We start from the raw sequence: 51595 nt of genomic DNA on the forward strand, positions 1-51595 counted from the left end.
GTAATAATGGCGATAAGACTCAGGTTGACGTCAACTGCCCCAGATGATGCCTAAGTTGACCTGACACCACTTGGTCAAATGGATCGGAACACCGACCGAGGCACATTAAACATCCTGTTCAGGCTCGGTCCTTCACGCCACGCCAACACCAGTGTCAGACGCTACCAAGAGTACGAGTTTGTCCCCTGCAAGCGGGCACATCAGGAAACAGTAAGCTTCCCTATAAATACTCGTACATTCTAAACGGAAAATGGGGGGAGGAGGACACCAATATAAATAACAAACTCCCTGTGACTATTCACTAACTTGATCGTCGGAGGGGTCGGGCCGAGCTCCCCCGACCCGACCTTTGTGTAGGTGCGAAGCCGAAGGTCCCCACAGGACGCGCAGGCGAGGAGTTCTTGCCCGGAGAGGATAGCGACCCCATCCCAATCGGAACATCGGGATCGGCCACCTCAGCAGTCTCGAGGCACGTCCCAAGGAGATCCCCGTCATCCGGACCCGAACCAAGCCGCGTCGGTCCCGAGGCTTAAGGTTGTTTACACTAACACCTATAGTTCAAGTCCCATAAATGTTCGTGAGATAGCTTTGTGATTTATCCAAGGCTGGATTTTTTTGTGACCTCTTTGAACATATCAAACAAGGACCAAACATCAAACACCTTGATGCTTGGCTTTATTCAAATGGCGATCGAGGAAACGCTCGAATACTCTGCCTACAGTGGTGAAGGGAAGATAGAGAAAGGAAGGGGAGGAGTTCTACGTCTCGTCGGTGTTTCATATAGAGATGCTGTTCGGGACACCCATTCCTGTGACGCCAGCTTCGGAGTACGGCTTCAGGAGCTGATACGGGACGATGCCGGCGCCGCATCTGTTCTTGAACTCAGGGTTAGCGTTTCTGCCGTCGATGATGCCTTCGATCTCCTTCAGCTTCCCGCTGAACCGCTCGAACGCGGCGTAGATCACCGGGTTCTGCGCCCACGACGCCTCCGGGTCGCGGCCCAGGTACTCCTCGTCGGGCGCGTGCGTCGACAGCACGTCGAGGATGGCCATCACGATCGTGGCTTGGATCTGCGAGGGGTAGCAGTGGAGCAGGGCGATCTCCGGCTTGGCCCAGAACTTGGCGAGCTGCTCGTCGTTGTAGTCCTCGACCGGCATATTGGTGCGCGCGATGGTGGGACGGTTAGGGAAGTAGCCGGCGTAGTGGTACTGTCCGAAGTTGACGGCGGCGTGGTGGCCGGAGCCCACCCAGATGATGGTGGTCAGGACGTGGATCAGGTCCTCCTGTGTGTTCAGCACCGGCCACCATGGCTCGTCCTTCTTGTCGGCGTGCCCCTTGGTTCGGACCTCCGTCCACCATTCTTGGAGCTCGGAGTCCTCCTTGACATGGCTGGCATCTGGGTAGTAGTAGTTGACGTAGTCGGTCACCCACTGCTTGATGGCTGACCAGATCAGGAGACCATCCTGCGCATACGGGTAGTCTTCTATCGTCAGCTTCAATCCATGCTCCGCCGCTGGGTCCTCCACTGCCATTCCCCTGTCGAACAACAGAAGAGCTTCGTCAAAGCTGAACTGTAGAGATTCAATGGCGACATCAATTTTCTAATGTCAAGTACCTCCGGATCAGGTCAGCTGGTAAGCCCTCCGTGTCGAACCTCCAAAGCTTGCCATAGGCCACCGAGCAGAGCTCCAAGGAGTATTTGCCCGGGGAGAAGGTTTGCTCGATGATGCCGTCTGCATTGATGAGGTAGCCGCGGGCCAGCGCGTTGATCTCCATCGTGTATCGGAAATGAGGGTGCAGCAATCGGTAGATCGGATGCATCTGACTGAGTTGCCGGTTGGCTGCGATGATGTACGGCTCCACGCAACAGTGAGTTCGCAGCCTGCGGAATGACATTACCCAGAGTGGCTCGTAAGTCTAGTTCAGATGATCTGAGACAAACGACGAAGCTCGGTGTTCGACAAAATGCTGGGCTTTCCAACTTAAAGAACTCGAATCGATCTCGATTCTAATGAAGCCGAGTGTTCATCTTACCAGTGGGAGACAAGTTGATGATAGCCCGAGTCATGTGCCAAGGCATGGGCTTTTGCAAGCTTCCAAAGCCAGGCTCCAGTGGCGTCCCAACAAGGGCTGAAGACCTGCTTCCACTGAGGCTTGGTCGGGGAAGCCGGCCGAGTGAGCTCGATGGCGAGAGGCCTCAGTGTGTCGTCCGGCGTGAGGAAGAAGACTGTGCGGGACGCATACATCGTGGTGTCTTCCAGCTCTCTAATCTTATGCACGTACGGCAGAAACAGATCATGGTAGTCCAGAATGAACAGCTTCTTCTTCTCCAGCGCCTAAATCAAACATTTTATTGTAGAATTATGAACAACTCGTTGTGATGTTTGGAAAGATACGGAGCATATCCTGCATTATACCTCTTTCACAGTCATAATTCCCTTTATTTCTCGCTCGATAAGTTCCTCGGTGATCAGAGACTCGGGCGGACCATAAATGTTTGGATCGAGTTTGCTAACCAAAGGGAATTCCTGCAACATGTCGAGCGTAAGAGATGATTCATGGCGTAGGTCCGAAACGGGTACAAGATTTCGAGCAAAGAATTCATGGGAGATAAAAGGATCATACCGTGACTAGCTGAATACTCAAAGGGTTGAGGCCTGCCAGTGTCTGCCGACCAAATTCTTCATCTCTAAACCATGAAAACTTGTCCCCTGATTCAGGCAATCAGTTCGAATCAGAAACGACGCATAGAAATCTACCAGTAAATGCAATTGACCTTCTGCGATAGAAATATTAGCTTGCTTGGCACGATCATAATGGGGAAGATGGCTTACTCTCGAACATTTCTGGGACCTCGAACTGCAGGATGCTATGGGCGCCCTGCGTGACGGCCTTGACGAGCCTCGGCACGACGGTGCGGAAGACGTGGAACGCGTCCTGCTTCGGCAGCGGCACCCCCTCGTCGAACAGCGAGTCGATGGCGGTGAAGTAGGGGAAGCCCAGCTTGGCATCCACCAGCACCGTCTGCAGCGAGGGCACCAGAGCGTGGAGCACCGAGCGGAGCGTCTTCGCCGAGAACGTCACCTGCTTCACCTCCGAGAAGTTCTCGTCCCTGGGAACGTACACATCTCCCTTCTGCTCCGATTGAGGATCTGCAGCGTGAAGAAAACGAAATCTGAAGAAGAAGAAGTAGTAGTAGTTGCAGAAGAAGAGTGTAGCATGCAGTTGCATGGATACCTTTCTTGCTCCTGGGACGCCCACTTCGGCAGCGGCGAGGATAGGGTAACGCCTCGCTTCCGCCGAGGACCGGCCTGGCCGTGCTCGGGTTCTTGTCCGGGTTTCCGAGATCGTTGTACGTGTCGTAGTCGTAGATCCGCTCAAACTTCTTGCGCTGCCCGGTGCCATTCCCTCGCAGTATCCCCAGCTCCTTCTCCCTCAGCTTCTGAAGCCCGGTCGGGGTCTGAGACGGCAAGTAGGACTGCCATGGCACACCCACAACATCAATTCCGGTCGGGCCGAGTTAGGATCCATCTACTTTGATTCAAACCGATAAATATTAATATATATTAGAGATTTAACATCAATTCAAATCAAAAACTCAACCTTCTATATTGTCCATCAAACTCAATATATGTTACCGATTCTCTCGAATTATTCGCAAAGTTCATCTCTCTCGCCTCACATGAATAATTCTGACAAATTAGGTATCAAACAATTTGATCCCATGATGACAGATTAGGCTAATATAAAACAAGTGCAACATAAAACTAAAAGTTACTGAAGCTATTTTTGAATCTTCTGTGCTTGTAACGTGGCGAACGACAAGATCATAAAGACATATCTATTAGGGTCCTGTGATAAGCATTTGGTGTGCGGGAATAACATTAATTATATATATATATATATACCCACTTTATCTTAAGTGCTGATGTGGGTTTCTTCCATTGGCAGACTCTGATTCGGACACCATGATATGGTGGGGAGGGTGTCAGAATCGAGTCGAGTAGTTATGGGACAACGGGTGACGACAATCCCCGTGATGTTACAGTTGTCCTTATTAGTTGTGCTCAATGATTGATTGGCGCGTTCCCCACAATTGTGGACCGCCGGTCATCATCAGCTTGTCACTTGTGCTTATCCACAATGACCGTTGGCGCCTCAGGGAAAGTGCGCGGCAGTTTGTGGATTTAACATCAACCAAAAAAATAGACATAATAGAATAAAAATATTTATATAATATTTTCGAAAAATACTTAAGATAGAAATAAATGCCATCATCTCTACCATGAGAGAGAGAGAGAGAGAGAGAGACCTTGTTGGTAAAGAAAACCCTGTCCTCAGGGTTGTCAAACTTGGAGTGCAACCATGACTTGCAGCTGATGTTTACAGCAATGGAGTCATCCGCTGACGAGAGGACGATATCACTGAGATACATCTCCTTGTGGTGCTCATTCCTCACAAACACAGCACCGATTTCTCCGAAGCTCGGTGGGACGCTGAAGCTGGCTTCGTACTTGGCAGTTTCAACGCCGTGGCTGGCCTTGTGAGCGAACGCCGCAATCGTCTTCTTCTCCAGTCCCGTTGCTGTCAAAACATCAGGAACACTTGTTATTTGGTATAAGATATAAGATCTCATTCATTATATCAAACTAAGGTTGAAAGGTTTAATGGATTGGGAACCCAATACAATTCACAAAAGTGTCAAAATCTTAACATATATCAGGTCAGATACCAATTCAATCTAAGAACATAAGTTTCTATGAGCCTAACATTGGATATTACTGTAATCTGACTCCTGAATATTTTATCCTCTCAACTCATTTTATTATCTCAAGACTTATGAATATTTTTTTTATATCTTTTCCTATTTATAAGTGAGTTTATTGACTATTATCTTCTCCTTACTCTTAAGGAATCAAACTTCGCCGGAGTCGATATCATTTTACAGGTAGGTCCGTTCATCTTCATCGAGTCAAACCACAAGTTTGTCTACCCGAATACCAGAATAGAAGATGAGAGGAATTCTCTTCTTAGTTATCGTCAAGTATTTTAGATAGATATTAAACCAGGAGCAGATCATCTCCATCGCGTAGGAAGATGATTACCCGGGTCGAGTTCGGCGCTGACGAGCTCAAGGTGGAGGGATTTGCCAAGCAAATCGCCGATGTCGTCGAGCCCCCGCGTTATGCCGATGTGGGCGAAGGCTCCTCCCACGGTCGGCAGCACCGTCAAGACGGCGTTGACGGTGACCGGCCTCTTCGCGGCAGCCACCACAGCCGGAGTGGACTCCTCGGCGGCGGCGGAGCAACAGATCTGCCGTCGACGCCTCGACGCCCTCCCGCGTAGAGCCGACGACGACGAGACCATGGGCACGCACGAGGCGCCATGGCCAGAGAGCAAGGGCTTATGGGAGAGGAAGAGGGAGGGGACGTGGGTCGGAGCTCGTAACCCTTGCTTCAGCATATTAGTCTGGCGGAGGAGGAACGCTCTGTGATGGATGAAGAGGGCTACGGGTCGGCTAGTCCTTATAGAGGGCTCGCCAGCCGCAGCGGTGACTACAGTCTTCAGCAATCATAGATGAATATTGTATTGTTCATCCATGGCTGCATGATTCACGTGGGAACTGACTGCCCTCTCTATCGTTCATTCTGCTACAAACGATGACTCACTAGGTAGCAGATTTGCGTCCATTTTTATTCCTCTGTCGATAGCATCTGCGATGTTTTACCGATTACGCCGCCGACGACGTGGACAGGGAGATACAGCGTGTCATGAGGCCCTTCTTCCCCAACTAGCGACTGGTTCCATCAAGATGAACAGGGAGAAGAAAAGGACGAGACCGAACCGTAGTGCAAGCTGGTCTGCATAGTTCTAACCCCAGCTAAGTTTCAATTGGAATCGAATCTAAATTATTTGGTTATGGAATCTAAATCGACCCTACATGGTTTGGTTTCGATTCTCAAAATTTAAGAACCATGATCATTGGATCCGCAATCGGGGTTCGGTCTACGTCCTTATTCTTTATGCTAAGCTGTCGATCAACAAGGATGGGTAAGAGGAAAGAAAATATCAATAAGGATACCTCTCCTCTCCTCTACACCACACACGCTCAATCCATGCGAGCGTCCCCCTAAAGAACACATGGAGAAGAAGCTTTCGGGTCCAACAACACCGAATCATGGAGACAATAACTATTAGTCTGTCGATTGCAATCAATTCATCTAAACGAATGATCATTAAGTAGAGACCGATTGACGTGTATACAATTATTGATTGCAATCAATCTATGTCAAATTAAATTATAAGAGTGACGAACGCGGTGAAGGAGTACAGTAGATTTGGTGAGCTAAACAAGATTAAGAATCTCAAGAATAATAATAATAAATAATGATGACGAGTTTCTCATGCCACGTTCCTTAAATAAGGAACTTCACGTTGAAAGCAAGCCAATAGCATTATGACCATAAATACCTAAAAAATAGGAGGAGGAAATGGTGATCACGGAAGCCCTCGACGTTCTCCTCCACTTATATGCCACGAGCATGAGGAAAAAATGGCGTTTCCCTCCTCCACATATCACCTTCAACAACAACACCGGCGTCGCAACCAAAAGGAATCAGCTTGTAGTTCCTCGTCCTTCTTCCCCTTCTCTTTCACGTCGGTGTAATTTCATTCCCTTCCTTTACTTCCATTAAAATGTCACCTCTTTCAATCGATGTTCGAGAACGATTCCAAGCGCATCTCAATCTCCATCCATCGAAACCGATGCAGATGGCTTGGCGAGCAGCTTTGTTAGTCTACCGATCTCCATCAAAAGTTGTTTTACGTGTGGCCTAAAAGATGCCATCTGATGTGTCATTTCAAGGATTGAAAGCGATAAAGTTATGAAAAAACTCGATTGACGTCGGACAAACAATGACGGATTTTGGTTTTTAATGACAGGAGTAGAAATATAAGAAGAGATAAATTAATAGAAAAATATACCTCTACGGAATGAATGCTCTCATGAATGTCTCGCACCTTTCACATGTCTTGTGACAGTGAGAAAAATCCAATCCGTTGATTGTCTCTCGATTGATGCATCATAATATTTTATCATCTTCTATAGACATAGACAAAATTATAAAAAATATAATTTTATCAAATAAAATACATGATGTCATTTCTTGGAACAAAGCAATAATTCTAATTTGGTTTGAAAAATAATCTTAAAAAAAAAAATATTAATTTGAAAATTAATATTTTCTCTCGATGGTATGCTCGACTAATATATTTTTATCTTTGTAGAGACGAATCTTTATTTATAATCTCTAATAAATCTTATTTGTTTTTTAATCTTTTCAACTCCCTTTACACCTTAAACATTTATTTGTCTAGAGAGACCCTTTTACCAAAGGTTAAATTTTCCAAACATCAAATGATATATTTTAAAAAAATATTAATTAGTTTAATTGGTAAAGATCTTAACAGTTTATTGAGCTCGATACTATTATTTCATGGCATTCCGATTTATTTTGAAAGATAAAAAAAAATAACAGATCCACCTCATCTAGTCGGTGTTGGATCCGAATAAATTTGAACACGTGTTTAAATCAGCAAAATTTCTTTGTTTTACTTGGAAAAATACGTCGAATTATAGAATGGTAGAATCCATTAAAAATAGAAGCACAAATAACTACTGCAACAAAGGAATTTAGGGATACACTAAAATGAAGTATATATAACCACTGTACTGCAACAAATAAGTGATGAGATTGTAAGTCAAAACGATCTGACCTTCGGCCCCGTCGAGCCAAATCGTTTGATGCTGGGCCGGAATTGGGTTCCGGTTTATTTCGTATCAAGCCCGATCATAAGCGTCCTCTCCGACTCGACGATTTGGTGCTGCAGTCGAGAAGCAATGTAAGAAACCCATGATCATCAGACACCACGACATCACAATTGGATCCGCCATATACGCTTTAGATAGAACCTTGGTGAAGAGAAACATGTTAGCTAACAGTTCAAAACTCAGAAGAACGTAATGATTTCAGTAGCCAATATTATTCACCAGTAGCAAACCAATAAGTGCAACTCCATGCGTGGCATCCACAACACCGCCAAGGCACATGAACTACCTGACAAGCCCAGGGATGATCTTTGAAGAAGGGGAAAAAAGTTTTAAAAAAAGAGAAAAATCAAAACTCTCAACGTGCATAAAATTCTAGTACCAAATGTGCATCCAGTTTACATGATGCATTAGAACAGATGCCAGTTACAGTGGATGAAAAATTTTGTAAAGCATGCGAGGACAGATTGGAGGAGAAAAGACCAACTCCGTTGTATTGCAAGAATCTGGCCGTGACAAATATACCTCCAGCAAACAAACATTTTTGTCGGTTCAATCAGATTGTAGACAATATAGCTGGCGAATGTTCCCCGAAGCTGCACACAAAATCTCAGTCAGTCAAAGCAATTGTGGAAACATTATAAGGACATTTTAGGTAGATCAATATAATGTACTATGAAGATATCTAGGGTTGTAAATTATCCAAAACAAAAACTGAGCCTGACCCCATCCATGTATCTGAGATCCAGTCTGGATTTAAATCTGATACGGGTCAAGTTCAATACTAGCCTGATCCAGCAATCTAGTTGAATCAAGTATGGATCAGGGCTATTCTGATCCAGCAGCGATCCAATCCAACTTATATTGTATAAAATTATGTGATCCATGTAATTTACTAAATTAGCCTATAGTATATCCACCACTAATTCAAGAGAATAACAATCAAAGCAACCTCATTTTAATGTTTAACCGAATCATAGCATACCCCTCCCTCTCCCTCTCCTCGTCACTCCTGATTCTTTCTTTTCTTGATCCCTGCGATACCTTGTTTGATCTCTCACTTAATTCATCTCTCCCTTCTTCCACACTGCCACCAAAATCCATGTTCATCCCCCGAGATCAAAAGACGCAATCCCAAAACGATGTGTAAGGCCAGTCCCAGCAAGAGCTCAGTAGCAACCTTCGAGGGGTGAATCTTTGGTCTTAAGGCATTGGTGACAACCATCACTGTGAAGAGGTTCTGGATGAAACAGATATCCACATCTTACTATACATGCACTAAGTATTTTACAATATATAAATTTACTATGTTGCTGCTACTTACCTAGTATATTCCGTAAATAACAGGTGTCCTGAGTGAAGGTATTATGCGACACACACACACAAAAAAAAAGTATAGATACTGTATTGAAGCAAAAGCTCCAAATTTTTAACCTAAGTTCTACCAGCTGGATGAAGTAGTAGGAAACTAAGCATTACCGTATAACCAATCTCTAAAATGTACATGAAGGGCCGATGCTAATTCTCGCTTTCGGTTCTCATCAAGTTGCACATCCCTGATAGCTTCTTGAACATCAGTCAGATTTGAGTGCTGGAGAAAATTACAGATTGCAAATGTTTTAAAAAAATGGCATTATAGAAGAAATACAACTATAGCTGTAGTCATCATAACACTCAAGTAGGTTCTACCTTCTTTTTCTGGGATGCTCTATAAATTTCAGGCAACGGAAATGGGTTATATTTTGTGGACTGCGGTGAGTCAGCTCCAAACCAGTTAGGAATCTGCATGTAATAAATTACAACTTGTTAGATGTTACATCCGTGAAGACTAGCAAGAAGCCCACAGAGTGTTTCACATATCAGATGAAGTGTTTCACACTCAAAAATACAGCTAAGGTTTTATCGATAGTCAAGGAAAATTAATTAGCATAAAACTGCCAGGACAAATTTTGAGCATTCACCAGAAAAAAAGAGAAATTTTAAAGGAAATATTGATACTGATTTTTTTTTAAGTGCTCGACCAAGAACTGTAACAATTTGAGCATACCAAGAAATTAGTAAACTGATCAGGATCGATACATGTGGCAGACTCAGCTTGAACATCAGAGACCCCTGCAGGGTGGGACAAAGAATCATGAGGGTCAACCATCCCCAGCACCAAGGGTTCATCCCATCTATTGATGCTCGAATCAACACCAACTTGAGCTAAGTGATCCTCCAGTTGTGAATAGTAGGTATTAAATGGTGCGACCTGTGAAGAAAGGATATAGAAGTACTCAATACTGCATGACGATATATAATTCTTGAGGCTTTAATCCAGAAGAAAAAAAATCTATAACACGCGAAGAACATAATCCATGATTTTAGCTCTGAGGTTCATCTAAAGGTGCTTCTAGGCACAGAAGTAGATATAACACTTCCGTTGATTTAAGAAATTGCAGTAGCAAGTCACTGTTAAATGGATTGGTAAATATGAGATCTCCTCACCGAGTCACTAGTATCAACTAATACTTTAGTTAAGTAAGCAACTTGTCTTATCCTTCGGTGTACCACTAACCACCAAACTCATGTATGCAACAGTAACATTTTCGGATACCATTTCTTAATTCTCTAGCATTGTAATATACAAAAGCATGGCTCATTACACTGTGATCACACATAGTATGCAACATGAGGAATAATAGGAACTTTGCTTTATCCATTATGCTCCTATCATATGAACCAGGGTCTGCCATACCGAACCGTACCACCCGGTATGGTCGGTACGTACTGGTCCGACAGGTTGTCGGTATGCGGACTGCTTGTTACCGGTCCGTGTCTGTTAGCATGTTCATGCCTTGTACAACATGTAAAAGGGCGGCCGAAGGCTTAATTGTCTCATTTTAGTTGGGTTGGTGGCCTCTTTAGGCTTGTAAATAAAGGTTGTGTCATGTGGACACGTGCGAGAGCTTTTCGGTCTGTAATGGACCATTTTACCCTTTATTGTGCCACTGTTCAGAGCTTGTAAAGTCTGTTTGTAATTTGCATTGTCTATGAAGTGTTTTTCGGACATGTTTGCTTGTGGATCCCGATTGAGGCGTTCTCTTTAACCCGTTCTCTTTTTTGTTGGTCCTAAGGGACAATGGGAGGCTTCGGGGAGGCTGACCTTTGCGGACGGACGCGCGAGGGTGCCGCACGACTTAGGCAAAACCAGCTAAGTCCGTGTCATATGGTATCAGAGCGGGACAAGCACTCATAGAAACACTTGACATGCAAACGTGGGGGACCTAGCGGGGCTGTGTTGAGGGCAGTCAGCACACGCGCGACCGTTTGAGGGAAAACGGGCATGGAGATGTAGGGAAAAGAGTCGCTCAGAGGAGTGGGCATATGAGATTGGCATTCAGAGGAATGACCTACCCTTCGCGCAAGAGGCACCACGAGAACAGGCAAGCTTGGAAGAATTTGGAGCGCACAAAGGTTGGGATGGCTGAGTTTGAGCTACGGCTCAACGTTGACAACTATACTTGATGGTGCTCTAGGCAAGCGAGGCGCTTGGCAAGAATGAGACCATGCAAGGTGGAATGAGTTGCTCAACGACCAAAAGAGTTATGCAAAGCTCACAGAGGTGAGGGGAATTGCTAACTCGAAGAATTTGGTACTCATGCATGGGCTTGTATGCGGACGACGGAATGTTCGTGGCCATCCCAAGGCGACCGAAACTCGGCGCCATGGAGCATTGAAACTTTCTCTTCGGCATGTGAAGGATACGTCCGTAGGAGGCTGAAGTGTGCAATGAGTTCAGCATGTTGCTAGGCCTTGAGGGGTGCAGTGGGGGCTGTATTGACGGGGAGTCGCAATCTAGCAAGTGCGTTTGCAGGAGGCAGAACAATGCACAGTTTGTTCAACAGATCGGAGTAGTCCAAGGGGATGGTGGTCTCCGAAACGAAGAAAGATGTTGCTCCAATGGGACAGTTATCCAGGAGGGATAAGTCCCGGCTCTCCAGAGGGAGAATCATGTGAGACGGACCTCACATGTTGAGGAGGAGTACCTCAACAAACAACAACTCCACGAAGCTCGATGGACTGAGCAAGCGGCGAGGAGTCGTCGCATGATCTCGCTTGAGAGAATGCATTGGTGGATGCATTGCGAGATCAAGTGGGGGAGCGACCCAAAGCAACTTAAATGAAGGCACATTTGGAGTCGATGTGGAGATCGGACTCAAGGGAGGGCTGACCCGTGAAATGGTGGGCGCGAGGGCTACCATCGACTCAATGCAAAAACGAGGAGCGGAGCAACTTGGGTGTAACTTGGCGAAGTACTCAAGCCGCATGAAGGGAGCCAGCATAGAAGTTGGAACGTGGAGCAGAGGCACAGTGCTTTCCTTAGACGGAGGTCAAGGACATGAACTCTTGCAGAGGCAATAGTAGGATCATGTTGTTCCATGGGTCCTTCATTCTGACGAAGCGGACTCATCTTGCATGGTGCCAAAGACGAAGGGAGCTTCGGGGCACATGCACCTTATCTCGGAAAAGCATTTGATGGAGGACCTAAGGCGACTCAATTTGCGGAGGCGAAGTTGGGTTCAGAAGGCCTTAGCACGGGGCAAGAGGACGCAGAGGCGGGTACTCTTGAAGAATATGCCATAGTGTTGCCATTCGAGTTGCTATGAAGGAAGCGGGGCGCAGCGGAGATTGTACTGGTAGGGGCAGAGGCCCAGGATCCAGACAATGATGCACAAATTACAGTGAAGTCGGTGGACTTCGGGAGCTACTAGGCGACGGACTGTCCTAGAGCGGTGCTTCATCTAGGTGTGACCCAAGAGTGGGTGGATGAAGGTCGATTGCCAAAGGAGCGAACAAAATCGAAGGTGGAGGAGACCCTGCGATGTATTGGCAGAGGCCACACATGGAGGGTTCACAATTCGAGTTTATTCCACAAGGATCAGAATGCAATGGAGATGTCACCAGGAGGTGATATGGTGCAACGGATCGTGGTGGAATAGTTCGTGGCAATGCGACACACACGACATAGTCCCGGGAGGGACTAGATCATATGGAGGTATGATCGGGAGCTACTGGGAGCTCCACTTCGGTGAACAACACGACGGCAAGAAGGGCTATGGATTCAAGGAGTCAAGGCCATGGTACCGCAGAGGCGGGTCTTCCGGGCGTGCATCGAATTTTGCATCGGATGGAAACCTTGGTCATCAGCATATGGGGGCTGTGTTCCACTAAGGGAAAAGTTCGAATGCAAGTACCAGTGAGTCCCGGGAGGGACTAGATCATATGGAGGTATGATCGGGAGCTACTGGGAGCTCCACTTCGGTGAACAACACGACGACAAGAAGGGCTATGGATTCAAGGAGTGAAGGCCATGGTACCGCATAGGCGGGTCTTCCGTGCGTGCATCGAATTTTGCTTCGGACGAAAGCCTTGGTCATCAGCATATGGGGGCTGGGTTCCACCAAGGGAAAAGTTCGAATGCAAGTACCAGTGAGTTCCATGGGAGGAACTTGATCATGCAGAGGTATGATCGAAGCAGCTGGAGAGTTGGACTGCTCCAGAGCTCATATTCGCTTAAGGGAGCCTGACAAGTTAGAGGACAAGGCCGAGTAAGCGAACGTTGCTACCAAGGAAGCTAAGGAGAACAGAATCGGTGCAAACCCTACAACGTGATAGCAGAGGCCATGCATGAGAGTTGCAGTCTGTCTTTCCATCGACCAAACGGACTGCTTGGAGAACACAGAGGTGTTGAAGCAGGGGGTCGAAAGGGGCGAGGAAGCGACGATGAGTCCAGAGGGACTTAGCTACCCAAAATCAAGCATCAGTCAGAATGGAGGTGGACTCAGAGGAGTGCCACGGAGACATATCTACTAATCGTGAAGAAAATGGATACAGATGCGAGGAGACGGATAGTAGGGCCATGGGCATGGCAGCGTCATGGTACCGCAGAGGCGGGACTTTCGTGAAAGTCAGCAATCCCTTGCTCTCACGGAGGGAGAGCGCTTGGTCGTGAAAGGGGCCGAGGAGGTGGAGCATGCAGAGGCAATCTCCAAGTACCGAGACAAGGCTGAAGGGCAGAGGCCAAGAAACTTCGTAAGACCGGTGTCAACAAGTTTCTCATCAAGATAGCCGTAAGTGGAGGACTTCGGGTCATGCAAGAGTGCACGACCAAGGAACGAAGCAGGCAGTACGCGGTGCTGTACCTTTGCTACTCAGTGGAGTAGGCGGCAGGGTTGATGGAGAAGACGGTACAATCCTAGAGGCGACCTCATCTATCAGAGAATTACTCCAAGTTGGGGAGAAAACTTCCCGCATTCCAGAAGTTCGATGGCATTGAGAAGGTGAATCACAGTAGCTAACTCAACGCAAGGAGTGCAAACACTTCAAGTGCTTCAGAAGTGTGAGCAAAGAGCAGGCGAAGGCCAGTAACCAGCTCGATGCATGAAGTACAACCTCGAGGAGGCGGGCGAAGTCAAGTAACCTTTGCCTTCTCAACTCTTAAGAGAATGGGCGAAACCGAGTACCCCAATTCTCTTATCTATCCAGCAGAGGAGCTCTGCACAAGTTCAAAGACCCTTCGAAGATAACGGAAGACAATAGTTGTCAAATCCTCACCAACGGTGATCAGTGCTACTGAGAGTAGATTGTCCGCTTCATTTCCCAACGAAATGCCAATCGAAAGCGGAAGTGATGCGAACCTACTTGGATGTGACAACTAACTGAAAGAAGAGTCAATGAGCAGATTTTGTGGAGGAAGGACCCAAAACTTCAGAAGTTTGCAAGACGATGCTCGTTAAAACTCCAACAAGCATCCACCCAGTTCGAGCAGCATGTGGAATTTATGAGAGACTGGCGCAGTAAGGATGGTCTTTTCCTTCATCTGGGAGATCCGCAGGAATCAATGAGGATCAACACAACTTAGCCAACCCCACACCAGAGTCAGAGTCATTGGCGAGTTGAAACAGCATGGCGGATCAAAGGTTTGACTACTCAGAAACAGCAGCGGAGAGCAGCTGGGAGCCAGGAGGCGCATTGCAGCTGGAGCAGAAGATTGAAGACTCAGCAAAGGCGAAGAGTTGCAGTGTTCACAAAGGCTTCGACGAGGACGTCGAAGGGATAAGTGGGGGAGAATGTCACGGACAAACTTCGAAACAGGGTGTTTGATGTAATGCTTATATCTGTCCGTGTCTGTTGGCATGTTCATGCCTTGTACAGCATGTAAAGGGGCGGCCGAAGGCTTAATTGTCCCATTTTAGTTGGGTTGGTGGCCTCTTTAGGCTTGTAAATAAAGGTTGTGTCATGTGGACACGTGCGAGAGCTTTTCGGTCTGTAATGGACCATTTTACCCTTTATTGTGCCACTGTTCAGAGCTTGTAAAGTCTGTTTGTAATTTGCATTGTCTATGAAGTGTTTTTCGGACATGTTTGCTTGTGGATCCCGATTGAGGCGTTCTCTTTAACCCGTTCTCTCTTTTGTTGGTCCTAAGGGACAATGGGAGGCTTCGGGGAGGCTGACCTTTGCGGACGGACGCGCGAGGGTGCTGCACGACTTAGGCAAAACCAACTAAGTCCGTGTCAGCTCGGTATACCGTACCGTACCGGTACCGAGCCCAGGTCGAAATACCGGTATGGTACGGTATTGCGAACCTTGATATGAACAATATCTTTCTCAACCTCTCTTATTGAATAATATAAGCACAATACCAAAGCATTTCTAATCTTTTTTATCTTATTAAAATCTATCTCAACCTCAATTTCAACGTTTGATAAATACTACATTATGCTTATTATGCTCCTAGTCCTACTCATACAAGATTGTGGCTTAGTATTTATTTTGTTTCATCTCCATCTTAATAAACAATCAATACAGACGAAGAAATATTATGTTTAGATGTTCAAGCCCAATTGCAGGCCAAAATCCTATGATCAGTGTCAACCACGTGAATTGATATTAGAGAATGAGATCACCATAACTAAATAAGAAACAAACATATCTGAAAGGAATCCACTTGCACCTTCTTTAGACCAAGGTCTTCAATTTCGAATAATACCGTTCGGTACGGGCGGTATGTATCGATCCGTCAGCAGACCAGTACACGGACCGTCCGTTACCGAGCGGTATATATATATAAGGCGATGTCGCCTTTCCCTTCTCCCACGCGGGGCGATGTCGCCTAAATCTAAATAACATGGGGTGTAGGCAACATATCGCAATGTCGAAGTACAAGGAAGAACAAGCAGACTCATAGGATAGAATTCCATGCTCGGCTACATTTTTTAATCCTTAGGGCAGATTCCGGATCCTTATTGATTGAGCTCGAAGATGAGCAAACGGAAGCACGCTTTCGCACATCAACAAATGGCACGCAACTGGAAAAAGCCATCCTTTACTACCGGAGATGTTTTATATATATATATATATATATATATATATATATATATATATATATATATATATATATAAAAGATTTTTTTTACTTATAAATATATAGGCGACGTTGTCGAGGTAACGTCGCCTCGTTTTTCTACGACGTCACCGAACGGTATACCGCTCAATATACAATACCGTATCATACCGAATGAATGTCGAAACTCCGGTACGGTATGATATTTTAATCCTTGCTTTAGACCACTCAAACATGTCCTAGAAAAAATGTCATTATTCCTGGATGAAGAAAGTTATTCTCTTTCCATTAGATATTCTATTAAGAAAGTTATTCTCTTTCCATTAGACATTCTATTATGTTGTAACATCATCCATAATATATTTTACTTATAGGTTTATAAGATCATGATCCAACAATAGGTTAGTATTATCCAGACTGAATGAACTGTGATATCCTAACAATATCAGTTAAAAGTATCAGAACTTATAAAACTAGTCATGCTCCATTTTTTTTATTATCATTCACATGTCTGTTCTACTGTATATCAGAAATGAAAAAGAGGCCACCAGAGAATTTGAATCTTTGCTGATAAAAGGATAATTTAGTAAATAACTGTTTAGATAAAGACTACAATCAAATTTTGATTGCATCATAATGTTTGATGCCTCATTCATCTTCACCCATGCTTTGATATCCACGCATATTTGGCATCAATAATTTTATTCGGATGGGATGTGCACTTCCCATTTAAAATATTAATGGCAAGATATGGATACAGAAGAAGTAAAAAAATAAAGAAACAAAGAACACTTACTTGCAATTTATGATTATCTCCAACGATAAGAGGTTGTTGATTAACCCCTAAGCAAAACAGACATTCACGACAATTTGCAATACAAATGCGTTTTGCAGCTGCAATAACCTGTACCCTCTCACAGTGCTCCACTTTAACAGCCTAAAAAAAATAAAGAAAAACACAACTACTGAATTCAAAATCCAATCAAGAAAACAGCATAAGTAAAACATTCACATGCCAAGAGGCATGAAAGAAAGTAAATCTTACTAATATTTGTTCTATATAATTAGTTTTGCCAACTTGCTCCACGGCATATTACAAAAACATTAAACATATAACAATATATTAGGATAAGGAAAAAAATAAGTGGACATAGAAAGCAAATGAAATGGTTGATAACAGACCAAAATTGTAGCTGCTCCTAGAAATAATACATATAAAATCATCAAGCATTCAATTATTAGAAAATGAAGAACAAGCAGCACTAGATATGTAGGTTTTTCCATTTTTTAATGTTAAGATATCTTATTATCTACGTATGAAATTTGATGATGTTGCTTAAAGTTTAATTCATTTTCATTTCTATTCATAGGAATTAAATATATGTTTGCATATGCACCTGTGCCTGCATACCTCGTATGCCTCCGCCATGACCCAACTACTTCCATTCCACTTCCACTTTTTTAAAAGCTTGATTAGGCAGACAAAATGTGTACAATTGCTAGCTTATGCACTATTGATCTAATAACACTTTGCATTATTCCTCTAAAGTGATCTTTGATAAGCACAATGTGATCACCGCATACCTTACCAATGGCACCAAGAACAACAGTCGCATCTGAACATCCATAAATTGTAGCATAGCTCAAAGGTGCTAAGATGTATATCACCGAATCATGGCAGTTTAACACCTGCAGTATAACAGCTTTATTTTTATATAGAACCAAGTAAAAGTTAATATCACACAAAAGCTAGCTAGAATATGATGGAACCTCAACTATAACACATTGTTCTACTAGTCAATTAGAAATTTTGAGAGCCACTTATCTAAAATCCTTTCACAACAGTATTCTGTTCTTGCCTCTGTCACCGTTGTTTGCTTGGTGATCAGTATTAAATACAAAAATTCTATAAATTATTAGCAATAACATGCTGTAAAATATCCACAAGAAATGGTGTTCCAACACATTAGAATTAACAAACCAAATTTAACCATGTGCACAAGTTTTTCAAAGTAGATGCACAAATTGCAGTAGTCCACAAGAGTCAACATCTGAAGGCAAGGTTTTCCGTACCATGAAATTCCAGGTGTACGACCCATTATTTACCTATATGCAACTAGCAGCACATGGACTGAACACTTTAGATGAAATCTAATGTACATGCATGAACCCAGTTATTTTTGGTTTATTTACAACTAAAGCAGGTTCCATTCAAGTAAAATCCTGATGCATTCAAGGGCTAGTGTTGGAAAATTGCTGCAGTAACCTTAGAGAGAAGAATTAGAAGAGTTAGGGTCAAACTGGAGTGGTCCGCCATATCCGAACCAGATATGGATAACTAAATTTGTACACGTCAGATACCTTTATCTCTGTCCCACTTTAAATATAAAAATGGACATGCTCGGGTTATAATTGCACCCAAACATTTGAACTCCAAATACATATAGAATAGTCAAATTTACTTATATTAATCTAAGAAAGAAATCATTTGACTGTGTTTTCCTATGTAATATATTTGTTTGAAACAAATATGGTAACAAAATTTAGTATTTGTTTAATATCCATATCCAAATTCTTATCTGCCGATCAAAAACAGATATGGTTATGGTTTCTCCACTATTTGATCTGTTTGGACACATAAAAAGAGAGCATGTGACTGCTATAGATATATATTGTTTTATTTTTGTTTTTTTAACTTTGCTAGCAGCCTATGAGATTGCACTGAAATCTTGCTCCATAACAGCATATCATATTTATACACCAGCATGCCAAAACCCAATATGGATCGAGATTGTCAAACCTGGTTTGAAGGTACGAATGAAGGTTTGCCAATGTGGCCTTACCTTTAGAGAAGGCCCCTTAATATCACATGGCTGCTTGACCACCGAAGCTTTTGATATACCCTCCACAAAAGTTACACTTGTCACGTATGTTGAATTAGCAGGCACAGAGGTCCCAGGAGGTGAGCTGCTTTGGACCCTTGTATGACTTGAGCAGATATCAGTCATTGGCACATCCAAGTCTGCAGCATTATGCATATTGTTGTCCTTTGCTAATACCTTCTCAGCATTATGTTCCAATGAAACGACTATGTTTTGCACGACCCAGTCATGGACTTGAGCTGCAGAAACAGGAACAGCAGGCATGTCTGGATCTGAATTAGCAAAAAAAGGAGCTGCTTGGGTCAATGGAATTCCTTCAGAAAAATGGAGAAGGAAACCAAGGTGTTCAAATCTTTCCACTGTCAAAACCTGTAAATGAGATATTTAACAAGAAAAAAGCAGAAAAGATGTCATTACTTTGGAAAACTGAAAGAATTGCAACGGCATGTAACAAATGAGAAGTATTAGGATGTCCTCATGTGACAAACCAGAGATTCATCACCCTCCCCTTCAGCAGGCTCCGCCAATAGGGTAATAATATTGGCCATATGCTTCTGTAAGTATGATAACTGATGAGCTTCTTCATCCACTTGTGAAGGCATAAATCGACGACTATTACTGCGTACAAGCTGCAAATTTAGCAAATTAGGGATTCAGAAGCCTAATTTTTCTATTTATCTAAATCATAGATGTGCTTGATTACCATAGCATGAACAATAAAACTAAGCTGTATGCGACTACAAAATTTGAACAATCTGACTCAAATTTCTTGGCTGGCGCTACTGTAATCCAAATTTTGCAGATAACATATGAATTCACTTAATCAATTCAAGGAGTACCATTCCAGTGCTGCTTTCAGGGAGCATTTTATCAAGTACCTCCATCTTTTTGATTGAGCAAGAGTTCAAATTCAGATTCTAAAGGGAAACCAGGAATAGAACAGTTTCTTTAAGAATCAAAAAGCCCCTTTTGTGATAAATTTTCAGCTATGCTCCTGATTTACCCCCCCATGCTCCACTTGCCAAGGTGTCTTTATTTATATCATCTTGAAAATCTAACGACCATGCATGATGTTAATCACTGAGCTTAGAAATGAAACATGATTGAACAAGCTCTCCTACTTGTTCAGGTATCAAAATTTAGCTAGAAAGATGTATGACTTGTGCTTGAAAATACAATTAGTAAGTGGTCGAAAGTAGCTCAAATATATTTCCGATTATTTCAAAAGTAATTGCATACTTGTAAAAGAGTAGAAGCACCAAATGTTGCACGCTAAGAAGGACCAACATTGCTGATGATCAGAAGTTTCTATCAAGATTCTCTGGTTCTTCTATGCTGCATTATATTGGCAATATCCAAGTGTCGCCATAATGGACTGATTTTTTGGAGGTTACTCACATAGTCAACAAATTACATGTGCACAGCTATTAGAGACTTCAAGTACGATGATTGTTCTTCAAAATTAGATCCTATGAATCTTTTATTCCTAGCATTCATTGACAAAATTTTGCAACGGGAAGCAATTTGTGTCACCGAATGCGAAATGGTTGAGGAGAAAGTTGCAAGGATTAAGACAGTTCCAGGACCTGAAGTGGCGAGAGGGCGGACAAGTAGCCGTCAAAGGCCGATGTGGAGGGCCAGACATCGGCGATGGCAGCCGAGTCCTTGTGCGGACGGGGGACCAGCCGCTTGTAGGACTGGACGTAGAGAAATAAGACAATATAATGGACGTCGGCGACGCCGTCCGGATCGGGTTCGAAAGGGAGGACGGATGCAAGGGTATCGAGGGCAAGGCGAGCGTGGTCGAGAGAGATCTGGAAGGCGTCGGCGAGGGCGGGGACGTCGACGCGGTGCGGGGAGTTGATGGATCTGTGGAGGAGCTTGTCAGCGAGGGCGGCTAGGGTTTGGGTTCCGTCGGAGAAAATGAGCTTGGGAATGGGGAGGAGACCGTGCTCGAAAGGCTCGCGCCGGGGGCGGAGGAGGAGCTGGGGGGAGCGGGCAGAGGTGGCAGCCGGGGCGGGTGCGTCGACGGAGGGAGGAGAGGAAGAGGCGTCGATGGAGGGTTCGACTTGGCCTTCGACCATCGCTTCGTTTTCTCGCTATATTTTTTCTTTCTTTCCGTGGGAGGAAGGATGGAGTGAGAGGGAAGGGAGAAAGCCATATATTGCTTCTACATCGGTCACGGAGTGAGGCGACGGGAACCCACCCGAGAGTTAACGTCTCCGCTGGAGTAGGATAGGAAGGAAGATGTCGCGGATTTAAAAAACGGTATCATCTTGGCGAGAGACCGAAGAGGGAAATAATGCTTTCGACTTAGTCGCGGGTTGGTTGCTAATCTTCTTGCTAATTGGCCCCTAAACCATCATTAACTCCACGTTTCAATTCATAAAGATCGGGTTTATATATATATATATACACACACACACTTTTGAAATAGCATATTTTCCCATGCAATTTTTATTATTGAATGTATCCATATCATGTTATGATTCATCGAAAAAAGTTCATCGATTTTAATTGTGGTTAATATTGGCAAGTTCAAGTTATATATAACACTTGTATTACTCCTAATATTCTTAGCATCATGATAATTTTTATTGTGTACACATGTTAATTGAAGTTTTAAATAGCAGTTAAAATGACAAATTAATTATAGGCATACATTACAGAAAAAAAAAGGATCGATCTAAATGACACCAAGTAATATTTAATGCAGTTCTCAGAGAATCATAACATGCCTTTACCTAATCGAAACGTCTCTTAAGGACAAGGATTTATCTTTGTGTATGGGAGGCTTCTCATCATTTGATTATATTTAATCAACAGGAAAATACTGTATAAATGTAATTATAGAAGAATCATGACAGCTAAATAATTTACCATGAAAGGCTTAGCTTTTAAAACAATCTTTATAGTCCATTTGTTACCGGATCAGAAGCACATCATCTAACCAATTTTATTTATTTCCCTGAAGCAAGAACCGGTCTACTATATAGGATGACTTGTAAGAAGAACAAATAATTGAAAAGATAAAATTGATTTAAATTATACATAAATCTGGGAATCAACTAAAACAAAGTTTCATGCTAATTAAAATCTTTTGATGTGTCTATGGAATTACATACACTAAAAATCAAAAGAATTGCATACTTATGATCGCTAAAGGAATATCAACATTCAAAAATGTCAAACAAAAGAAGATGAAGAAACCCTACCCAAATCAAATTGATAGGCAACCATAGAAAATGCACCATCTATGTCTACCCACAACACATGGATTTACTCTCACTTGGAGGCTCCTGCCCTGGAACTACTATCTGGGTTCCTTTGAGCAAGCTTGAGTTTCCAGTAGAGTCAGATTGGTCATTAGCGACAAGAGATTTCTTGCTTGTGATCCGATATATCTCAGTGAGCACAGTCACAAAGGCACCCTCGACATTTGTGGCCTCAAGAGCAGAGGTCTCCATGAAAAAGAGATTCTCGCGTTGGGCGAATTCTTTGGCATCCTCAATGGGCACTGCACGAAGACTTCCGAGATCAGATTTGTTGCCAATGAGCATTATTACAATGTTTCTATCAGCGTGTCCCCGTAGTTCATCCAGCCATCTTGCCACATGGTCAAACGTTTGACGTTTCGTTATGTCATAAACCAACATTGCCCCCACTGCGCCTCTGTAGTATGCACTTGTTACGGCCCGGTACCTGTTGGTAATCATCATAGGGAATTGGAATTTTAGATGTAAGGTGAACATTAACCAGAAGCAGAAGTAAGGCAATTTATAGGAGAAGATGCTGACAGTCAGCTGCTATTAAGATGGACATTACTAGTGTTCAGTACTAAAGCATACTCTTCCATCGAAGGTTCTTTATTCCAGAACTGCCATATTGCAAATGTACACTCACTCAATACTCACAAGATTAAATCCAGAAAAGTTGGTCTGAGTTGATCTAGGGTAAAACAAGAACTTATATTTATCATTTTTTTCATTGCATTAGATAGCAGTAGCATCCAAGTTTATATTGGTCAATCTAAAGATTTTATTTTCCTTTTCATTAGCAAATGTATTTTGGAATTTGGGTTACTGAAGTAGTAGGTTCGGGATTTCAATATTTTATGAGTTCCTGTTTGGTGCTCAATTAAGCAATTCTAGGCATATTTGGATAACCACGTAAGCAGGTATGAAGAACTTGAGTTGTTTTAGCAAATCATAGAGCTCACAACAATCAAGTCAATTTAAATATAGCTACTAGTGTGATCGATTGGTAATCTGAAGGTGGTACATAAATTAAAGTTAATATATGACAAGGGTAGAACATCATATATCACCTACCTCAAAGGCAAGGATTTCACAAGAGAAATGACTATTCCAAAAGTGATCGAAACAAGTTTAAGCGATATAAGCACTACCTTGGTTTACTCCAGCTAATGAAAAGTAGCAAGGGCAAATTGTCATTATATAGTTGTTCCGATCTCATAAATATGTCTGGACCATCTCTTGGAAACATTTTATATTCCAGGTAATTCTCCAGCCACACATTTCCAAATATGACAATAGCCCAAGTTACTTCTATAACAAAAATCTTGGTAGAGGACTGTATAAAGTTCATTTCCATTATTCAATAAGGAGCTCCAAAGCAAAATGCATTTATTATGGTAGACTTAGGTGGAATCTTATTCACATAGATTCAACCATGTCTATAATTAGGCAAAGAATAAATTATCAAAGTCAAATCAGAGCCATCTCGAATTTATGGTGCATACATTTTACTAATGTAAAGGTATAGATTTTTACTTTGCACCTAACAACTAGTCTACTAAAGGACCAGAAAACAAAACTGTTTGTCGGTATGGTTATTCAATTTTCCCCAAGTAGACATGACGTTCAGAATGCAATAATCTAATGGAGGGCAAGCATTAGTGCCATCATAAAGTGTAACTCAGATAAGTGTAACACCTAGTTAGTCTAATATTAAAAATAGGTTAAGACTAAAATTAACTTATAGGGATCTAATAATGGTTTGGACACAACAAAATTAACAGATAAATCATCTATACCAGATACACATATATAATTAAAAAAATCCAGCACTTCTATACTAAAACGAAATTGAGTGAAAAATGTAAGAGAATCCCAATTCTCAGTGGAATACACTTAGATCATTAGCAATGCTGAGCAAGATATCAATCATCCTTCATGCCATTACCTTTTATCTCAAACCATAACGCAGCAAACATGATCACCTAGCATGAAGCACTGTCTTTTATGATTGCATTCATTTCATTCCTCAATAATAATTGGCTGTCATGGCTCTTGAACCTATCTCTCATACACCAAACTTCTAAAGACTTAAAAGCATATATAAAATCCAGAGGAAGTTAACATGAAGATAGAGGAAGCACTTATCTGTGTAGTTGGGACAACTATGCCACAGCTCGAAGTATACTAATGTGCCAGTGAAGTGTCAATAGCTATGTCCTGACACAGCTAAAAATGGAATAGTATCAATTGTGCCAAATTCAAAACTATATTTCTAAAGCACTATATAGTTCACTTTTTGTTACTAACTGTTAAACAAGAAATTAATATGCAACCTACCTACATTTTTCAAAGTCATTATATTATTGACACTTAAAATTTTGTTAATACATTTCGGATGTATTAACCGCATCATCACTTGTAAAAAGCCAAAGTATATTGGATCTCCACATGTAGGATTAAAAATCTTTAGACAAACTTATTTCTACAGAGGAATGGGTAAAATATAATTGTCAAAAATCACCTGTGCCACTGTGATTTCTTTGGAACATTATTGAAGCAGAAGGGCTAGACTAATGTCTTATTACAACCGTCGATCAAGCCAACAAGCACTGTTTGATGGTGCAAAATAGCTGTTGAATTATTAGTCTCTGTTGCAGGTAATGATTTCTGAACTAAACTGAGACTATGCATGCATTTTCTTCTAGTTGTGTTTGAATGTATATAGATGGCGGTCAGAATTTTGATTCCAGTTTGAATCGATGAAAGTCCTGCAATGGACTAATTGGCAGTTGACCTTTGTTTTCTATTAAGGATTTTTATTCTACGCTCTGATATGTCTTCTGTTGAATTCCTCCAAATAATGTTTTACTTCAATTCTTGAATCTATCCTATTCTTCCTCTTCATCTGATTGAAAATCAAAGCGAAAGTGACAAGTAAAACTGCAATGGATATGACAACAACAAGAATACACTCAAAGAAAGATCTTCATAAAACATCAAAACCAAATTCAACCTTGTTGAAAATAGCCCTTGTAAGAGTGAACAGGATGTTCAGAATCAATGGAATTTGTATCAACAAGCATTACATTTCCTCAACATCCGGTACACTAATCAGCATCTGATGCAACGTCCCTAAATATTAAAGGACACCCAATAAATAAGGATGGATCTAAATTGAAATTTAATTAATTATTGAAAGGAAATAACCTGCTCTCTCAAACGATCAAATGCATGAAGAAAAAGGATACAGGAAACGTCATCTTAATCAACCAAATCAGGACCCAAATAACACGAGAAAGAACAGAACGAAAAGGAAGTTTAAATCGATGAAATTAATTAGAGACGACCTCTCCTGGCCGGCAGTGTCCCAGATCTGGGCCTTGATGGTCTTGTCGTCGATGTTGAGGGTACGTGTCTGGAACTCGACGCCGATGGTGGCCTTGGAGTCGACGCTGAACTCGTTGCGGGCGAAGCGGGCGAGCAGCTGCGACTTGCCCACCGCGGAGTCCCCGATCAGCACCACCTTGAACACGTAGTCGATCCTCTGGTTGAACTCCCCGTACCTGCTATTCCTCGAAGACATCCTCTCTGTCTCTCTCTATCGATCTCGATCTCAATCTTGGTTCCAACGGAATCAATCAATCAATCGAGGGCGAACGGATCGCGGCGACGACGACGACCGCCAGCACGACGAGGCAGAATCAGAAGACGAGGGATCGGATAGAAGAAGACGAGGACGAGGACGACGAAGAAGAGAAGAATCTCTCTCGATCAACCAATATAAATTATGATTCTCTCTTCAGGCGCCAAACAAACCAGGAAACGGAATCGGTTAGGTCTGGGTTTGTGGGGGGGGCGGTGGGTGGGGGAGGTGTCGAGATCGAGATCGAGAGGGAGAGGGTGGTCGTCGATGGTGTGCTACTGTTACGGAAACGGGGCCGTTCTTAGACGAGCAATCCTTTTTTTGGCCACTCAGTCTAGTACCCGCATGTACGTGTCTTTTCTTTGGGCTTTCTCATGTGGGACCCTTAAGCCAGACATAGAAGTCCGGGTGGTTTGTGGGTAACGCGGAAACGGGGTGCCGAAGTCCGATTCCAGGAAACAGTCTCATTTGCGTCGTGCTGTAACCCGTTTCATCTTCCTCCGTTCCCGTTATCATGCGAAAATTAAAGCGCCCTATACCAAACCAACGATTTAAAGAATGCTGTTGACCACTTAATAACTTACAATCTAAATTATATATATATATATATAAGAATGCTGTTGACCACTTAATAACTTACAATCTAAATTATATATATATATATATATATATAGAAGGTCAAAAATATTATATTAAAATTTGAAGGGACAGGGATCTGTTTTGCTTCTTGGATGCAGAATTGCTGTGGTCAAAGGCTTCGTTTTATTATATGACTCACATTATGGACATTTTTCACACCGATCGTAGCTCAAGCCAACTATAACCAAAAGTCAACCATCGCATCGCATCACAAGTGGTCCTGACTGTGCTCACGCCTCGTGCGGTTGACTTGGTCTTCGCTGACACGGCAAGCCAAGTCAACGCCAGGATCATCGTAACCACATTAAACAGGATAGAAGGGTATTCTCGTCCCTTCCCACCATCATATCCATCCGAAATGCTTTAGGATTTGCGTACGGATCAGGTTTCGGCGATCAGCACACATGTACGATAACTTCAGCCCGTTCTATGTTTGTATTTTCATTTCGAGCACTTCCCGTTTCTTCTAAATGCACGGTCGAAGCCGCGTATTCCTGCTCCGCCGTATCCACTTCAAAGACAGCGACCGCCCTCGCCAACTCTCCTGCCAAACGAGCCCGCCGCCGCTCCCGCCAGATTCAAACCTCAAACCCCTCTGCCTCCAAGGTCGACTCCACGAGGCGCTGTCGGGAATGGCTACGCTCGGCACCGAGGTCAGGTTCCACGGGTACGACGCCCTCCTGACCGCGTGCATCGACCGAAGGGCCTTCCTAGAGGGCCAATTGGTCCACGCCCACATGATCAAGTCCCAGTACCTCCCTTCCGTGTACCTCGCCACCCGGCTGCTCATCATGTATGTGAAGTGCGACTCCTTGAACGACGCTCGCCACATGCTCGAGGCAATGCCTGAAAGGAACGTTGTCTCGTGGACCGCCATGATCTCAGGATATTCTCAGAAGGGTCACCGCGCTGAGGCCTTGGAGCTGTTTGTTAAGATGATGGAAGCCGGTAAAGCTGAATATTGTTACTTTCTATTGCATCATAATTATATTTGAATCTTCAGTTTGGGTAATTCCAGTCATCTAGGTATCTATCACCTGAACCATTCAACACATTTAAGGCAGGATAACATAGAGAAGGAACATGTTCCACAGACTCAAGAGCTTGATGTTCTTGACAACCTTTACAAGTTTGAGTTATTACTACTTTAAAAAACAAGTATTTGGGTGCGATGCTTGATCTGTTCAAATGAACAGCTATTACATGTTCTCATAAATGATTTTACACATCATCTTATATCAAAGTTGTTTATATTAGTGATAGTAAAATCCATTAGTTGTAAATGGACCTATTTTTGTTTATAATAATTTGTGTCTATAACTCATAACAGATAAAGAGGGAAATTGCAGCTGCATCAGTTTCCTATCTTCTAAGTAGCTTACAATGTTTAAGTTGATTTCCAGATGAATCTATCAAGATTTAGGGAACAGCTCAGTGAGAACATTTAAATTACCATCTTATATATGATATCATTCTTTAGACATAATATCATAAGCTCTTCAAGACACAATGATTTGTTGTGATATAAAGCATAGAGAAGATATGCTTTTCTTCTCTTTCGTAAGGACCTTTTTCTTTTAGAATTACAGAGGGAGTAATTGGTGATGTAGTACTATACTCCTGTGTACCAAGAGAATTAACTACCTCAAATGCTTAAGGCAGTACCTTGATGGAGATTTGTACCAAGAACCTTTTCAAGGTGAAGAGCGGAATCAACCACTGCACCAATTCCCGGTTGATCTCTTTAGTAAAAACCATAATCTTGTGTTGCTTTGTAGCTTACAGAGCATCAACATTACTTCTATTGGATCTTTTGTTTTCTGTGTTCCCTGCTGACTTATTCCCAAAATAAGGATAGAAGAACTGGGAAAATCCAAATGACTAGAGTCAAAATACATCAGATGCTGCTATATTGAATCTTTATCCCATGGCATGAATTCACAGGTCAATTGCCAGATGAATACACTTTCGCTACGGTGCTCACTTCTTGTACTGGTCCTTTTGGGCCTAAACATGGCAGGCAGATTCATTCCCTAGCACTCAAGACCAACTTTGACTCTCATATGTTTGTTGGGAGTTCACTGCTTGACATGTATGCAAAGGCCAGCGAAATCGATGATGCTCGGAGAGTCTTTGACATGTTGCCTGACAGGGATGTTGTTTCTTGTACTGCCATTATTTCTGGATATGCCCAGTTGGGTCTTGATGCGGAAGCCTTGGAAGTGTTCAAATTACTACATAAAGAGGGAATGGAATGCAACTACGTTACCTTTTCCTGTCTTTTAAATGCACTCTCTGGACTTGCTGCTTTGGATTATGGTCGACAAGTGCATGGTTTGGTAATCAGATGTGAACTTCCATTTTATGTTGTCTTGCAAAACTCTCTGATTGACATGTATTCCAAGTGTGGTAGCTTAATATATTCAAGAAAAATCTTTGACAACATGCTTGAGAGATCTGTGATAAGTTGGAATGCAATGCTTGCAGGATATGGTAAGCATGGTTTAGGGAGTGAGGTTGTTCGTCTCTTTAAGTCCATGGTCCAAGAGGTGAGGCCTGATGGTGTTTCTTTTTTGGCTGTCCTGTCTGGGTGCAGTCACGGTGGATTGGTTGATGAGGGTTTAGATTTTTTTGACTTTATGGTTAATGGTCAAAGGATGAAACCAGATATAGGGCACTATGGATGCGTCATAGATCTACTCGGACGTGCTGGGAGAATAGAGAAGGCTTTGGACTTAATGAAGTGCATGCCCTTTGAACCAACCACAGCCATGTGGGGTTCTCTTCTGGGTGCATGTAGAGTTCATGCTAATGTTTCCATCGGAGAATTTGTTGCTCAAAAGCTTCTCGATATTGAGCCAGAAAATTCAGGGAACTTTGTGATACTCTCTAATATTTATGCTGCTGCCGGAAGATGGCAAGATGTCGCCAGAGTCAGGGAATTGATGAAAGAGAGGACAGTGACAAAAGAACCAGGCAGAAGTTGGATCAATCTTGACAAAACCATGCATACTTTCTATTCCAGTGATCGGTCGCATCCCCAGAGGGAACAGATAAATGCCAAGATTATGGAGCTATATGAAAGGATCAAAGAAGCAGGTTATGTTCCAGACCTTAGCTGTGTATTGCATGATGTGGATGATGAGCAGAAGGAAAGCATCCTGCTTGGACATAGTGAGAAACTGGCAATAGCTTTTGGGTTGATGGGCAGTACCCCTTGCAAGTTGATTCGTATTACAAAGAACCTTCGGATCTGTGTTGATTGTCACAATTTTGCCAAGTATGTGTCAAAGGTATATGCAAGATATATATCTCTGAGGGATAGCAACCGATTCCACCTAATTGTCAGAGGGACTTGTACCTGTAGAGACTACTGGTGATTAAGCAATTCTTCTACTTATCTATATCATTGGAACTAGCATTGCCGAATCTTCCTTTTCAGGATTTGTATCCTCTATCGGATGTTCTGCACGTTGGTTTACTGCTGAAGTCATACAGATAAGCAAATGGAATTCATGTGGGCTCTGCCTCCTCGTTATAAGTTATCATTGGCTTTACTGCCTCATGTATTCATTGGGCTTCTGTCAATTCATAATTATAAGGTAAGGATGTCTGTTCAGAATCCAAATTTCATATTGTTGCGTTATATATATCTCTGACAAAAAAAAAAGGGCCAAAATCTAATACACTGACGTCTCGCTATCTGTTTTTTCAAAAGGATGTGGTGAAGTAAACCAGAATATTATTCTCAAAAGTGTTGAATCCATTTCTGTGATTGAATACAGAAAAAGAAAGTGGATCTCCTTAGTTCAACCGGAATGGGTCAGGTCAATTCAATGATACAACTTTATTTTGGCAGGACATGGAGAAGTAAACCAGAGTATGGCAGGATGGCTTTCTCTTTTTGTCTTGTTACTTCACACACAGTTGGTATTTGGAAGGTGAGTGAATGTGTTGAGGCACGAAGAGCAGCAACTCTATTTTCCTACATTCTCAATCACTCAAGATGTGTGAATCGAAATTTATATTGTATTCTACTTTGCAACTGCAGCTGTGGCAATCCGTGCTACGGTCACAGTAGCAGTTCTTCTCTATTTCATTCAGGCTCGGTTCTTCCACCGGATGTTCTTCCTTTTGGCACAGGTAATTTTGCTGTTCTTTTAGCTGACAACAGATCCTATTAGTTAGCGTGTGGCAGCTGAAGTTGGCAACAAAGCTTAGTAGACCTTATGTTTAGTAAAGTACACGACGGTTCTTACAGATTGGGAAGCTGTGTATGATTTGAGGATCCAATTGAAGCCAATAGAATCACGTCTTCTCCAGCAGGAACTGCATCAAATCAGGGACTTGTGGGAAGCAATGAAAAGCTAAAGCTACTCGTTATGGACCGTCGACAAGCCATCACAAAGCACTCGCCCCCTTCCAGGGGAAAATGAGAGGCATCTACAGCAGCTGCATAGCGGAGAAAAAACAAGATACATGCACACATCTTGTCCACATCTCATTCGACAATAGTGAGACCAACAAGAGTAACGAAACATCAGTGAAATTGCCACCAAGAGACCATGTATCTTGTTAACAATTTCTGATGAACTATCTAATTACCTTGTGGAGTATCAGCAAACCAAAAGAATGTATGTGTTCAATACAAGAGGGCCACATCTGCCATTGACAAATTACTGCACCATGCAGCAGTAACATGCACAACAAAGCAGAAAAGCATTACAGTAAAACTGCAATACAGAACGAGTAAACAGATGGTTCGATAATATCCTGTCTTTCCTGGAAAACCACACTACCTTGCTGTCAATGGAGCATGACAAGCAGTGAGTGATCTGCATATTAACAAAACAGGCAGTCTTACCTTGTTATAAGATGGAACAAAAGATTGGGCATTTCCATGCACTAGCTGATTATTACTAGGATCGATAGACTTGTAACATAATAACCATGAAACTAAGTCACAAACCTAACTAAAGCATAACGTTGTACTCATCCACCATGCAAACCAGCACAAATTAAAGATTACACACCAGATCCAACATGCAAACCTTTTCCAATCAACAAGATAGAGGTTCTTGAGAGGCTGCAAGGATGCCCCATGCATCATTCCTCCAGCCATATATATAGGATCAAAGGACACCAACATCCAGCCAACTGACAGAAAAGGCATGATGATAACGTGGAGATCATCGGAACAGAGTTCATTAACCTTTAACCCATATCTCTAGATCTTATCAAGCTTTTCGGCCTTAATGACAGGGTTTGCTTTGGCAATTGCATCCTGGGCCGCCTTTCGGTAGTCGAATTGGCAGTCGTGCTTATCCGAGTAGCGGTGCACAGCACAGAAAAGGTTCCCACACCGACAACTGAAACCAGTCAGACCAACGCGTTTCCTGCAGGTGCCACACCTGTTTGGACCCTCCTTCGCCTTTGCCTCTCCGGCCTCGTTTGAGGCTAAAGCATCGGATGACTGTGCTGAAATCACTTTCGGCTCCATGGAGCCAACAGCAACAACAGCATTACCCGAAACGACAGGCTCTTTTCCACTGCCACTGCCATTGCCATTGCCATTCACGAGGCTGTCGATCGAGGATGCCGCCATCTTGGCCTGTTCCTGCTTGAGAATCATGTCCTTGTGGCACTTGGAGCACAAGTTCATGGTTGCGGCACTTCCGAAGAATCCACAGTTGTTGATGCAAAGGATTGGTCCTTCACGTGCTTGGCATCCGGTCTCATCGTGCTCCATTGCAAACTCTCCTGCATCACAGCAGAATAGGTTGAGAATAGGAAAAATCTTTTACATCTTGATTAAGATCTAATAAGTAATATATCTAAGAACTCTATTTGATTCGCGCAACCCATAACCCCAGTCTAACCTTCGCACACCAAACAAACAAAAAAGAACACAACTTTGCTCCAGAAGAAGATTAAACTAACAAATAAATACTTTGTTCCTAAGCTCTCGACAATTTTGCTTGGGATAAGAAAAAAATTGACATATAACACGAAGAAGAACAGAAGCCCACAGCAACCGCTGGGTATACCCTCAAACCAATTCCCAAACTCCTCGCGAACAGCTGAACTAACAAAAAGGGGCAGATTACACAAGTCAAATTCACATCTTTTTCATATTTAACGGAGTGGAAATCAATTATTGGGAATCTCTTGTATTTCTTGTTTGCAGATCCAAAGATCAGAGTCTAGGAAGGCATCTCTAGGAAAAATGAGCATCCAGGAAAAGTTCACGAGCACGGAATCATCCTTCTTCCATCGATTCGAAGTCCTTCTTCGTGATGAACAATAAAAAAGATACCCCAAAGATTAAAAGAAACAATTCATTTCAGCCAAAATTTTAAAACCTCGAACAATAAGGGGGAAAAAAAGTACCTTTTAGGATCAGCCCTCTTCGCGATTCGCCTGCGGCGATCTCCGCCAATCAAAACGCTCGACGATCCCTGCGCAGAGACGACAACAGAAGGCATGTAAGCAAACGAAACGCAGATCCTCCACCGGACGAATTGAATATGGAATTAACCATCAAACCAGTGCAGATAAAGGGGCAGGGAATCGAAGTCCTAACCTTCAGCGGCCGGAAATCGCCTCGGAATCGTGGAATCGAGGGCTCCAAAAGGAGAGTTAAGGTGAGAGAGACCAGAATTGGAAAGGACAGAGGAGCCGAGGGGAGGAGGTATTTATTGCTTCGCTGGCCATCGTTGCGTACATGAGACGCCCCCTTCTTCGCCGTGCTTATCTTCCAATGCTCCGCACAGGAACCTCTATGCGCGGGGCCGCATCGGCCGACCGGAGTTTTCTGCGTTGCGACGGCGTCGCCCACCTCGCTGCTGCTGCTGCGTACGAGGGGATTCGACCCGCGGGCGCATGGGCGGCAGAAAGGTCGCGTCGCATACACCTCTCTATGGGCGTACGAAGTTGGCCAGCTTTAAAGCTGGCGCAGCCTACCTGTCTTGGCCGAGGCACCCATCAGCGAAGCAGCAATCTCCAGTGGCGGAGAGCTGCGGGACCCATAGCGTACAGCGATCACAACCAATGGAAAAGCGATCCGTCCTGTTTGCCTAGAGAAAGTAGCCCAAGTTTAAAGGTCGTGCAAATGAGGGCTCCACCATCTAATTCGGATAACCCAAAAAATAATTAGATTCAACAAAATAATAAATTATTGGATTTTATTTTTCTTAAGTCATATAATGATTGATACAGATAATAAATAAATAAAATGAATTGGTATCTAATTTTCCTTTTTTTTTTCATCAATATGGATGAATACACCATCCGGTAAATTGATATCCATTAGTCTGATATATTACCAAATTTGATATAATCAAGATTTAAAATCTTGACTAAAATAATGTTTAGGTAGTCTGATTAAGTCAGAATACTAATTCTATTCATTATCCGATTGGTTAGTGTATTAGTTCTTGTTCGAGTTCACGCGTCATGTTCATCATGTTGGGCCGTACTGGGCCAGTAATACATTGTTATCCACCTTCCTCTTTCTTCTCACGAGTGCTTCATACTGGGCCATACTCTCTCTCTGTCTCTCTCTCTCTCTCTGTGCACTCCTTTTGTTGCCTGATTCTGAACTTGTATGCAGGAAGAAAGGATGTCTTTATTCAACATGATTGCATGAAATAACACAACGACAGAACGCAACCCAAACAACAGCAAGCAAACCGAGAACGACGCAAGCCAGACATGAAAGACTACAGAAAAGGAGATCAACAGACTGTTCAGCTTTAGTTGAAGTAGGAGACCACGAAGGAGAGGAGGGACGCCCCGACGAGTGCCGCCAGAGAAGGGACGGTTGCGAACGCGCCGCCCGTCGGGGGCGGAGGCGCTGCCTCAGGGGCGCCGTGGTGGTGGCCTTCGTGGGCTAACGCTGCCGTGGCGGAGGCAGCGGCGACGATGGCGACGCAGGCGAGGGTCTTCGTCTCCATGGATGGCGTGCCCTGTTCACGCCCGCAGTCACCTCTCTCTCTCTCTCTCTCTCTCTCTCTCTCGGCTCGTGCAGGCTTGAAATAGGAAGACGAGCCTATTGGTGCGGGGGAGGTGCTTTATAGGGTAAGTCCGCTACTATTGCACATCTGTTTTTTTGTTTTCTAAAACAGTTTTCGCGTGGAAAGTGTTTCGGAATCTAATTCTCAACATTTTTTTGTGTTTATTAAGGGAGTTGACCAGAGAGGTCAACTCAGGTCGAGCTTTGTTGCGGAGAATACGACACTAACTCAGCCCAATTAACCCAAATTGCAATGCCAATATAGAATTAAGAGTGAAGTCGTAGAATATATGTAAAGAGAGAAAAAGCTGGAGAGAGATGGAAGAGTGATTAGAATGGCCAGCTTGACATGGACAATTGCAAAGACCCTCTGCGTTGACTTTCTATTTCGTAGTACAACATGAAAGTACAATGTACCAGTACGTAAATTGGTTATCTCTTACCTCAATGAGAGGTAAGAGATATCGATAATAAATAATAATAATAATAATAATAATAAATATGACCAAAAATAATCATATATCTTTTGTAACTATTAATCTCAACAACCAATTTTCAAAATAATAAATATGACAAAAAGATATTAATCTCACCTTATTATTCAAGCTCAATTTTGAATATCAAGTATATCATATGATGGTATTGAAATTTAGAAAAATAAACTAAAATTAAAGGCATAATAAACGGGTAAAACAATGAATGAAAGCTATTCATCCCTCACATCAGTGTTGAAGCCCTAATTTTTTGTTTCTCTTATCTTACATGACTCTTAAATCCGTATACAATGTTTTAACCATGGTATGTAGTACCGAATGGTATCACCCGATACGGGCGATACGTATTGGTACGCGGATCATCTGGTATCGTTATAGTGCTATAGTATTACACTATAGCAATGTTACAGTACTATAATGTTGTACTGTAACAGTGCTACAGTGCTACAGTACAAAAAATATATACAATTATTCAATACAACAGGATGTACCGCTCGATACACCCTAGTATATCGCTCAATACATCGATACCGTATCGTACCGAGCTAATCTCGAAACATCGGTACAGTACAATTTTGCATATCTTGGTTTTAACTACACTAATGTCTTTAAAAAAATACGAGTAAACCAATAAAACTCCTCAAAAACAATGGTTTAGACTTAATCCATCGAGAATTGACTTTTACGATGCATTCGTACTGTACTCACTATCTGAATGAGCATTTTGCCTTTTCGGTCGGCCGTACTGCGATAAGATGGGACGTTGGAGTTGTTTACTTCTTTAGAGGATGGATATGTGGGTTGACATTCTCCAAATATATAATCCAACGTTCGGTTTGGAGAGCATGGCGACTACTAACTATAATTATATTTATTAGTTGTCTACATATATTTTGATAGTGAAAGCTTAATTTAATATATAAAAACTTTCCATAAAATATACATAATCTTATCTTATAAATAAAAAATTCATATTCATGATTGGAGTATATATAACTTTGAATTGAGATTATATTATTCGTAAAAGGTAAGTTTTTATTTTTGGCTGATGACAGCACCATGCAATAAATTATAAAAAGCTATATTTTCACCGATTAAGCTAGTTAACACTTAAAAAACATAAACTTAACTCATCATGACAGAGGCCTCATCATGTCCATATATTTACGATAGAAAATATGATAATTTCTTTAGTTTTCTAAGAATTATTATCAATCTATCAATTGGTACACATCTTGTGCTATCAAAAGGCTTTGATTTGTGTTCAGTGCATTTATGGAACATTTTCTCTGTTTAAATCAGGCAAAACAACAATCATAATTGGTTTGATGTTGGAAGTGAAAATATAATATTTTAATTAATTTTATATTAAAATGAGTAAGATTAAAATTGATTTATACGGATCGAATGTATTATTATTAATTTTAATTTAAATATTTTAACAAATAGTTTAGGTCAAAAATCAAAGGACTCGTTATAACATGAAGTCATCATTAAGCTACGTCTTATATGTACCAAGAGTTTGACCTAAGTCTTTATGAGCCCTCGAGGAAGGAAAAATTAGAAGAATTAATCTCACATCGAAAATAGATAAGATTAAGATTGACTGATAATTATATTATTATTAATTTTAATTAAAATATTTTTATTAATAATTTAGATTTGATTTAATTTAGGTTTACTAAAATTAATAGGCCAATTAGCCCTAATAAAAAAATCTAATAATTATTGTGCTCCTAATCATGAAAAACATTAATTATCATCAAACTTATCTTACAATAAGAAGTTGTCTATTATATATTTGTAAAATTTGAAAATAAATATTTTTGCTATTGAAAATTTTAATATAATATATATCCCTCCAAATATTATTATTCTTTTTGGATGTCATCATTGTTGATATCCATAAAAAAAAACCCTAAACTAATCACTTCTAACACTTATTATCATTATCTTGTTAGTGTTAATATTAATTAGAGCTTCAACTAAAAGCTAAATTATGATAGCTAATGGTGACTAACTATAAAGATATGCATGTGGATATATATGCTAATCTTAAAACAATAAGGGTAAATAGGAAAATTACTGTGTTAGTGAGAAATAGACATGGGCCTTTATGACCCATTTCAAGTTCATGGGACATATTATACTTAAGCCCTCCATATATCTTCAATTTTCCATACGTCCCCAATATTTCATTTAATATTTATTGTAGTTAATGGTGACTAAATTTATTATTTTTTTTTCAGAAAATGCCCTTTTAAATTTACAAAATTATGCATCCCAAATTGTCTAAGCCTTAATTATAGTTTGAATGGCTGTCGAGTGAAGGGCGTCTTTGCAAATATACTCCTGTTTGAAGGCCACATTCGAAACGTGTATATGTAAATAACAAAATTAAAAGGGTGATATTGGAAAATGATTCCTTATATATACTCTTGCCTTCGTCGATTCCTTTTTCTTGTCCGCTTCGTTCATCAAGGAGCCCTTCTCTTCTCGTGGAGACGCCTAGGGTTCGTTCTTGATGGGCGCGGAAGTGCTCGTCGCCGTCGCGCTTTACATGGTGGATCGATTGAGCGCCTAGATCGGTACGTGAAGTTAGTTCTTGATTTGATCGTCTATTGATGCATCTGATCTTATATGCACACACTACCAAATAATTTCTGGAAGATAACCTAAACTTGGATCGTCAGATCTATCCGAACTCTTTCTTTTTCCTCTGAAACTTCCGAGACAGAACTCAACTCAGTTCGTATTGCCGCAATCTCGGTTGGTATTTTATCTGCATTATATATCAACGGGAGTCACTCGAACAGGTCATTCGAGGTTTCGTGTTTGTTCAAAACAAGATTTAGCATATATATATATATATATATATATATATATATATATATATATATATATATATATATATATATATATATATATATATATATATATATATATATATATATATATATATATATATATATATATATATATATATATAATGTTGGGATACAGGTGCTCATATGGGATCTATGTATATGACACCAAGGTTTCACCTGGAATTGTTGGTCAGATCTTTTTCTTATTTGTGATGTCCTATGAGCATTAGATCGAACTCAACATCCGAACTAGTTGAAAATCGTCAGAGTGTCTGATGGTCTTCATTTTTTTTCTTTTACTTGAATGAATAATCATTGCCGCTAATTGTATCTTGTTGGAGGAAGAAAGATCAGAATTGCTTTTTTAACCAAAGCATCTGAGTGTGCCATGTCATCTATACTGCTGAAGCATGATCGTGTTGATTTCTTATGTCCTACATTAGAACTTGACCATGTTAGGCATTGATTTCAACAGTGTCTAAGTGCATGAACTTTAACTCTTGGAGCTACTGAGCTCATGCGTGCTGCCATTCCCACACAACTGCAGGTATATTATATATTCAATTTCTTTATTCTGTTAAAGCAAGATCAAGATTAAGTTTTCAAGGCTGTGGAGCAGTCTTTCTTCTAGTACATCTCTTTCTGTAGTTTTTCTTGCTCTGTAAATCGCCTGATTCTTTTTATTTCTACAAAGGTCTTCAGCAGATTAGCATATTAGAATTCGGTAATATGGGATCATTATTTGGACTAAGATTTTCTTCGAGTGACCAGAATTGCACTTTGGGAGTAGATACTGATTGATTTGACAGATCTGGAAAATTAGTTAATAGGTGCAACATTCATTATTGTGCATGATGAGATATGCATAATTTTACAGTAATCAGTTATCCAACATAAACTCAATAGATGATACTAACTTGTTTACGAGATACCTGTCATGCAAATTCTCATCCATTGTGCCATCTTTAAATTGGCAGCTTTCTGTCTCTCATTATCTGCATCTCCTTTGACATCGAAACCTTCAAATGACATCGTATTCTTAGTTGGGTGAGATTCAACTATTTATTTCTTCATCTTCGTTGCCCTCCATGCCTTTTATCCAAGCCTTGGTGCCTTCTCCATTTTCTAATCTGGCTCTAATTAATGCTTCAAAGTCAATTCAACTTCAGCTATTTGTTACATGCCCCATTCTATATCACCATTTAAAGTTCACTTCGACCTTTTGGGACAATGGAATCCAACTTAAATCCATTTTTTAACAAAAAATAAGATGTAGGCAAAAATCTGAGAACCCAAAGATTCTTCAAAAATTATTGGTTGTCAGGTTTTTTCTTCTACAATTTTGGTCGGCCATTAAATTTAATCTGTTTGGCATGATCATCTGGACTGGTGCAGCTGCAGTCTAGTTTTTAAGATTCTTGAAGGATTACTTGAATCAGTTTTCTAATCTCTTCATATCAGTAAAAGTTGGCAAGAAAAGAAGTACTCAGTATTGAATTATATACTTTTGTATGTTTGCTTCTATGTTGACTGGTGGAGTGATGACTTCTGTCAAAATGCACGGAACACCTCCATGAATGATCTGTTCATGGCCATAAATAATCTGTTCCAGAAGTTTTTCTTGGCATGCCTTTCATGTTTCCTTCATTCATTCCCAACGCTCTAAGATTTAGTTCTTAAATCAATAGACTATTTACCAACTAATAAGTGGTCTAGCCAGTGCTTTTTTGAGCACCTCCATTCAGGATTTTATGCTTGTGCCTAGATATATCATTCACATGTTCAGAAGAGTAACTAAAAGAAAAAAAAATTTAAGAAGAATAGCAAATACCAGACTTTAATACCTTCAATTATCAGTTATTATTTTCATCCTAAATCCTAACTTTCTCACACTTATGTTAATATGAGTAGTATTTCTGCCACTTTCAGCTGTGTTACAACCTGTATTTATATTAGATCGAACCATTACTGGCATCATTTTTCAATTTGCTTTGCTTATGGCAGAGCAAGGAACTTGATCACCCTATTGCAATGTTAAATAATATGATCAAGACATTTCTTTCATCCGGCTTTGGCTTTTAGCTTTATTCTAACTTGCATATTGGTGTGTTACCAGTTTGTATATCTTAAACATGAGCCTTTTATAAGGGAACGAGCTTATAGCTGTGGTCCTGGTTGACTTTATCTAGTCATCATCTAAAATGCCTTACATTGCAAAATTCCAGACAGGTTCTTTTCTTGCTGCCATTCTTAATTATTGTGTGCAGGTGTCATTCTTATATGAATTATCTTTTACTTTTATTCTTCCTACAAATTTAAAGAGAATCAAATTTTATGTTGTTGGTCTTTTAATCATCTTATTTACAAATTGTGCTACAATTCTTTTGCTATTGCTGGTGGACTTGTTTCAGTCTGCATCATATCAGCCGCCATTATCTGAGTAGCTTGATTAAATCCTTAGGCACTAATCAGGACTGTGCAAGAGACATGACATGCATAACTTCATTCACATAATTAGCCTTTACTTCTATATAGAACATATCTCTGGTGGTTTCCCCATGCATTCATATTAGAGATGATTGATTGATTTTATGAAGAATGTTCACTTATTTAATTATCTGATAAGCATTCAATGAATTTTTCCGTTGATGTTTTTTTGTATTCTTGTGAGGCATTATAAGAGATAATAAACATTAAGAATATCCAGATTTAGATTTTTTATACTCAGTTCTTATGATAATCAAACAATGATCACAATATGACTAATCTCCTACTCTTGGTTTCTCATATTATCCTTTTAACTTATTTTGGACTAATCTAACTCTCATTTTCCTCATGATTAGGGTTGGAAACAGATCAAATATAAATTATATACTTGGAAAACCTTATTTATACCTGCTATTAATCATTGGATGCAAATATGAATATAAATAGTGGACAGATTCTGAATTTTTTAATCGCATTTGTGCTACATAGATATGGTTACATTTCTGATATATATATATATATATATATATATATATATATATATATGTATATATATGATGAGCCATATATGTTAGCGACAAATAGTTAAGCCATTGATTTGGACTCACTAATGATATTTCTTATAGAAAGTCCAGAAAGCAAATGTCAGAATAGTAAGGGAGAATGGAAAAAGGAGCACAAATGTACCTTGAAAACCATCACAGTTATCACATATATTTTAGTTCGATGGCTGCATATATTGAGGCCCGTATATGAATATTGACTCATAGTCTCATCCATGTCTAAGATAATTAGATTAACAAAATTTTGATATAGATGCAGATATGTGATCGATTTATAATGATAGCTAGGCTAGGCCTTAGTGCTAACTCTAACAGATGATCCATCCGACCCACTTTCACACTTTAGTAATAGAATATCATCTTTTTTGCTTAACTCTTACAATACTGTTACTGAAAAAAAAAAACTCTCTACTATCTACATACATCCAGATTTCCATGCGTTACTATGGTTGTATAGTTTTGTTCACTTTCCACCTTCTACAACTTTGGTCTTTGGTATTCTTTCAGTATATGGATTGATCTCATTATACATAACTATGCCTAGTAATCTTCCATAGGAATAAGCAGGATAGGAATTTCTTTTAATATCCAATATCAAGATATATTTGCACGCAGATGTGCTTGTGTGCATATGTATATTTCTCGTTTTCCTTCCATTTATATGTATTACAAGTTACACATAGGTGGGATACACACGAGGCGCTTTATTGGGTATTAAACCCCTGGCTTGTGGAAAAATGCTCCTTGATACAAACTTCTTGAATGGTGATTCAAGTCAATATCATGTTGAAATACTCCTTTTTATGTTTAGTAATACATCATTTTTTGGTTCAACTTCTTAATTAATTCTTTCTCTAAATCCTTCATTTTTTAGTTTTAACAGAATCGATTATCATATAATATTTTAGCAAAATCATTTGATTCTTTCTGAACACTATTAGTTAGATTTGTCGGAGAAGCTTAACATGAATGAGTGGCTGATAATGGGGATGTCCTCTCATGTGTGCTACCATGGATCAGAAGAGATGATTTCAAGAATTTTCAGCAATTGAAACTACCTGAAAAAGCAGAGAATCTGGAGGTAGTTTTGTTATGGCAATGGTTTATAGATCAGTTACTTGATATGCTGAGTGAGTGAGTTTTAAATCAAGGATATCAATGAACTCAATCAAAATGTAAGCAGAAGGATACATAGAATATGTGGAAAGCTTCAACTATTGAAATTTCATGAACCGGGGGGAGAGGATTTAAAACTAGTTGTGAAAACAGATGACTAGATACAAGAGGAGAAATTCATTGTCTTATTGAAATAATTGATATCTAACTCTAAGTTGGACTGACATTCGAACTCGGAAAGTTTTACTGCATTTTGCATTTATTTTCTAAAAACACATAAAACTCATCAAAGTGACCTGAAGAGAAGGAAAAGTAATAGTTTTATCATGAAACTTGTGGGTATTTAGCCATGAACTGAATGGGAAGATTTCATTGTTGGTGCCTTTAGCCCTAGCTTGATGCTCTGTTGCTGAAGCAACTACTAGGAGCTCTTATCACTAAACAGCCGTCGTTGCTTAAAGGGTTGACAAGTATATTTATATTTTTAAGGCCCTTAGAGGATAAGATATTCAAGTAGGAAGAAAACTCTCATATAAAAGAAAGAAACCAGGAATTTATGGATTGATTTTTATATAAAAGAAAACTCTATGTATCTTTAGGTTTTGCTAGAAGACATGTAGGTAAAAACTTTAATAAGGTTTCTCTCTAGGAGATTTAGAAAGGGTGAGAGACTATGTGAGAGGGGTGCAATGGCCTTTGAACTTGATTTCTGATTAACTCAAGATAACTTCTAGTTTATACCCCATGATGAAAAATTTAAGTGTTTCTCTATGGATATAGACAAGTAGCATCGAATCATATGGATCTTGTGTTCATTATTGTTTTAGGTTTATTTTTTGTCATTGATTTTCTTTGGTTACATCATATTTGTTGTTAGTTAGGACATGATTAATTTGTCTCGTTAGAAAATGATCAATTAATTGACGGTGAATGAAGTCGGCCAGCACGTCAAGGATGACAAATGTTTTCACTTAACTATCAACCATCTATAAAGGTTTCATGGTCCTCTTCTTATCACATTCAGGAAAAAGTCTCATTCATCCAAACTGTTAGTCAACAGGATTATGGGAGCTTATTCAATACTGAGTGTGGGAGTTTCTTCCAGAGATTGATTTCTTCCAATCTTTCGGCCATGGATCCTTTACCTTGTTAGATAACCAATCTTGATGTGGTGGGGATCACAAGTGGCCACATTTAAAAGCAAAGAAGAGAATAAAAGCCATTCACCAGCTAAAGGAGAAACATCATTGATTTTGTCATAACTCATTGGGAACCGTGGGGCTCTTACACATTTTATGCCAGCCTATATCATAGACTGACGACTCTTCAAAGCCACAGAAAGCTGCTGCGCAACCCATTTCACTTGTGCCTGGGGTGGGAGCTGCAACAGTTAGTTATGGGCACAGATAAAGAGCTGGCTTTGAAAGGTTTCTAAAGTTATGGGCAGGGACCAATTTGTTGCTGGCTTCTAAATCAATGCTTGGTAATTGAAGCATTCTAGGTGCTTGCTCGCGCTGTCTCCATGCGCTTTATCTTTCTTGCTGTTTGCTTGCAGAAAGGTAATGCGATTCTCCTACTAGTCTAAATGTTCTTAAATCAAGTCATAAAAATAATATAGCCTGTCTTCTTAATAGTCAAGTCATAAAACCCGCACCGGAGGAAGTCAGTTAATCCTTATTCATCCGGTGTTTGGCAATGGTGGAAAAATGGAGGAAGCTGAGAACACGTAGATGATAGGGAGATTATGCGCAAAACAACTGCAGTGCAGTTTGATGTATCGTTGCTGGCTCTGATTGGGACAAGGCTGTGAATCGTTGTAATGAGAGACTTTCCAGGGCACGAGTCTCGATCAGCTGCAGCTGTGCCTTGAAACAGAGTGAGCAAAGAGGATTAGTGGTAGTCTGGGGATGTCATGGGCCTCCCAGAGTCCTTTGTTCTTTTTGTCCTGGGGTCGCGGTGGTGACCAGTGGGAGGACACAAAGGCAAAGTGAAGGGATTCTGATGCTTGTACTCCAAATTCTGAGGAAGGCTTCAGAGTACGGAGCACACAGTAACTCTTGGCTGCACCTCATCAAACCCCCTCCCTCTCTGCTCCACCTTAAAAGCAGATAACAACACACACCCACTCTTTTTCTTTCTTTCTTTCCTTCTTTCAACTTTTACCCACCTCTCTACTCTTACTCTTACATGAATCATTTTCACCGCAAATCGTACCCGCAAATCTTTCAACTTTGACAGTGAGTGGTCACGTAAAAGCCCTTCTATGTTCAAAGTCTGTTGTTTGACCGCTGACAATCTTCACACTTTTGTTGACGAACTTAATCATCGTTCGATAAGTAGCTGAGGCTGAAGCAAGTTTTGGGAAACAGTCTCTCCACTTCATGATTGTTTTGGTTGATCTCTGTAGAGAATGCATAAAAGAAAGAAAGTTGTCGTTTGTGTGTATTTAATGCGATCCTTCGGCTGTTACTGGTGTATAGTTAATGGGCCAAAATTGGCCTATAGTTCTCACATCATCTGTCTTCTCACAGATGAAAGTTCTTCAAGCTCTTACTTCCAAGATCATGGTGTGCTTATAGCAAATGCATGCATATATACACTTGATTGTTTCTGATCCTACTCTTTGCTTGTCCATTTAGTAATTTGAGACAGTTTGTTGCAATCCAATACGATATGATAGTTAATCATCTATTAATTTTGTCGAGCCTTTTTTTTTTAGCGTTTCTCTCGTTTCCGATGCCAAAGCCTAGTTGAATTTTCATCTGTTTTCCCACCATTTGTTCCATTCGGGCTCCTGTTTCTTTCTGCTTGCCCATTCAACTTCTTGAAACGTGCTTGCTCTTTTACCATCTTCTCGGTAGTTTCCTTGGATACCCGAAGACTACATTCAAAGATGTGGATGTCTTTTACTTTAGTTTTGTTGCTTTTTGTAGAGATAAGACACATCAAAATTTATTCCCTATATTTCTTGGTGGCATGCATTGTTCCCTGATTTGATCTGAGAGCAGGAGGGTGGCCGTGAACGTCAATGTTTGTCTTTTCTCGTGGTCCGAAGAACAACGAGAAAAAGGGAAGGAAAGAAGAGTAGAAATGTTCTTTTTGTCATAAGCTGCCCCCACACTTTTTTGCCTTGCGTCTTTGGTCACATGCTCTTCCTTTCTTCTCCCTCAAGCTTCTAAACTGACCTTACTCTCCAGCAAAATGTACGTACCCAAATGCGCACAACTTCAAGTCATAGGTGGAGAACAGCATCCTTGGCTTCTAAAGATCGGAAGAAAATTTCTTTTTCTTTTCTTTTGTTTCCTTTTTCGTTGTTTTCTTTTGATGGTACGATGTATTGGTGGCGGAATGATCGGTTTTTCTTGGTACTACCTGAATTAGCCTTTGAAATATGTTTTATTTTTTTTTTCTTCAAATAATTATTTCATGCATTGGTCTAACGAAATCTTCCTTTGATACTTCAATCAGATCTCAAGTCGGAGAATGCAAGGACTATAAATGCATAATAAATATAGAAGAGATGAAGGGTAATTAAAGAGTACAAATGAAGTCAACAGCGAATTAGACTACCTTCATGTACCTCGTACGATCATATAGAGATTGTCGATGTATTTGCTGGTGAGTCCACTAAGGTGACACTAGCGAGCGATGTTGGCCAAGTTATGACTCGTTAATATCGTCATTGAATTTCTGCAACATGTTAATCTGATCAAATAGTCCCATCTGTTGTTGCACATCAGTCCTCAAAGTTATCTCCTAAAAAGTGGTCAGTTTTCATGACTTCAACCAGTGGTAGTTCTTTTATAATTCTTCAATTCAGCTAATATCAATCGCTTGCAAACTATAAGTTTCTAATTTTTGATATTTCGCCTGAATATATATATATATATATATATATATATATATATATATATATATATATATATATATATATATATATATATATATATATATATATATATATATATATGATCTCTTTAATGGAGACATTTATGGCATTTTTCTTAAAAAATAATATTATCTTTAGTCTGTCTATGATTAATCAAATTTTCGATCTGACCTTCTAATTAGGTTAAATGAAACAATTTTTTTTTTTTTTTTGCTTATTCCCTTTTCTTGTGAGTATATCTGATCTTGTTTACCACCACAGAAGGACAAAGACTTCAATTCTTTGGTGCTGTTCTGCATCGCATGGTAGTAATTCATGGATTATAATATGACAGGGATAGTGGGGTTGGGAATTTGAACAATCCAGCAAGCACTACAGCGATGGTTGAGAAACTGCATGCATGGCTCTCTCCGACTCCCTCGTTCCACACCTCGTGATTCCATTCCAAGGGGACAGAGCTGGCCCCCATGTATCGGAATGTGAACAGGAACATGGCATGAACACTGATGTCGACTGAGAGAATGGTCGCGTTCACAAGGTCAAAACAATAGTGAAGTCGTCTGCTCTTCTTAATAGGCCATTGACATGTCAAAATTATGCAGAAGATGTCAAGGGTCGGGACTGTTGAAGGGGGGGGGGGGACCTCGGGATTTCGACCTGACATCCGGAGACAATGAGTTCTGCTGTCCCCATCTGGGTAAGCCTCTCTCTCTCTCTCTCTTGAAGCATTAAAGATAATATATGATTTCGATTATAATTCATTTATATATTTTTTTTCTTTGATCCCAACCAAGAAAGTAAGGGTCCATATGTCGTTTCACAAATTGATTTATTCTTTTGTTTTTTAGAGTAATATAGAGTGTGGATTAACTGTTCTCTCTCTCTCTCTTTCTCTCTCTCTCTCTCTCTCTATATATATATATATATATATATATATATAATCTTGGTTAGAATCAGAATGGGCATTTTTAGTGTTTTTAAGTCTTCGTATCTTAGGAAGTGAGGATGAATAACTTGGTACATGGTGATTCGTGCTATTATATGGTAATGCATGTGAAGCTCGAAGTTCAAAGCAATAGCATGGCGATGGGGTCGGTTCTGACCTCGCTCGCCAGTGTCTGGTTAATAATCGACAAGAACAACACCATCAAATCAAGGGACATGTTCATGTTTGTTTTAGGCTTCCAATGGGCTCTCTCATGTTCTAAGCCATTTGCCCGCTTGATCTTCCAATCTTTATAAAGTTAGGTCAAGATAGTGGGATTTCTTTCACTAGTTGTGTGTGTTTCTCTCTCTCTCTCTCTCTAACTTATCAATCAAGCTAAAGTTAGTATCTTTAAAAATATATCGGATGAGATTTTAAAATTTTAATAAATAAATCTGATATGTATTATCAAATTAATGTTTAATACATGAAAAAAAATACTATTTTGAACTCTTATCATATAACAAGTAGATATGATATACCATAATCAGATCAAAACTATATTAAAAGCTGATAATAAATTGGACTAATATGAAGAACTTAACATGTTGACCCCATTGGTAATTCAAGCATTTTAAGTTATGTGATTCAAGATATACTTATCACATTCAAGCTTGGAACCAATCGAGGGACCCTAACAACTGGTGCAAAAGCGATCTTAATCTTTTCTAAGTTCTTGAAACTCTAAATCTTTAACCACAAACGAGCGATGAGTTCCTTTTGTGCTATTACATGAATCTTTCTATACAGGCGAAGAGTAGATTGCGAGTTTATGATGCATTAGAATGTTGTGTAATCTTCTGTACCAACGGTTTATGATCTGTTGGTGTTTCTGGTTCTTATTTTGAAAGTGTGAATTAGTTTAATTAATAAATAATTTATAATTTATCATTATCATTATTATTTTTTGGTTTAATCTCTTTTTCATCATTTATTTATCTTATTGAAGAAAAAAAAATTTATGCGAAAGAATGTTTTTTCTTTGCTATTAAGACAATGAAATATACTTGCAAATGAGTCACGATTTCTGTTAAAACACTTTCGACCCAACTTCAAATCATGTCACTAAATGTACGAGTGACATTCTATTTGAAAAACTGCTACGAACAGTGTGGACGAACGTGTAATGATAAAAGTGCGAGCAGAAGAAGACAAAAAGAAGGTATGAAGGTTTGTGTCAGGTCATTTTTATGGGGTTTGAGACTATTACCGCTCCACAGTGCACTCCATCCCCCAAGTCATAAAGGACTTGTGGTTGATATGACCTGTCGAACATCCTTTTCTTCCCTCCCTCTTCTCTCTCTCTCTCTCATTCCACAACTCCATTCACGGTTACGTGTCTCACAGATCAAATGCGATGTTCTATAGTTTTTACCTCGTTTATTATTCTCTCTCTCTCTCTCTCTCTCTCTCTCTCTCGTCCTTAAAGCAAGCTAATCATTTGAGCTGAATATTTCATGGTATATGTTCCATCCATCGGCCAAATCGTATCCACCCGATAAAGCTGAGTGGTTGCAGGGGTTGGAAAAGTCATTCAGGTAACTGAGGATTACACTTATGGGACTCAGATTTTGCTGCAGGTTTGGTGCTGTTATCTTCCTGCCGCTGCTGCTGCAGAGACATGACTGATCACGGAAGAACCAAGGAACGAAAGGAAGGATGCATTTGGGAGGTTAAGGACCCCCCGAGTACGGCTTCTGCTTTAGCCCGGCCAGCTTCTAAAGCACACCGAGAACAGCAGAAAGCTCGAGAATTCTTCCTCCTCCGGGTAGGGAGAAGCTGGAAAGCAAATAAAAGGGAGAAGCTACCGGTAGAACAACACAAGATGCTAAGTAATAGGAAGCGACTGGGTATCGATGGGACTTCCCATTGAAGGGGTAGTATTCCAGGTGGAGAGTGCAACGAAGAGATCAAGAAGACCAAACACCCATAGCGATTCCTTGTCAACCCCACGGCAGGACAAAAACTGAAACAAAATTGAAACAAAGCTGTTCTTTGTGCTGAAAGCAAGCTGCTTGGAATTGTAGACAATTTTTAAGTGAGAAGGTTAGAATCTAAATCAAGAAACTTCAAATTAAGCTTGTTTTCCTCCTTCCATTTGCTGTCTTTTTTTTCCTAAAGATCATTGGGTTCGATCAACTTAGCATATATGTTTATACTCAGAAACAGGTAACCTCAATGGATGAGAATGGAGATCTGCATCAACACCTTGTTCTTTAAGAGTCTACTGCTTGATCAATAAGGAAGAGAATTACATGGATCGAGCTCAGGAAAATGGAGATGGAACATCTTCTTGCCTAGCCCATGTACCCCGACTGGGTATGCTGCTGCACCTGCACTTGCTGCTGATGGTGATCGCAGTCTTGCTCGATCTCAGACGAGGGCTCGTCGTCCTCGTCGAAGCAGTCGATGCCGTAGGCCGCGTGCCCGCTGCCGAACGCCCTGATATGGTCCTTGAGCGATCGCTTGTGCTTGAAGTCGGAGCCGCAGGTGCAGTACCACAGCTTGCCGCAGTTCTTCTCGTGGGTGCGCCAGTCGCCGCGCACCGCGAAAGCCTTGCCGCATTTCCGGCACATGAACGGCTTGATCCCGTGCTTCCGCTTGTAGTGGGTTTGCAGGGTCCGGAAGTCCTTGAGCGGCCTCGACCTCGGGTGGTCGATGTTGTTCCTGCACCCGGGCGCGCAGCAGTAGCACGGAAGCCGCAGCATCGCCGTCGGCTGCGTCCCCCTCAGCGACTCCGGTCCCTTCCTGTACTGCGACCCATGGCCCCACATATGCATCTGCAAAGGCAGACAGATTTCAATGACCACAGCCTATATCCGCATCTGCGTGGAGCGATCGAGTGCGCAGTGTGTCACGAAGACTGGGAAGCCAGTACTGTGTTGCTGCAGAAGATTTAGAGAAGGGTTGAGGAGGAGTTGAGGGACTTTACAGTGCCGCCTCACAGCTGCCAAGGAACATTACACGCAAACTCCAAAAGTACTACTACTACTACTCGCACAGCATATGTGCGCATTCCCTTCTTCGTGTTGTTCCATCACATGTACACCAAGAAGACGTACCACCCGATCGCAGCCTCGCTTCCAGCCGTGGAAGGAAGCAAGCAGCACACCGTCTGACTCAGACTAGATGGATCGAGCTCTATGAAGAGAGAGAGAGAGAGAGAGAGACAGAGAGAGAGAGGCTGGGTTAAGTAGAAGCTTACTTGCATGTTGTTGTATCTGTTGAAGGTCTTGCAGCAAACAGGGCAGGAGAACTGAGTAGGGCCTATGAGGATCTGAGAAAGGGTGGGAATCCAGTACTGACCCCTTGTGAGCTTCCCCACAGTAGGGTGACCCAAAGGAATAGCATCGCTACCACCACCACCACCACCACCACCACCATCTTCTTCACTCTCTTTGTCATCATCCACCGAAGTAGAAGAGATCCTGGAGATGAGATCAGCTTCGCTGGGGCTTGGGAGGCCTATATGAAGGGCTACGCTCACGGTCTCCTCCTCCATGTTCTTCTTCTCGTAGCCGACCGTAGCGTCCCCTTCCGCTTCCTCGAAGGCACTGCAGGAGGAGTCCTCCCCCTCCTCCTGCCGCTGCTGCTGGCGGTGGTGCCTTGTAGGACTCAGACTGAGGAGGGGAAGGGCTTCTCGCAGCGGAGGAGACGGCGGTGATGGTTGGAAGTGAGGGGTGGCGTAGTTGGTGAAGTTAGCGTAGAAGCTGTGTGTGGTTGCAGGAAGGGAAGAAGGAAAAGTTGAGGGGAACGTGCAGCGGTCAAAGTATCCCTTGAAGCAGCTGGTGTACGGGTCTTCTGCCATGGTTGGAGCTTGGAATTCTGAGGCAGTTCTTCTACGGTTGGACTCTATTATAGCTGCCGGCCAAGTAGAAGAGGGGAGGAGGAAGGAGGTGGTGGTGATCTCGGAAATGGGAAGAACAAAAGACCTTTCTACAGTTCATGGAAGTATGTGACCCATCCAACCATCCTATATAGAACCACTGAACGGAAGTCCACCACAAAAAGGAACCCCAAAATAATTAGAGACAACAGTGGCTTTATCTCCATATATCACACACTGTATGATATCATGTCGAAAGCCTTTCCCTTCGTCCCCTACGGATTCCTTTGGAACGGGGAGAGGTTGCTTTCACTGCCGGCATTAGCTTCGGTAGGCACGCCCATGGTCGGCTTTGCTCACCGAGGAGCTCAACCTCGGCCTAAGTCTTAGCTCGCGTCTCTTCCACAGTACTGCGGCCCTCTCTTTCCATGCTGGTTGAAGTGGCTAATCTTCCTTCTCTTTTCCTCTCCCCAAACTAAACAGTCAGTCAGATTAATTTCTTTTGCGTCTCACCTAATTAATCTCTTTGTTTAGACGAATATCTCTCCTGTAATGAGGGATTTTACATCTCATGTCATGCAGGACAAAAAAACATAATCTCGTAAACCCAAATGCCATTCGACGTGTTAACAACATTGATGCAACATCATGTGTTAGGCATCTCTAACGATGGATGACTCGTTTAGTATGGCATGATGCTTGTGACGCTATAACAA

The 51595-nt window shown here is 41.2% G+C and overlaps 6 protein-coding genes and 1 long non-coding RNA gene across 8 annotated transcripts; 2 read left to right on the forward strand and 5 right to left on the reverse strand.

Moving 5' to 3' along the window:
• Positions 1 to 557: 557 nt before the first annotated feature.
• On the reverse strand, positions 558 to 5636 carry LOC135620634 (linoleate 13S-lipoxygenase 2-1, chloroplastic-like). Its single transcript, XM_065123392.1, has 9 exons — positions 5106 to 5636; positions 4313 to 4584; positions 3238 to 3478; positions 2835 to 3152; positions 2626 to 2711; positions 2418 to 2528; positions 2035 to 2336; positions 1616 to 1882; positions 558 to 1536 (listed from the first exon to the last, which is right to left on the reverse strand). Exons 1-9 carry the CDS (start codon positions 5461 to 5463, stop codon positions 777 to 779), a joined length of 2715 nt encoding a protein of 904 aa, XP_064979464.1. The 5' UTR covers positions 5464 to 5636; the 3' UTR covers positions 558 to 776.
• Positions 5637 to 8010: 2374 nt separating this feature from the next.
• On the reverse strand, positions 8011 to 21272 carry LOC103977942 (uncharacterized). 2 transcript variants are annotated; one of them, XM_009393607.3, is made up of 9 exons: positions 20683 to 21267; positions 19585 to 19725; positions 19058 to 19465; positions 17799 to 17903; positions 17011 to 17151; positions 9876 to 10079; positions 9518 to 9610; positions 9308 to 9419; positions 8011 to 8424 (listed from the first exon to the last, which is right to left on the reverse strand). In XM_009393607.3, exons 1-9 carry the CDS (start codon positions 21178 to 21180, stop codon positions 8381 to 8383), a joined length of 1746 nt encoding a protein of 581 aa, XP_009391882.2. In that variant the 5' UTR covers positions 21181 to 21267; the 3' UTR covers positions 8011 to 8380. The 2 variants fall into 2 exon arrangements, with proteins under 2 accessions (XP_009391882.2, XP_064979466.1); XM_065123394.1 differs by lacking the exon at positions 9876 to 10079 and having other exon boundaries at positions 20683 to 21272.
• An 845-nt stretch (positions 21273 to 22117) lies between these two features.
• On the reverse strand, positions 22118 to 26256 carry LOC135620706 (ras-related protein RGP1-like). The gene is made up of 2 exons (XM_065123396.1): positions 25704 to 26256; positions 22118 to 22798 (listed from the first exon to the last, which is right to left on the reverse strand). The coding sequence occupies exons 1-2, from the start codon at positions 25937 to 25939 to the stop codon at positions 22357 to 22359; spliced, it is 678 nt and encodes a 225-aa protein (XP_064979468.1). The 5' UTR covers positions 25940 to 26256; the 3' UTR covers positions 22118 to 22356.
• A 585-nt stretch (positions 26257 to 26841) lies between these two features.
• On the forward strand, positions 26842 to 30072 carry LOC103977944 (putative pentatricopeptide repeat-containing protein At3g13770, mitochondrial). Its single transcript, XM_009393610.3, has 2 exons — positions 26842 to 27586; positions 28583 to 30072. The coding sequence occupies exons 1-2, from the start codon at positions 27109 to 27111 to the stop codon at positions 30016 to 30018; spliced, it is 1914 nt and encodes a 637-aa protein (XP_009391885.2). The 5' UTR covers positions 26842 to 27108; the 3' UTR covers positions 30019 to 30072.
• A 1536-nt stretch (positions 30073 to 31608) lies between these two features.
• LOC135620690 (zinc finger A20 and AN1 domain-containing stress-associated protein 8-like) lies at positions 31609 to 33347 on the reverse strand. The gene is made up of 3 exons (XM_065123395.1): positions 33222 to 33347; positions 33029 to 33096; positions 31609 to 32398 (listed from the first exon to the last, which is right to left on the reverse strand). Exon 3 carries the CDS (start codon positions 32385 to 32387, stop codon positions 31866 to 31868), a length of 522 nt encoding a protein of 173 aa, XP_064979467.1. The 5' UTR covers positions 32388 to 32398; positions 33029 to 33096; positions 33222 to 33347; the 3' UTR covers positions 31609 to 31865.
• Positions 33348 to 37618: 4271 nt separating this feature from the next.
• On the forward strand, positions 37619 to 45875 carry LOC135636942 (uncharacterized). The gene is made up of 2 exons (XR_010496100.1): positions 37619 to 37734; positions 45648 to 45875. It is a non-coding gene; the product is annotated as an uncharacterized LOC135636942 (long non-coding RNA).
• A 3310-nt stretch (positions 45876 to 49185) lies between these two features.
• LOC135620722 (zinc finger protein WIP2-like) lies at positions 49186 to 51047 on the reverse strand. Its single transcript, XM_065123397.1, has 2 exons — positions 50259 to 51047; positions 49186 to 49833 (listed from the first exon to the last, which is right to left on the reverse strand). The coding sequence occupies exons 1-2, from the start codon at positions 50859 to 50861 to the stop codon at positions 49351 to 49353; spliced, it is 1086 nt and encodes a 361-aa protein (XP_064979469.1). The 5' UTR covers positions 50862 to 51047; the 3' UTR covers positions 49186 to 49350.
• Between the last annotated feature and the right edge of the window lie 548 nt (positions 51048 to 51595).

Source organism: Musa acuminata, chromosome BXJ1-3 (genome assembly GCF_036884655.1).
Source record: "Musa acuminata AAA Group cultivar baxijiao chromosome BXJ1-3, Cavendish_Baxijiao_AAA, whole genome shotgun sequence".
Lineage (NCBI taxonomy): Eukaryota > Viridiplantae > Streptophyta > Magnoliopsida > Zingiberales > Musaceae > Musa > Musa acuminata.

Coding starts and splice junctions, on each gene's coding strand:
- LOC135620634 (XM_065123392.1), bottom strand. CDS start 5,463: ATGCTGAAGCAAGGGTTACGAGCTCCGACCCACGTCCCCTCCCTCTTC. Junction 2,712..2,834: donor GGTCCCAGAAATGTTCGAGA/GTAAGCCATCTT, acceptor TGCCTGAATCAG/GGGACAAGTTTTCATGGTTT. Junction 1,537..1,615: donor CCAGCTGACCTGATCCGGAG/GTACTTGACATT, acceptor GTTGTTCGACAG/GGGAATGGCAGTGGAGGACC.
- LOC103977942 (XM_009393607.3), bottom strand. CDS start 21,180: ATGGTCGAAGGCCAAGTCGAACCCTCCATCGACGCCTCTTCCTCTCCT. Junction 17,152..17,798: donor TTCTTGGTGCCATTGGTAAG/GTATGCGGTGAT, acceptor TATTTTTTTTAG/GCTGTTAAAGTGGAGCACTG. Junction 10,080..17,010: donor GAGATAATCATAAATTGCAA/GTAAGTGTTCTT, acceptor CTTTCTTCACAG/GTCGCACCATTTAATACCTA.
- LOC135620706 (XM_065123396.1), bottom strand. CDS start 25,939: ATGTCTTCGAGGAATAGCAGGTACGGGGAGTTCAACCAGAGGATCGAC. Junction 22,799..25,703: donor GACACTGCCGGCCAGGAGAG/GTCGTCTCTAAT, acceptor GATTACCAACAG/GTACCGGGCCGTAACAAGTG.
- LOC103977944 (XM_009393610.3), top strand. CDS start 27,109: ATGCACGGTCGAAGCCGCGTATTCCTGCTCCGCCGTATCCACTTCAAA. Junction 27,587..28,582: donor TGTTAAGATGATGGAAGCCG/GTAAAGCTGAAT, acceptor ATGAATTCACAG/GTCAATTGCCAGATGAATAC.
- LOC135620690 (XM_065123395.1), bottom strand. CDS start 32,387: ATGGAGCACGATGAGACCGGATGCCAAGCACGTGAAGGACCAATCCTT.
- LOC135620722 (XM_065123397.1), bottom strand. CDS start 50,861: ATGGCAGAAGACCCGTACACCAGCTGCTTCAAGGGATACTTTGACCGC. Junction 49,834..50,258: donor ACAGATACAACAACATGCAA/GTAAGCTTCTAC, acceptor CTGCCTTTGCAG/ATGCATATGTGGGGCCATGG.